This window comes from Procambarus clarkii, chromosome 19 (genome assembly GCF_040958095.1).
Source record: "Procambarus clarkii isolate CNS0578487 chromosome 19, FALCON_Pclarkii_2.0, whole genome shotgun sequence".
Taxonomy (NCBI): domain Eukaryota; kingdom Metazoa; phylum Arthropoda; class Malacostraca; order Decapoda; family Cambaridae; genus Procambarus; species Procambarus clarkii.
Window position 1 is genome coordinate 4,422,138 of NC_091168.1, and position 71,763 is coordinate 4,493,900.

General features: G+C 46.5%; 7 protein-coding genes across 7 annotated transcripts; 4 read left to right on the forward strand and 3 right to left on the reverse strand.

Moving 5' to 3' along the window:
- The first annotated feature begins 25,768 nt into the window (after positions 1-25,768).
- LOC138366561 (uncharacterized) lies at positions 25,769-26,188 on the forward strand. Its single transcript, XM_069327596.1, has one exon. The coding sequence runs from the start codon at positions 25,769-25,771 to the stop codon at positions 26,186-26,188; it is 420 nt and encodes a 139-aa protein (XP_069183697.1).
- A 342-nt stretch (positions 26,189-26,530) lies between these two features.
- LOC138366562 (uncharacterized) lies at positions 26,531-27,040 on the forward strand. Its single transcript, XM_069327597.1, has one exon. It carries the CDS (start codon positions 26,531-26,533, stop codon positions 27,038-27,040), a length of 510 nt encoding a protein of 169 aa, XP_069183698.1.
- An 839-nt stretch (positions 27,041-27,879) lies between these two features.
- On the reverse strand, positions 27,880-28,341 carry LOC138366563 (balbiani ring protein 1-like). Its single transcript, XM_069327598.1, has one exon. It carries the CDS (start codon positions 28,339-28,341, stop codon positions 27,880-27,882), a length of 462 nt encoding a protein of 153 aa, XP_069183699.1.
- A 4,579-nt stretch (positions 28,342-32,920) lies between these two features.
- On the forward strand, positions 32,921-33,739 carry LOC138366564 (fibrous sheath CABYR-binding protein-like). Its single transcript, XM_069327599.1, has one exon. It carries the CDS (start codon positions 32,921-32,923, stop codon positions 33,737-33,739), a length of 819 nt encoding a protein of 272 aa, XP_069183700.1.
- Positions 33,740-40,393: 6,654 nt separating this feature from the next.
- Positions 40,394-41,029, reverse strand: LOC138366565 (perilipin-4-like). The gene has a single exon (XM_069327600.1). The coding sequence runs from the start codon at positions 41,027-41,029 to the stop codon at positions 40,394-40,396; it is 636 nt and encodes a 211-aa protein (XP_069183701.1).
- Positions 41,030-42,007: 978 nt separating this feature from the next.
- LOC138366566 (uncharacterized) lies at positions 42,008-42,328 on the forward strand. The gene has a single exon (XM_069327601.1). It carries the CDS (start codon positions 42,008-42,010, stop codon positions 42,326-42,328), a length of 321 nt encoding a protein of 106 aa, XP_069183702.1.
- Positions 42,329-70,659: 28,331 nt separating this feature from the next.
- Positions 70,660-71,004, reverse strand: LOC138366567 (myomodulin neuropeptides 1-like). The gene has a single exon (XM_069327602.1). It carries the CDS (start codon positions 71,002-71,004, stop codon positions 70,660-70,662), a length of 345 nt encoding a protein of 114 aa, XP_069183703.1.
- Positions 71,005-71,763: the final 759 nt, after the last annotated feature.

Sequence of the window (71,763 nt, forward strand, 5' to 3'; positions counted from 1 at the left end):
AGAATGAGAGACCCCCACTATCAGTCAAAGCTACCACCTGCTTCCCTCCCTTCCCCTCTCCCCAACCTCCTTCATGTGCCCTAACCATAACCACATATCTTTAAAGCTCGATCTCCTATCCCCGGTCTATCCTTGGGAGGGGTGTCTCCCTCTATGCCCTCAACATATAATTCTTGCATACTGTTATTATTATTAACTAGCAGTACATGGCCATGCGTTGCTGTGGCTCAGCAACGCATGTGCGTTGCTGAGCTACAGTAACCTTCCCTGTCCCCCAGTCCTCCCCACCATTCCCCCCTCCCCCCTCACCCGTCTCCTTGGCCTCCCAACCATTCCCCACTCCACCGTCCCCTCGTCCTCCCTCATCATTCCCCACTCCACCATCCACTCTTCCTTCCCACCATGCCCCACTTCCCTGCCCCTTTGTTCTCCCCACCATTCTCCATTCCCTATCCCCTCATCCTCACCATCCAAAACTCCCCCATCTCCTCGTTCTCACCATCCTACATTCCCCCATCCCCTCGTCCTTCCCCACCATTACCCCCTCCCTTGTCCACTCGTCCTCCCCACCATCTCTCACTTCCATCCACTCGTCATCCCCACCGTTCCCCACTCCCTCGTCCGATGCCTTCCCAAATGGTCTCATGCTCCCATCAGAAAATTGGGAGCATTAAGTGATCTGATGTTCCCATCACTGAAATATAAGAAAAACAGCTAAAAAATGAAATGAATATATGAAAAAATAAAAAATAAACTATACTCATGAAATGAACGGTATAGTAAACAACACCACTCAATTCCAACACGGTTCACACAAAATAATTAAATCAAAATTAAAATAAATCAAAATCTATGAAAATTCAATTTATCAATGGAATCAGAAACATTGAAATGAAATTGTAACATATTTAGTATAGCATGTGTGTTGCTCTTACATGCAACAGATGACACTGTTTTTCAAAAAAAGCATAGTTTTACCTGTCACAGGTGTGCCATCTATACTTATACTTACAAAATGAACGGTATGGTAAACAACACATCTCAATTCCAATACAAATGCACACAAAATAATTCAATAAAAAATAAAATAAATCGAAATCTATGAAAATAAAATTTATCAATGCTATCGGAAACATTGAAATGGAATTCGTGACATATTTAGTATAGCGTACATGTTGCTATTATGTGCAACAGATGGCGCTGTTTGTCAAAAACGCATGTTTTTACCTGTCACAAGGGTTGCATCTATATAGTAGGTATATTAAAAGACGCACCAATTTGAATGCAATGGTGTGTCAAAATTTCAAAGCAATCGGTGAAAAACTTTCGGAGATTACAGCGTTTGTTGCTCTTCCGTCCAACAGATGGCGCTGTTTTTCAAAACCAGTTTGCTTTTTCCTTGTCACATGTGTTGTGATATAGTAGATATATAAAAAGACGCGCCTATTGGAATGCAACATTGTGTTAAAATTTCAAAGCAATCGGTAAAGAGGTTTCGAAGATTTCCATCACACGAAAAAACACATGAAAAACACTGTTTTTCAGAATAAGCATGTTTGTTTTTTCTGTCATAGACGTGACATCAATATAGTATGTATATAAAAACCTGGCCGGATGCGAATGGAATGTTGTGTGAAAATTTCAAAGTAATCGGTGAGGAACTTTCAGAGATTAGTGGTTATGCAGAAACGAACATTTCCATTTTTATTTATATAGACTACTTACACAGCTTAACTCTACGCTATCTACACTTATATTTTCATATTACACACCTGCACATATGCTAAGCACACCTACTGACTCTTACCCCCATTATCCTCTACATCCCACACACGGAATCAGTCCTACACACACAATTCTACCCGAGGACTAGTGCCGTGTGGCCGGACGGCGCGCGCGCACGCCTGGGGAACCCCGAGAAGCCTTGAGGACTAAACACCTGTGCTACACCTAAGCAGGGGGGGGGGGGCTTAATTGGCTCACCTGCTCAGGTGGTGTACACGGTTCTAGTCCTCAACCTCACTACTCACACTAAGAAGCTGAAAGAGGAAACTGGCGGCTCTAGGGTCTCTAGTAGACCCTAGACTCAATTAGCTTGGAACCCAGTTCCTTCAAAAAACTAGCAGTCAGCACTTTTACCCCAGGTACCAAGTGTCTCTCAGGCAATGGGGACAAAATTGTAGTGATGGTCAAGATCTCTGTATTTACGTGACTTGGCTGCTTCCCGGTGATTGGCAGCACCTCCTGCCTGTGCAGCACTGAAGTTAGCATAGGTGTTGTCTAAAGTTGAAACGCGAGTGTAGTCCCTTACCTTGAGGTTACCTTGAAGTGCTTCTGGGGCTTAGCGTCCCCGCGGCCCGGTCGTCGATCAGGCCTCCTGGTTGCAGGACTGATCAACCAGGCTGTTGGACGCGGCTGCTCGCAGCCTGACGTATGAGTCACAGCCTGGTTGATCAGGTATCCTTTGGAGGTCCTTATCCAGTTCTCTCTTGAACACTGTGGGGGGTCGGCCAGTTATGCCCCTTATGTGTATTGGAAGCGTGTTGAACAGTCTCGGACCTCTGATGTTGATAGAGTTCTCTCTCAGAGTACCAGTTGCACCTCCGTTTTTCAACGGGGGTATTCTGCACATCCTGCCATGTCTTTTGGTCTCATGTGATGTTATTTCTGTGTGCAGGTTTGGGAGCAGCCCCTCTAATATTTTCCACGTGTAAATTATTATGTACCTCTCCCGCCTGCGCTCAAGGGAGTACAGTTTTAGGCTCTTTATTCGGTCCCAATAGTTTAGATGTTTTACTGAGTGGATTCTAGCAGTAAAGGATCTCTGCACGCTCTCCAGGTCAGCAATTTCTTCAGCTTTGAAAGGTGCTGTCATTGTGCAGCAGTACTCCACTCTAGAGAGCACAAGCGTTTTGAAAAGTATCATCATCGGTATAGCATCTCTAGTGTGAAAAGTTCTTGTTATCCAACCTGTCATTTTTCTTGCAGTTGTGACGGCTACTTTATTGTGTTCTTTAAAGGTAAAGTCTTCCGACATGAGTACACCCAGATCCTTTACATTGCCTTTTCGTTCTATGTTATGATTTGCCTGAGTTTTGTATGTGGTTTCCGTTTTTATATTTTAATTTTTTCCATAGCGCATGAGCTGGAACTTATCTTCGTTAAACACCATATTATTTTCTGTAGCCCATAGAAAGACCTGATCTACATCTGACTGGAGGTTCGCCGTGTCCTCTATGTTGCCTACTCTCATGAAGATCCTAGTGTCATCTGCAAAGGATGATACAGTGCTATAGGTTGTGTTCTTGTCTGTGTCCGATATGAGGATGAGGAAAAGTACTGGAGCAAGCACAGTACCCTGGGGGACTGAGCTCTTCACGGTTGATGGGCTGGATTTTATTTTGTTGACTATTACACATTGGGTTCTGTTGGTCAGGAAATTGTAGATCCATCTGCCTATTTTTCCGGTAATTCCTTTTGAACGCATTTTATGTGCAATAACACCATGGTCACATTTATCAAAAGCTTTTGCGAAATCTGTGTAAATTACATCAGCGTTTTGTTTGTCTTCCATAGCATCTAATGCCATATCATAGTGGTCCAGCAACTGCGACAGGCAAGAGCGCCCTGTTCTGAAACCATGTTGTCTGGGGTTATGGAGTTGCTGTGATTCCATGTATTTTGTGATCTTACTTCTTAGCACTCTCTCTCAAAAATTTTTATGATGTGCGATGTTAGTGCTATCGGTCTGTAATTTTTTGCCTCTGCCTTATTTCCTCCTTTATGAAGTGGTGCTATCTCTACTGCTTTTAGTATATAAGGAATAACGCCAGTATCTAGGCTTTGTCTGCACAGAATGTGGAGGGCCTGCGATAGTGGTTTTTTACAGTTCTTTATGAATATGGAGTTCCAAGAATCCGGGCCTGGTGCAGAGTGCATAGGCATACTGTTTATGGCTTCTTCAAAATCCAGTGGGGATAGGGTTACGTCTGATATATGATTTGATGTTGGCCAACCACACCAACTGTCTACCATTCTTCCAGGGGTTCACCGTGATCATGTCTGAGCGACCGACAGGCTCATCAGAGTTGCGGGGCATTAGGTAACGGGGCTCTCTCTCTGCTGGAAAACCGGCTGCAGTAAGGCTTCTCTTAATAATGCCATTAATCTCGCCGTGTCATGCATGCCTTCCTCCTGTCTTTTGGCAGAGAAGGCCATGCCGTCCGTACCTGTCAGCCATTGTCTTGCCATAAATACACCTGTATTTGGCGAGGATATGTGTATATGTATGTATAAATAAATTTATAAATAAATAATAATAATAAAATTATAGAGCATTAAACAGAACAACAGGTGTGGAAGCATCAGGATGTGTATATATATTAATGTTACACAGTATTCATCTATAGACATCCTAATATGCTGAAACACATATGAAGAACCTCTCACACACTCACAGCTCCATGACAAGACAGAACTAGCTTAGCTGCCAACACCCATACATCGTGTCAGCAAGGCGGACAGCCCGCCTGCTTTCATAACTTTCTGTATTCCCCACTTCTAAACTTCCCTTCGCCTATGCCTCTCCATCCTCTACTCAAAAAAAAATAGGTGGAGGGGGAGGGTTGGGTTGGGGGTAAGTAGTAGGAGCTGGTGGGAAGAGTCGTGTGGGGGTAGGTGGTAGGTACTGGAGGAGTGAGGATCGGGTTGGGGTAGATGGTCAACCCGTCCTCTTAAAAATAACGTTACTTTTGGCTCGTATGCGCACTATGGCCAAATTTGGACGTAATTTGAAATGAAATCGACTCACAAAAGTGACGTACTGTTCCGTTTTCTGTTTGAGTCGTCCGGCCCTCCTCGGCAAGCTTAGAAGAGGAACTTTCAATTAACGTTTTTCATAACGTTTTGAAACTTTATGAGAATTTCCTGCCCACCTAACCTATCAGAGGACCCTTAACTTACTGTTGTTGAAAAAAAAAATCCCTAATTTATTTTCAATTTTTTTTCATTTTCAAATTACGTCCATATTCGACCATACGGGCAAACGGCCAAAAGCGACGTTCTTGTTAAGAGGACAGGTTGATCTGGTAGGTGCTAAACGGGGAGAGGGGAGGGAAGGGTGGGGGAGGTGGTAGGAACTGGAGGGGTGAGGGTCATGTGGGGGTAGGTGGTAGTAGTTTGAGGGGTAGCGGAGTGTGGGGGGCTGTCATGCATGCTTGGGATGTCTTGGTGTATTGGATTTATACACTTAGAGAGGTCAGATACTTAATACAAATAGGTGAGGAGTAGAGCATAATGGGGGGGATGAATAGAGCATAAATGGGGGACGAATGACAGGACGTATAAAGCAGAAAAAGGGATGAAGCACATTCAGATTAATCAGTATGTTATTAATAATCACTAAGATTATCATGGCCCCTCATCCAACAGATGGATAAGGGATGAGATGGATGATGAGATTTATTTATTTATTCACCTCGGTTTGAATCTTGATTTAATAACATTATGTTGGTGGCAGATATAGATGCACAGTGTTCACAAGTGTGTCCTATTCTTCAACTGCTTTTCAAATCATTGTAGTCGCTGTGGAATTTGCATCTAATTCAGTTGCTGTCATTAAATTAATAATGAATTTTATGCGCAGGACTTCAGTTGCTTCACATTCCAGTAAATAATGAAATAGTGGCGCCTCTGCATCTGTTTCACAGATATGACTCTTTTAAACAATTTGGTTTATTACCTCCCAGCAGCACTTGTAGCCATGTCTGAGTCTGTGTATGGCTACTGCAATGTCTCTGGATATCTTTTTGCCAGGCTTGAAAGAGTATTACCCAGTGTTTTGTTCGTACCACATCGCAGTGAATTTTCCTTCCGCTACTTTGACTCTGTAGTAACTTTTGATAGTTGGGAGTATTTTCTTCTTGATTTTCTCCTTAATCTGTGAAAAACTTGGGGGTATTTTAACCTGTACAACAGGAGGAGCAGTGACAGATTTTGCTAGTCAGTCTGCCTTTTCATTACCATCTATGCCAATGTGACGGTATCCAATTTTGGGTGATTGACAGCCCTAGATTGAGTGCCTCTTTTCCTATATGTAGGATTTCTGTGATGAGTTGTATATTATCTCAGTGATGGCCTGACAGCGATGCCGGGAGCGAAGATTTAGAGTTGGTATGAATGATGACATCTTGTAAATTATTCTCAGTTGCATAATGTATGGCCTCCTTCAGGGCATATAATTCTGTTTGCAATGTTGAGCACCCACTATTCATGCTCCAGTATGCTTCATGGTTGGTAGTGTAAACTGCTGCCCCAGCAGAACCTCTTTCTTGATCAACTGATTCATCTATGAAGATGTGAGTCGTTGTAGGTCGTGAGATGGTTTCCATTTGTCGTTCTATGACTGCGTTGAGCTTCTGCGAGTCACATGCGGATTTTTTAACTGGTAGTCCTTTAATGATTATCATTAGACTCGATTCTTCCCATGGAGGAGGCTGCCGAAAGTCTTGATATGGTCTATCTTTTCCATTGTTTTTAATGATCAGTTTGAAGTCTATTATCTCTATAAACTTGACCAGATTATCCGTTCATGTTCTTGTTCTATAGTGAAGGTTTCTGTGAAGCGATCTGTGACTGCTATCCTTGATCGACAGTCTGGCAGTGGTTATAATACGTTTTGTTGTTATGATGGCTATTCTTTGTTTGATCCTGTTTTCTAAGGCTGATAAATTAGTTTCCGTTCTTAGATTCTCTCGACGCGTCCAAATAGATGCTGCCAGCATTATTCTCAGAGCATCATTTCGAGACACTTCCAGTTTCTCCCATTGGTTATCACTGAGGGATGTAAGAGCAGTAGCAGCACAGTCAAAGACTGACCTAACTGCTTGAACTTAGTATGTTTTGAGTACTGGTAGAGATGCACCATCTTTAAGACTTGTCAGGGAGCGCAAAGCTGAGTTTCTGGCTTTACAACGTTGCCGAAGATATTCCAGTTCTTGAGCGAAATGTGTCACAAGGGACAGGAGAGAACATATTAGATGTATACTGCTGTGAGGTCAGGTAGATACAAATATGAGGGATGTGAGGAGTAAAGGTAAGAGTCATGGGTCAATAACCTATACCTACAATGATTAGCCAAGTGTAGTGAGCATGGTGGTTTGGGCAGTGACGACCACGTTGGCATCTTCGCGTTCCGATCTTGCTCTCACTCTCATGGTAGGTAGAGTGCTCTCACTTTCATGAAGTTAGTGAATAGTTTTAATAATGACATGTGTCTTACTGATTGGCTTATCTTGTAAGAGGTAGATTTGATTTTAAAGGGAAGGAAGTTTAGTATTAAGTGCGATTTGTAGTGTTAAATATTACTAACGCTATGTTCATATTAGTAAGATTGACTTTTGTTTTCAATGACCTTATGATTTATTGTATATCGACACCTGGTGTTTATACCAGTGAGCGTGGCTTTTTCGTTTAACAAACATGCGGTTCAGACTAGTTTTCTCTTTCTAGGATGCACACATAAGTGAAGGTAAATACAAAACAGTTTCAATTGCATATAGCTTAAACCCAGTAGGCGCAGGAAACAGTTTATCGGTTCCGAAGAGCCGATGCTTAGCCATCTCAAGCACAATTAACAAACATGTAATGTGTCTGTAAGAAATTCACTGTGAATTTTAAAAGATTTGACTATGCCTGGTCAGATATTGGGCCGTGGGAACGTTGATCCTCGGAACTATCAAAAGGTAACCAAAATGTTGAATTAATTTGAGTAAAGTGATTTCTTGTAAATGTTACCCAATCTCTCAGTTAAAACGTTTAGGCCAAATGTTTCTCTGGTGAGTCAGTGCTCCTTGTAGTTACATCGTCACTATAATAATACTGAGACAAAACGGTGTGTGGCTTCATCCTTAACCATTTCTTATTTTACTCATACTTGATTCTCAAATTAAAACAAATTATCTGCAAAAAACAGTAAAAATCAAAGGCTAGCCTGAAAACCCCAATATAGGTATAACACCCAGTGAGGGCCCTTCATATATCATGCAAGATAACTAAGACTTACTGGGCACAGGAGCGCAAACGTTGGTCTGGTTCACCCACTGAAGACCGAAGTATGGTGTGATGGGAGCACACAAACACAGTCCTCCGGCACAGCTGCTGTTGCCCGTGACGGGCGCCAGGCACTGAGAGGAAGACCTGCACGAAGCCATTACCTTCCTAACTGCAACACCATAACTCATCAGTTTTGTAAGAATTTTAGGAAGTATTAGTATATGACATTCGTATAGAATGAGGACAGTCTCCAAGCTGGGAAGTGAGGGCGGAGTGAAGGAATGCGTCCCAGCCATATGGACCATCGGGAATTGAAATTTGAAAATGAGAAGTCGTGTCTACATCGACCAATCCAATTGAGTAGCATTTCAGTAATAAAACTCATCGAAGATGTTATTTGATTTTCTCAGGAAAAAAGTACAGCAAATAATATTATTGACCATCTTAAAAATGAAGCAGTAGTGAACTGTAAAACAATCTCTGCTGGATCAGCAAGAAAGAGCAGACAAATATACATTAGTGTATACTTACAGCACTTGCTGGAGCAGAGTCCCAGGTTAATGCATGCTGCGTCCTGCAGGAGCGGTGTGGCCACAGTCTGGTAGGGGAGGTGGTGGGAACCATGTTATTATGGTAGTGCTGGTACCCAAGGTGTTACATGTAGTGGTGGTACCCATGGTGTTACATGTAGTGGTGGTACCCATGGTGTTACATGTAGTGGTGTTACCCATGGTGTTACATGTAGTGGTGGTACCCATGGTGTTACATGTAGTGGTGGTACCCATGGTGTTACATGTAGTGGTGGTACCCCATGGTGTTACATGTAGTGGTGGTACCCATGGTGTTACATGTAGTGGTGGTACCCCATGGTGTTACGTGTAGTGGTGGTACCCATGGTGTTAGATGTAGTGGTGGTACCCATGGTGTTACATGTAGTGGTGGTACCCATGGTGTTACATGTAGTGGTGGTACCCATGGTGTTACGTGTAGTGGTGGTACCCATGGTGTTACATGTAGTGGTGGTACCCATGGTGTTACATGTAGTGGTGGTACCCATGGTGTTACATGTAGTGGTGGTACCCATGGTGTTACATGTAGTGGTGGTACCCATGGTGTTACATGTAGTGGTGGTACCCATGGTGTTACGTGTAGTGCTGGTACCCATGGTGTTACGTGTAGTGGTGGTACCCCATGGTGTTACGTGTAGTGGTGGTACCCCATGGTGTTACGTGTAGTGGTGGTACCCCATGGTGTTACATGTAGTGGTGGTACCCATGGTGTTACATGTAGTGGTGGTACCCATGGTGTTACGTGTAGTGGTGGTACCCCATGGTGTTACATGTAGTGGTGGTACCCATGGTGTTACGTGTAGTGCTGGTACCCATGGTGTTACATGTAGTGGTGGTACCCATGGTGTTACATGTAGTGGTGGTACCCATGGTGTTACGTGTAGTGGTGGTACCCCATGGTGTTACATGTAGTGGTGGTACCCATGGTGTTACATGTAGTGGTGGTACCCATGGTGTTACGTGTAGTGGTGGTACCCATGGTGTTACGTGTAGTGGTGGTACCCATGGTGTTACGTGTAGTGGTGGTACCCCATGGTGTTACATGTAGTGGTGGTACCCATGGTGTTACATGTAGTGGTGGTACCCATGGTGTTACGTGTAGTGGTGGTACCCATGGTGTTACGTGTAGTGGTGGTAGCCATGGTGTTACATGTAGTGGTGGTACCCATGGTGTTACATGTAGTGGTGGTAGCCCATGGTGTTACGTGTAGTGGTGGTACCCATGGTGTTACATGTAGTGGTGGTACCCATGGTGTTACATGTAGTGCTGGTACCCATGGTGTTACGTGTAGTGGTGGTACCCATGGTGTTACATGTAGTGGTGGTACCCATGGTGTTACATGTAGTGGTGGTACCCATGGTGTTACATGTAGTGGTGGTACCCCATGGTGTTACATGTAGTGGTGGTACCCCCATGGTGTTACATGTAGTGGTGGTACCCATGGTGTTACATGTAGTGGTGGTACCCATGGTGTTACATGTAGTGGTGGTACCCATGGTGTTACATGTAGTGGTGGTACCCATGGTGTTACATTTAGTGGTGGTACCCCATGGTGTTACGTGTAGTGGTGGTACCCATGGTGTTACATGTAGTGGTGGTACCCATGGTGTTACATGTAGTGGTGTATCCTGTTATGACAACGCACACACCAGTGTGATCATACTGAGATTGGTGTATGAGTGTGCTCAAACTGTACAGTGATATCTTGGTTTATAGCCTCGTATCAGGAATATTGTGTATATGATGTAATCTTATGTTACCATATATTATTCTTATTTAATGTATTGTCAATGTGTGACATACATTTCCAAGTCTATATTAATTCTATATCAAACTTGTATGCCGTGTAATTGTGGATATATATTAGATGTCTAGTTATAGCAGTAGCCTAATGTCATGGAGTTTGAAAAACATCCTTGTATGCGTATTGTAAGTAATGCTACATCAAGGCTATACAGGTAACATTATGGGGACCATGTTGGGGAATGTATAGATTTAGTTTATAGATGTATTATTCATATGTATACAGAGTAGTTTCCATTTTAGTGTTGTACCTTGCATTGTCCCATTGTCATGACATTTAATGAATATACGGCACTGTGAAATGTTTTCCACTTAGACAATCTTTTGATACACATGTTGTATATATTTAATATACTTATTATCTTAATATGCATATGTATAACCGTTGGCAGCATATAAACGCTAGTGTTCCACTGCACCTGGCAAGTTCCTGGTGTCAGCTATTGTTGATTGATGCAATTTACAGACCTGTATTTGATGTATCATGCCCAGTTATTGAGAAGCTGGATATAAAGTAATAGTATTTGTTATTAGTAGAATGTTTTATTTTAATGTTGTGGATATAGATTAATGCCAGTAAACTGGAATAATTGTTGCTAGCCTTTCACTCCCAAGAACATTGATATATATTTGGCCAGGCTATGTGTTCCAATGATGCTGAAGTTACTCCCTCCTAACAGTTAAATGGGGAGACCGTGACTCATAATTGCATACCCCATAATTTATAAATTGGGGTCCATAACATATTTAAATTGGGGGGCCTAGTCCGTGATCAGGAATCATGTAACTCCTGTTGTTTCATGATATTTATGATGTAACTCCTGTGTTCCAGGACCGTTATTGTTGTAATCGTAATGTTCACTATTAATAATTATGTATGACACAGTAGAACTGATCCATGATTATTTTCTAGTTTGTTGTGCCTATTTGAAGCGAATGTTGCGGAATCATTTCCTTGAAGACGCTTTGATGACTTGTGTTTCTGCGTATGATTCAGTTTGCGGTCCTATGTGAACCTAGTTATTACTGCACTTGCAATTCTGCACGACAGAGGTAAGTGAACATGTTTTGTGCAGGTTGGGCATATGCTAATCGAGTATATTCTTATTGTGGTATAATAATTTTTTTTAGTGTCTTAATAATTAATTAATATGGAGGAATTAGTAAAAGAAATTTTGCAGAATCCATCAGCAGATAGGATTAAGACCTTAACTAAATCAGTGTTGATTTGTATGGGAAAACCCTAGTGTTAGAAGTGGCACCCAGAATGACTAAAGCTAAAATGCTGAGAATTATTTTTTTTTGCATCTAGTAGAAGATGGCTTGTTAAGTGATGAGGTATTAGAAGAATACCCTGATGAGTTTTAGAGTACTGCCACACTAAGAAGGCAGGAGTTAGAACTCCAGCTAAAGCATGTTGAGTTAGAAAGGTTTAAGTGTGTAGAAGAAACTAAACAAAGAGAAAAAGAAACTAAGCAGAAGAAGCCGAGTTAGAGCAAGTTAGATTCAGAGGAGAAGAGGAAATTAAGAAAGAAATAGAGTTAGAGACAGTTAGAATTAAACAGCAGATGGCTGAGGCACAGATTAGGCTTTAGGAGAAAAAGCTAGAAGCTTCAGCCGCTGCCAGTAGTAAGATTCTAAAGGAAGTTCTAGAAGTAGTCACAGTAGTAAACTTTACTTCCGTAAAGTGTTTGAATTACCCAAATTTCATGAGAGGGACCCCGAATTGTTTTTCTTACATTTTTCAAAGTTAGCTACTTGTTTAAAATGGGCAGAGGATTCTTGGGTGACCATTATGCATTGTCAGTTGTGCAGAAAGGCACAAGAGATTTTCGCTTCGCTCCCTTTCGAAGACAGCTTTCATTACTCCACAGTTAAAAAGAGGATCTTGCAAGCTTATGAACTCAATGCAGAGGCATTAAGATAAAAGTTTAGAGGTCTCAAGCGTGCACCTGATCAGACATTTACAGATTTTGCTCAAGAAAAAGAGTAAATTTTTGACAGGTGGCTTAACCGAAATAATACTCATGATTTTTTGTCCATTAAGCAGCTCATCCTACTTGAAGAACATTTATCTTGTTTGCCTGTAAAGTTGACCATGACACTAGTCGCAGGTAAACGTTCTTACAAGGATGTTCATGATTTAGCTATGTTGGCAGATGAACATGAGACGATTTTTAAGATACCGTATAACAATTTTAACATGGCACATAAAACATTCACTTCTAGGCAGGCAAATCCTGAGAGGTCAAAGAATAGTCATTGTAATGCTAAGTTTGTTCTTACAGCCAGGGCAGACCAAGCATTTACTAAATCTAAGGGTACTGTTAACCTTAGTAAAGCTACATCAGTTTCGACAAGTTCGACTGATGGGAACAATGTAATTATTGTCACAAGAAAGAACATGTTGTTCGCCATTGTTTCAGGTTACATCCGGAATTACGACCAACTGCCTTGGTGGTGAGTAAAAGAAGGCAAGGTCATAATTCTGAGACATTTTGTAAGGGTAAGCCACAGTGGCTTGCTGATTTTGAACCTTATATGATTCATGCTAAAATGGTTGGAGTTGTAGACACGTGGATTCCTGTAATTATGTTTAGAGACATTGGTGCATCGTTAACTTTGATTACTTCCAGTATGTTGTCCAAGGTCAAGAAGATTGACCAGGACGAAGTATTTCGTATATAGTTGGGGTAGTGCAACGTGTTACCCTCATGCAAGTTTACATTAAATCCCCCTATACTCCTGGACTATGTATTGTAGGTGTGTGTCGATATAATTCTTGGAAATGACATTGCCGGCACTATGATAAACAGTCATCTTCCCATCATGTTCAGTGACCCAGGTAGAGTTCTCTCAGAAACGAGTGAGATTGCTCCTGAAGTGTATCCAGCCTGCGCAGTCACCAGATCTCAAGTCGCCAAGTCCCAGAGTGATGTTTCCAAACCTACAACCGGAGGGATGGCTGGAAAACCTCCAACGTTAGAACCGGAAATCAACTTGGTTGACACTTCTATGTCTCGGTTGGATGAAGTTAGTACAGTTGAGGGAGTTGTGCCAAGTAAAGAAGTTGTACCTCCTGTTACTACCTCTTCCCCTAATTTTGATGTAAAATCCCACACCTTAACCCAACTTCAACAGAGTGATCCTAGTTTAAATGCCTGTTTTTCTGAAGCTGTTAAAGAGGAGGATGCTTTGGCAGATGATGTTGGATACTTCCTCCGAGATCAGATGCTGATGAGACGAAGGAGAACTAAGTTATCCCCCTCTTCAGAGGACTGTGAGAGTGTTACGCAGCTTGTGGTCCCCAAAGCCTACCGTGAACAAGTCCTCTCAGTTGCCCTCGACGATCCACTAAGTCACAAAGGGATTAGTCGAATGTTATACCAGGTATCAAAATATTTTTCTTGGCCCAGTCTTAAAAAAAATATTGGTAAATATTGTAGACAGTGTGTAACCTGTCAAATAGTGGGTAAACCTAATCAGAGTGTACCTAAAGCTCCCCTGCATCCAATTGTAGTTTCAAGTGAACCTTTTTCCCACATCATTATCGATTGTGTAGGCCCTTTGAACAGGACAAAGTCAGGTCATGTATTTTTAATAACCGTAATATGTGCCACATCCAGGTTTTCAGAAGCTTATCTCGTAAGAAACATAAGAGCAAAGACAGTTATCCATCACCTGACAAAATTCTGTGCTTTGTTTGGACTACCTCGAGTTATCCAGACTGACTACGGTAGCAATTTTCGGTCTGTAGAGTTCAAACGATTTTGTGAGAAGTACCAAATAGAACATCGCGTGTCCAGTACTTATCATCCACAAGGTGAAGGTGCCTTGGAGAGATTTCACCAAACTATGAAGCAGATGATACGAACTGTTGGTAAAGACTCCAGACGTAATGGGATGAGGACTTACCTTTTATCTTGTTTGCAGCTCGAAATGGTTTACAACATTCCTTGGGTTGTTCCCCGTTCCAATTAGTTTTCGGACACCAAGTGAGAGGCCCAATCCAGTTGCTGAGTGAAAGGTTGTTGGGAAACGTCTCTCTCTCTGATGGAAGTCGTCTGTTGAGTGAGATCCAGTTGAAGTTGAAGAAGTACCAAGACGTGGCAAGCGAGCACCTGAAGAAGTCGCAGTTGAAGATAAGACAACACCATGACAAGAAGTTCAGGGTGAAGTTGAGATGTTTTCAGCCAGGTGATCTTGTTCTTGTTTTAAAGTCCAGAGTGGAAGCTGCTTTAGCTCATCGTTTTGAAGGTCTGTTTAAAGTTGCTTGCAGACGTTCTGAGTTAACTTATAAAATTATAAGTCTGCAGGACCCTTCCTGCAGACTTATAATTACACAGTAGTACACATTAACAGGTTAAAGCATTTCAACTGTTGCTATTACGTGCAACAGTTGGTGCAGTTAAAAAAAAAAACTTCTTTCTACCTGTCACAGATGTGGCATCAATGTAGTTAGTATATAAAAACATGCGCGTATTCGAATGGAACGTTGTGTCAAAATTTCAAAGCAATTGGTGAAGAACTTTCAGAGATTAAGGCGTGTGTTGCTCTTACATCCAACTGATGGCGCTGTTTTTCAAAAAAACATGTTTTTCCTGTCACAGGTGAGGCATGTATATAGTAGGTATATAAGAAAACGCGCCAATACGAATGCAACTTTGTGTCAAAATTTCAAAGCAATCGGTATAAAGGTTTCAAAGATTTCCCCCACAAGAAAAACAGATGAAAAAACAGTTTTTCAAACAATCATGTTTTTTCCCCTCACAGACATGACATCTATAAAGTATGTATATAAAAACCCGCTCGGATGCGAATGGAACGATGTGTGAAAATTTCAATGCAATCGGTGAAGAACTTTCGGAGATTAGCGATTTTGAACAAACGAACATTTCCATTTTTATTTATATAGATTCATGACGTGTTTTTTGCTGTCCATGTCTGTAAGAATGTGTACACTGTGTCTCACATTGTACTCATTTCTTGAGATGGAGGGATGTTATGACCACGCATACACCAGTATGATCATACTGACATTGGTGTATGAGTGTGCTCAAACTATACAGTGATATCTTAGTTGATAGCTTCGTATCACGAATATTGTGTAAATGATATAATCTTATGTTACCATATATTATTCTTATTTAATGTATTGTCAATGTGTGACATACATTTCCAAGTCTATATTAATTCTGTATCAAAGTTGTTTGCCGTGTAATTGTGGATATATATTAGATGTCTTGTTATAGCAGTAGCCTAATGTCATGGAGTTTGAAAAACATCCTTGTATGCGTATTGTAAGTAATGCTACATCAATGCTATATAGATAACATTATGGGGACCATGTTGGGAAATGTATACATTTAGTTTCCAGATGAATTATTCATATGTATACTGAGTAGTTTCCATTTTAGTGTTGTACCTTGCATTGTCACATTGTCATGACATTTAATGAATATATGGCACTGTGAAATGTTTTCCACTTAGACAATCTTTTGATACACATGTTGTATATCTATGTAAATAAAAATGGAAATGTTCGTTTGCTCAAAATCGTTATTCTCCGAAAGTTCTTCACCGATTGCCTTGAAATTTTCAGACAATGTTCCATTCGCATCCGAGCAGGTTTTTATATACCTATTATATAGATGTCACGTCTCTGACGGGAAAAACAGGCTTTTTTTTTTTTAAAAAACTGTGTTTTTCATGTGAGGGAAATCTTCGAAACCTCTTTACCGATTGCTTTGAAATTTACACACAACGTTGCATTCGAGTAGGCGAGTGTTTTTATATACCTACTATATACATGCCTCATCTGAGAAAGGAAAAAACATATTTTTTTTTAAACAATGCCATCTGTAGTTCGTAAGAGCAACTCACACTGTAATCTCCAAAAGTTCTTCACCAATTCCTTTAAAATATTGACACAATGTTCCTATCACATACGTGAGTGATTTTATATACCTACTATTTAGATTCAACACCTGTCATCGATTTTTTTTTTTTTTAAACAGCACCCTCTGTTGCATGTACGAACAACACACACTACACAAAATGTTATGATTCCATTTCAATGTTTCCGATTGCATTGATAAATTTATTTTCATTTTAATTTAATTATTTTGTGTGATACTGTGTTGGAATTGAGCTGGGTCGATTACCATACTGTGCATTTCATGGGTATAGTTTATGTTTCTTTCTTCATTTTTTCGTTTCTGTTTTTTTTTTAAATGTTCTGCTTATTTTTCAGTGCAATTGGTGGTGAAATTGAACTGTGTCGATTGATCTGTGTTTGAATATAAATATTTGTTTAGTATTTTTTGTTTTTGTTTTATAAACAAGAAAATGGATAACACGTTTAGTTCACAGCTGCAAATGTGCAACAAACTGCTATGAATCCCCTGGCTCCAACGTTAACTGCTTTCTTCACGTTTTGTCAAAATGATGTGTTTGCGGAAACACTGCTGATTTCGGAAGTGCCAACGTATTACACATGTAATGCCAGTAGAAAATCATTTCAACGACACAAACGAGGAGAGCGAGTCGACGGACAACCTGGCATATTCAAATAAACTATGATAGGAAGACTGTACACCGTGCATCCCAGTCAAGATGAATGCTTCTTTCTTTGCATGCTGTTGGTAAATGTGCTCGATCCAACGTCTTTCCAGTAATTGAGATTTGTGAACGTCGTTACACCCGCCACTTTCTGTAGTGCATGTCAAGCTCTGAATTTATTGGAGAACGACCGACACTGGGATGTATACATTAACATGCGTCCAACACGTCACATCCAAATCAAATTTGTGCATTGTTTGCAATCATATTGACCGCCTGCTCTCCTTCATCTCCAACAGAGTTTTGGGAGAAATATAAATTGCACATGGCTCTAGATATTATCCGTTGATTACGCAAGGAAAATTCAAATATGAACATGGATTTCACAGCAAAATCTACAACGAAGCCTTGATAATGATTGAAGATTTGTGCTTAGAAATCGCGAACAAAGTTCTCAATCAATTGGAAATTCGAATTGATCTGCTGGTGCTTCGTTCGATGTAGAATTGCGTCATGAACAAAATTACAACATAGGTGATCTGTTGTCGTATCTGCAATCAAATATTCTTAAGCTAATGCTTGAGCGAAAAGACATTTACAATCAAATAATTCAAACTGTCAATAACGGGCTTGGAGAAATCTTCTTAGATGCGCCAGCAGGAACTGGTAAAACCTTTCTAATTAGATTGATTCTGGCAGCATTTCGATCACAAAATGGCATAACCTTAGCTCCTGCATAGTCCGGAATAGCTGCGACATTGCTATCGGATGGAAGAAGTTCCTGATTGATCATTGCAAGATTTGTGTGGAAACATCAGACCATTTGGAACGCATTAATATTGCTTGCAGGAGATTTCAGGCAAACATTACCTGCAATTCCTCGATTGACACCAGAGGACGAAATAAATGCTACACTGTAATACTCTACTTTGTGGCGCCACGTAAAGACGTTAACATTAACTACAAATATGCGTGTCCAGCTGCAAAACGATCCATCAGCTGAGATATTCTCACACCAATTTCTGAAAATTGGGAACGGAAACGTGCTGGTTGACCTGACCTCAGGACGAACTTCATTGCCTCAAAACTTCTATAATTTAGTGACGTCAAAAGAAGAATTGATTGAGAAAGTATTTCCCAATATTCAAACCAATTATAAGAGTCACGATTGGCTGAGTGAACGAGCTGTTCTTGCGGGCAAGAACAAAGGCGTCTAAGAACTTAACAATATTATTCAGTCTAACATCCAAAGCAAGGCAGTCACATACAAGTCCGTCGACACTGTTGAAGAAGTAGACGAAACGGTTAATTATCCAACGGAATTGTTGAATTCATTCGATCTACCATGGATACCAACACACGTACGGCAACTGAAATTCGGCGTGCTAATTATTATGTTGCAAAATATCAACCAGCCAAAACTTTGCAAGGCCACGCACCTTGCAGTAAAAAATAATAATCAACAACATCGTAGAAGCAACAATCTTTACAGGACCCTTCAATGATAAAGATGTCCTCATTCCTCGCACACCTATTATTCCAACAGATATGCCATTTCACCTTAAGAGATTGTAATTTCCAATTCGATTGGCGTTTGCAATCACCATCAACAAAGCTCAGGGCCAATCTTTAGAATTGTGCAGTTTATATCTAGACATGGATTACTTCTCTCATGGATAATTATATGTTGCATGCCACTTTTCCCTGCTGAAGGTTCACCAGCTATGCCACTACTCCCTGCTGAAGGTTCACCAGCCCTGCCACTACTCCCTGCTGAAGGTTCACGAGCAATGAAACTACTCCCTGCTGAAGGTTCACCAGCCCTTCCACTAATCCCTGATGATGGTTCAGCAGCCTGCCGCTACTCCCTGCTGAAGTTCACCAGCCCTGCTGCTACTCCCTGCTGAAGATTAACCAGTCTTGCTGCTACTCCCTGCTGAAGGTTCACTAGCTCTGTTGCTACTCCCTGATGAAGGTTAATGAGCCCTGCCGCTACTCCCTGCTGAAGGTTCACCAGCCCTGCCACTACTCCCTGCTGAACGTTCACCAGCCCCTGCCACTACTCCCTGCTGAAGGTTCACAAGCCCTGCCACTACTCCCTGCTGAATGTTCACCAGCCCTGCTGTTACTCCCTGCTGAAGGTTCACAAGCCCTGCCATTACTCCCTGCTGAATGTTCACCAGCCCTGCTGCTACTCATTGCTGAATGTTCACCAGCCCTGCTGCTACTCCCTGCTGAATGTTCACCAGCCCCTGTTGCTACCCCCTGCTGAAGGTTCACCAGCCTTGCTGCTTGTTACGAATCTCACTAGGATTCTGCCATTACTCTTGATTCTCATATTACTTTATTGTCTTGTTCTTTAATATAGCATCCAGTTGTATGATATAAGATTTTGTATGTTATATATATATATATATTATAGCATGCTGTAGTGTGCCTGAGTTACATTATATTGTGTGAGGCTTTTGGTGTTAATTTCTCATGTAGTTTCTCCGTTTGGGCGGTTGACCATATTTGGATATGGCCAGTGTGGGAACATTGTTGTCAATCGAGTGTTTATAGTTTTACCTTGATTTATTCCCATATTTGGTTTCCGTATTATTGTATGGAATGTTGTACCAGTGTTTACTACTCTTTAGTTTAACAATGTTTTGAATATTAGTACTGCGTTTTATTATTAGAATTTCCACAATGTTTGTGTGGACGGTTAGTTGATTTTTTGGTAGACGCTTGGCCTGCGGACCAAGGCGTGGGCAGAAGCGTGGCAGCTGTATTCGAGAGGAGTCATGTTTTAAGTTAAGTCATTGGTCACTGTTATTTTAGCCCATATAAATGTTAATTATCTGGTTAGATGATATGAGTATTACTATTGATTAATCCATGTTCTGGTGATATTGCTCATGTCTCAATAATTAATTTCATTCTATGATATTGCATGCTGAAGAATATTTCTGGCTATTATACATTTAAGTGTTATTAAGTTTGTCCCCCTTAGCATAAATATATTGTTCTCCATTTTATGCAGTGATGTATATTTACCCCTAGACAGTTGTTGGCAAGGCCGATTTATTATCTTTTTTATTGCACTGCGGGGAGAAGAACCTTATTTAGTCTCAAGGGCGGTAACAAATGAGGGCCTGTGTCCGGGAGAATAAACCTTAATTCCCTGTAATGTTGTACAATTGACCGTGCTAATTATTAATAGCAATTGCCTTCCTAGGTACTCTGTGATTATCTAGTGACACCTAATGAAGCCTGTGAAATTATCTGTTCAATCTGAGCTGCTGTGAAAACTTCTCAACGCTTCACAATTTGAGGTAAGTGTTCAGCTTGTGCCAGGGGGCCAAGCATAATTTTCAGTGTGGTTTCAAGTGTAAGTTGTGATAATTGAGCCAACCATGGAGGATCAGGTTGCTGCGCTGGTAGATCTGCCAAATTTTGGTACAATTAAAGACTTAAAGAAGTCTGGTTTGTTATTGCTGGCTGATAAATTGAACCTAGCAATTTCCAGTAAAATGTTGAAAGCTCAAGTGTTAAGAGTGATTGTCACACACTTGGTGGAGGAGGAGAGACTTGAAGAAGAGTGTTTGGGAGAGTTAGAAGAAGAGTCAAGTGACAAGGTGGCAATCTTAAAGTTGGAGTTGGAGACTCAATTAGAAATGGCTAGGCTGGAAGCAGACAAACAGAGGTTGGAAGTAGACAAGCAGAGGTTGGCAGCAGACAAGCAGAGGTTGGAGTTGCAGAACCAGACAAAACACCTTGAGTTGGAGGCTCAGTTAAGACTAGCAGAGCAGCAGACTAGACAATTAGAAATTCAGCAGAGTATGGCTGAAAATAATAACAGGTTAGAACAGCAGAGGATTGCGGCAGGTTTGGGTAACACTAGTAATAATCCAGAGAGTACAAATAGTTCTTTTAAGTACAATAAACATGTAGAATTACCTAAGTTTAATGAAGAAGATCCAGAAATATTTTTCTTGCATTTTAAGAAACTAGCAGTCAGCATGAACTGGCCTGTAGATCAATGGGTTAGCATATTACAAGGACAATTTAAGGGTAAAGCTCAAGAGGTATTTGCATCTTTGCCGGCTGAGAATTCTTTCGATTTTAAATTTGTTCAGCAAAGTATTTTGAATGCTTACCAGCAGATCCCAGAGGCACATAGAATAAAATTCAGAAGTTTAAAAAGAGCACATGACCAGACTATTTCTGACTTTGTAAGAGTAAAATTAAATCACTTTGACAGATGGATTAAAGCACTTAATATTGCAGAGTTTGAGACTTTAAGAGACCTCATAGTAACTGAGGAAGTAGTGGGATGTCTACCAGAGAAATTAGCTTTATTTATGGCTGAAAATAAACAAACCACTGATCTTATCAAATTAGCCAAGCTAGCTGATGAACATGAACTACTTACTAAAGTACCTTTGAGAGCACCAATTAACCATTTTAATGCTAAAACTAATCATTATGCTCATAAAAATCATGTTTTCCAGACTCGACCAGCTATTTCACCTTCTCCCCTTAACCCTTCTCCTGTAAAGCCTAAATCTGAGACACAGACAGGGTTGTCAACCTCAAGTAATGTAGTGATTAAGCCTGCAGTGGGTTCGGCTGTTCCGACCACTAGCAGGTATTGCACACATTGCAGGAGAAGAGGTCATGTGGTAAATTCATGTTATGCTTTGCACCCAGAGTTAAGACCAACTGGTCTCATTTATTGTAGAGGTGTGCAAAATAAATTAACTAAGGAACATGTAACTGTAAACCCCAATTGGGTGAAACAGTATTCTCCATATATGTCTTCAGGTGAAGTTTTGTGTGTTAATGGGAAATGGAAGCCAGTGGTTCTTCTTCGTGATACTGGTGCTTCCCAAACCTTAATTTCTGCCAGTATACTCTCTAATGTTGAAAAGAGAGATAATAGGAAGTCTGTAGTTCTTCAGAGTGTTGCAGGATGTAAAACTGTACCTCTGATAGATGTTACTTTAAGATCCACCATTACTCCAAGTGTATGCACTGTGGGTGTTAGTACACAGTTGCCCATCCCAGGTGTGGATGTTATATTGGGTAATGATGTGGCCATAAATCATGTTGTGGGTGAGATTGATCCCAGTTTGTTTAACCAGCCAGTTGCAGACCATGTTGTTTATTCTGCCTGTGCTGAAGTTAGTTCTAGGAATGAACAACCGGTTGTAATAGATGGTTTTGTCCATTCTTCCTGTGCTGATGTCAGTACTAATATAAATCCAGTTGTCAGTTCTGATGTTGTTACTCAAGCATTTGTTCCAGTAACCAGTACCCCTTCAGTGGAGAAGTGGGATGTGGGTGTTCCAGATTCCTGTGTGGCCGATTTAGTTGTTGAGAGTAAGCCTGATACTATGACTCTGCTTTATTCCAATAAATTGGGAAAGGATGTCCATGTACCATTGTCTTGCCCGCTCACTACGAACGTTGTGCCAGGAGTTGAGAGAAACTTAAAAGCCACGACTCTGTATTCCAGCCAAGTGAATGGTTTAGGACAAGATGTCGGGTTGGCAGAAGTATTCCCGCTCACTCCAAGTTTAGAATCAGTTGTCGAGAGTAAGTCGGTTGTAGAGGCCCCGCCTCACCCTAGTCAAGGTGATAGTATAGGGGAGGAGGTCAAACTACCTGTTACTTGCCCGCTCGTTTCAGATTCCCTTAATTTAAGTGCATTGAGTAGAACTGACCCTAAGATTTCAGAGAGAAGCAAGGAGACAGTCTGTACTGTAGATCCAGTTTTGGAGAGTGTGGGAAAGCAGCCAGAAGATCAGCTTCTGTTGAGTAGATGGAGACCTATTGAGCCTCCCTCTTCAGTTGTCTGTGAGGATGTGACCCAGCTTGGTAGTGATATTATTGATTGTGAGCAGACAGTACTCCAAGCAGCTCCAGAAGTCATGGGAGGAAATTTTGGTAAAACAATTGAGAGTGGTAAAGTAGCATTTGGATCTAAGTTGCGGAGTTGTGATTCTTATTCCATGTGGAGTAAGTATTTCTCATTGTGTACATTGAGTCAGTGTGTGTAGGATGTTGAAATCTACTTTTATTCTGCAGGAACCATTTTCTTGTGAAGTAATGGACTGTGGTACATCTTTGTCAAGCCTTGTGGTTGAGCAGAGAGAGTTTACTCAAGTAGGTTGTGCATCCAGTAGTTCTGAGGAAGTGGTGAGTTATACTAGAGCAGTATCTCTATATTCAGATCCAGTTAATTTTGATGCACGAGTGATAAAAGTGTATGTTCCACTCAAGTGGTGTTGACTTTCAGAGTCATATTGTGGGTGAAGGATTAAATCATACTGGGGAGCAGATGTTTGAGGCTCCAGGTGTGTATTTCAAGTTGGGGGATAAGGTTATCCTACCTAGTGTTAATCATTGTGAAGGGTTTCAGATTGTCCTTGGGCGTTTCTCAGGTAATCTGCTGTTCATCTTCAAGATGTTAAGACCCTTAAACCTTTCGGGTGATTGGTTGTCATCAGACGTAAATCACTTGGGAAGTGATGGTGAGGGTTGTCAAGTTTTCGGCATGTTTTACTTAGTCTTTTGGAAGACTAGAAGGTTGATGATAGTGTGTGTTGTGTTCAAGTTCACCATCAGGAGGTGTGAACTTGTCTTGAGAGTTATGATTGAGATATGGTGCCTAGGCATACGCCTGTTTTCTTTCACTGATCGTTATGACAGAGTTATGAGGCAATTGATTTCTGTGTTCCTTATGGATCATCTGAGTCAGTTCGATCAGGTAGTCTTTGCACTTATTTTGGGTTGTATTTCTTGGTTTGAAGGTCAAAGGTTTGCTAAGTCGTTGAGTTGTGTTTCTGAAGGTTCTATGGGTGAAGAAGTTTTATATGTAATTGTGAGGTTTAACGCTAATTTCTCTAATTTTAGTATCCATTGGGCGAGAGTTTGTGTTCCACAGAGGATCAAGTGTGATGGGAAGCAGATGTATTTGTCAGGGCATACCCAGGAGAAGTCCCTAATCTACTTTACATACAGTCAGCTTCAATTAAGCAGTTCAGCTCCAGGAAAAAGGAGAAATGGAAAATGGAGTCTGTCTTGGAAAATGTCACCATATAGAAAATGGATCAATTGGAAATATGGGACTGATCTCAGAGAAATAGTAGAAACAGATGGAAAGATAAATTGCCTTATTGACTGGGTGGAAACAGTTACATTATTTGACAGTCCTATTCATGCTAATACTAATAATGTTGTTGATAAGAGTGTGAAATATGATCTGAAACTAAGTGATATAAATGAGATAGTACCCTGGAGAGATAAATTTGCATACTCCAGTGAAACCTATGTAGTGTTTTTATTCATAAGATGTATGAAATTTTTGTATTTTTTTTACTGTGTGAGATTCATTGCTTTGTACTTTGTTTTTAGTTGAAGCATTTTCATGTTTTATTTACATGTTATATTTCATGCAGTCAAAAAAAATGAAATCAACCTTCAGTTAATTTCATTTTTTTCTTAGGGGACAGGAGGGATGTTACGAATCTCACTAGGATTCTGCCATTACTCTTGATTCTCATATTACTTTATTGTCTTGTTCTTTAATATAGCATCCAGTTGTATGATATAAGATTTTGTATGTTATATATATATATATATTATAGCATGCTGTAGTGTGCCTGAGTTACATTATATTGTGTGAGGCTTTTGGTGTTAATTTCTCATGTAGTTTCTCCGTTTGGGCGGTTGACCATATTTGGATATGGCCAGTGTGGGAACATTGTTGTCAATCGAGTGTTTATAGTTTTACCTTGATTTATTCCCATATTTGGTTTCCGTATTATTGTATGGAATGTTGTACCAGTGTTTACTACTCTTTAGTTTAACAATGTTTTGAATATTAGTACTGCGTTTTATTATTAGAATTTCCACAATGTTTGTGTGGACGGTTAGTTGATTTTTTGGTAGACGCTTGGCCTGCGGACCAAGGCGTGGGCAGAAGCGTGGCAGCTGTATTCGAGAGGAGTCATGTTTTAAGTTAAGTCATTGGTCACTGTTATTTTAGCCCATATAAATGTTAATTATCTGGTTAGATGATATGAGTATTACTATTGATTAATCCATGTTCTGGTGATATTGCTCATGTCTCAATAATTAATTTCATTCTATGATATTGCATGCTGAAGAATATTTCTGGCTATTATACATTTAAGTGTTATTGAGTTTGTCCCCCTTAGCATAAATATATTGTTCTCCATTTTATGCAGTGATGTATATTTACCCCTAGACAGTTGTTGGCAAGGCCGATTTATTATCTTTTTTATTGCACTGCGGGGAGAAGAACCTTATTTAGTCTCAAGGGTGGTAACACTGCTACTCCCTGCTGAAGGTTGACTAGCCCTGCCACTACTCTCTGCTGAAGTTTCACCAACCCTGCCACTACTCCTTGCTGAAGGTTCACCCACCCTGATGATACTCCCTGCCGAAGTTTCACCGGCCCTGCTGCTTCTCCCTGCTGAAAGATCACCAGCCCTGCCGCTATTACCTGCTGAAGATTCTCCAGCCCTGCCACTACTCCCTGCTGAAGGTTCACCAGCCCTGCAACTACTCCCTGCTGAAGGTTCACCAGCCTTGCCGCTACTCCCTGCTCAAGGTTCACCAGCCCTGCCACTACTTCCTGCTGAAGGTTCACGAGCCCTGCTGCTACTCCCTACCGAAGATTCACCAGCCCTACCACTACTTCCTGCTGAAGGTTCAGCAGCCCTGCTGCTACTCCCTACAGAAGGTTCGCCAGCCTTAACACTACTCAATGCTGAAGGTTCACCAGCTCTGCCACTACTCCCTGCAGAAGGGTCACCAGCCCTGCACTTACTCCCTGTTCATGGTTCACCAGCCCTGCCACTACTTCCTGCTGAAGGTTCACGAGCCCTGCTGCTACTCCCTACCGAAGGTTCACCAGCCTTACCACTACTTCCTGCTGAAGGTTCAGCAGCCCTGCTGCTACTCCCTACAGAAGGTTCACCAGCCTTACCACTACAACCTGCTGAAGGTTCTCCAGCTCTGCCACTACTCCCTGCAGAAGGTTCACCAGCCCTGCACCTACTCCCTGATGAAGGTTCACAAGCCCTGCCGCTACTCCCTGCTGAAGGTTCATCAGCTCTGCTGCTTCTCCCTGCTGAAGGTTAACCAGCCCTGCTACTATTCCCTGCTGAAGGTTCATCAGTCCTGACACTACTCCCCGCTAAAGGTTCACATGCCCTGCCACTACTCTCCGCTGAAAGTTCACCAGCCCTACTGATGTTTCCCGCTGAAGGTTCACCAGCCCTGCCACTACACCCCGCTGAAGGTTCGCCAGCCCAACTGATATTCCCTGCTGAAATTTCAGCAGACCTGCTGCTACTCCCTGCTGAAGGTTCACCCACCCTGCTGCTACTCCCTGCTGAAGGTTCGCCAGCCCTGCCTCTACTCTTTATTGAAGGTTAACCAGCCCTGCCACTACTCCCTGCTGAAGGTTAACCAGCCCTGCCGCTACTCCCTGCTGAAGGTTCACCAGCCCTGCCACTACTCCCTGATGACGGTTCACCAACCCTGCTACTACTCCCTGCTGAAGGTTCACAAGCCCTGCTACTACTCCTTACTGAAGGTTCACCAGTCCTACCACTACTCCCTGCTGAAAGTTCCCCAGCCGTGCAGCTACTCCCTGCTGAAGGTTCACCAGCCCTGCTGCTTCTCCCTACAGAAGGTTCACAAGCCCCACCACTACTTCTTGCTGAGGGTTCACCAGCCTTGCCACTACTCCCTGCTGAAGGTTCACCAGCCCTGCCGCTACTCCCTGCTGAAGGTTAACCAGCCCTGCCACTACTCCCTGCTGAAGGTTCACCAGCCTTTTCTCTACTCCCAGCTGAAGGTTCACCAGCCCTGCCACTACTCCCTGCCTAAAGTTCACAAGCCCTGCTGCTACTCCCTACTGAAAGTTCACCAGCCCTACCACTACTCCCTGCTGAAGGTTCACCAGCCCTGCTGCTACTCCCTACAGAATGTTCACCAGCCCTACCACTACTTCCTGCTGAAGGTTCACTAGCCCTGCCACTACCTCGTGCTGAAGGTTCATCAGCCCTGCCACTTTTCCCTGCTGAAGGTTCACCAGCTATGCCATTACTCCCTGCTGAAGGTTCACCAGCCCTGCCACTACTCCTTGATGAAGGTTCACGAGCAATGAAACTACTCCCTGCTGAAGGTTCACCAGCCCATCCACTAATGCCTGATGATGGTTCAGCAGCCTGCCGCTACTCCCTGCTGAAGTTCACCAGCCCTGCTGCTACTCCCTGCTGAAGATTAACCAGTCTTGCTGCTACTCCCTGCTGAAGGTTCACTAACTCTGTTGCTACTCCCTGATGAAGGTTAATGAGCCCTGCCGCTACTCCCTGCTGAAGGTTCACCAGTCCTGCCACTACTCCCTGCTGAACGTTCTCCAGCCGCTGCCACTACTCCCTGCTGAAGGTTCACAAGCCCTGCCACTACTCCCTGCTGAATGCTCACCAGCCCTGCTGCTACTCCCTGCTGAAGGTTCACCAGCCCTGTTGCTACGCCCTGCTGAAGGTTCACAAGGCATGGCACTACTCTCTGCTGAAGTTTCACCAACCCTGCCACTACTCCTTCCTGAAGGTTCACCCACCCTGCAGCTACTCCCTACTGAAGGATCACCAGCTTTGCCCCTATCCCCTGCTGAAGATTCTCCAGCCCTGCCACAACTCCCTGCTGAAGGTTCACCAGCCCTGCAACTACTCCCTGCTGAAGGTTCACCAGCCCTGCCGCTACTCCCTGCTCAAGGTTCAACAGCCTTACCACTACTTCCTGCTGAAGGTTCACGAGCCCTGCTGCTACTCGCTACCGAAGGTTCACCAGCCCAACCACTACTTCCTACTGAAGGTTCACCAGCCCTGCCACTACTCCCTGCTGAAGGTTCACAAGCCCTGCTGCTACTCCCTGTTGAAGGTTCACCAGCCCTGCTACTACTTCCTGCAGAAGGTTCACCAGCCCTTTGCTGCTCCCTGCTGAAGTATCACCAGCCCTGCTGCTAGACCCTGCTGAAGGTTCACAAGCCCTGCCGCTACTCCCTGCTGAAGGTTCATCAGCTCTGCTGCTTCTCTCCGCTGAAGGTTCACAAGCCCTGCCACTACTCTCCGCTGAAAGTTCACCAGCCCTACTGATGTTTCCTGCTGAAGGTTCACCAGCCCTTCCTCTACTCCCTGACGATGGTTCAGAGGGCCTGCCACTACTCTCTGCTGAAGGTTCAACAGCTCTGCCGCCGCGAATCCCTGTTGAATGTTCACGAGCTCTGCTGTTACTCCCTGTTAAAGGTTCACCAGCCCTTCCACTCATCCCTGATGATGGTTCAGTAGCCCTGCACTAATCCCTGCTGAAGGTTCACCAGCCCAGCCACTACTTTCTGCTGAAGGTTCACCAGCCCTGCTGCCACTCTCTCCTGAAGTTTAACCAACCCTGCTACTACTCCCTCCTGAAGGTTCACCAACCCAGCCACTACTGCTTGCTGAAGGTTCACAAAAACTGCCACTACTCACCGCTGAATGTTCACCAGCCGTGCCGCTACTCCCTGCTGAAGGTTCACCAGCCGTGCCACTACTCCCTGCTGAAGGTTCACCAGCCGTGCCACTACTCCCTGCTGAAGGTTCACCAGCCCTGCTGATACTCCCTTCAGAATGTTCACCAGCCCTACCACTACTTCCTGCTGAAGGTTCACCAGCCCTGCCACTACCTCGTGCTGAAGGTTCATCAGCACTGCCACTTTTCCCTGCTGAAGGTTCACCAGCTATGCCACTACTCCCTGCTGAAGGTTCACCAGCCCTGCCACTACTCCCTGCTGAAGGTTCACCAGCCCTGCCACTACTCCCTGCTGAAGGTTCACGAGCAATGAAACTACTCCCTGCTGAAGGTTCACCAGCCCTTCCACTAATCCCTGATGATGGTTCAGCAGCCTGCCGCTACTCCCTGCTGAAGATTAACCAGTCTTGCTGCTACTCCCTGCTGAAGGTTCACTAACTCTGTTGCTACTCCCTGATGAAGGTTAATGAGCCCTGCCGCTACTCCCTGCTGAAGGTTCACCAGCCCTGCCACTACTCCCTTCTGAAGGTTCACAAGCCCTGCCACTACTCCCTGCTGAATGTTCACCACCCCTGCTGTTATTCCCTGCTGAAGGTTCACAAGCCCTGCCACTACTCCCTGCTGAATGTTCACCAGCCCTGCCGCTACTCCCTGCTGAAGGTTCACCAGCCCTGCCACTACTCCCTGCTGAACGTTCACCAGCCGCTGCCACTACTCCCTGCTGAAGGTTTACAAGCCCTGCCACTACTCCCTGCTGAATGTTCACCAGCCCTGCTGTTACTCCCTGCTGAAGGTTCAATAGCCCTGCCACTACTCCCTGCTGAATGTTCACCAGCCCTGCTGCTACTCCCTGCTGAAGGTTCACCAGCCCTGTTGCTACGCCCTGCTGAAGGTTCACAAGGCCTGGCACTACTCTCTGCTGAAGTTTCACCAACCCTGCCACTACTCCTTGCTGAAGGTTCACCCACCCTGATGATACTCCCTGCCGAAGGTTCACCGGCCCTGCTGCTACTCCCTACTGAAGGATCACCAGCCCTGCCGCTATTCCCTGCTGAAGATTCTCCAGCCCTGCCACTACTCCCTACTGAAGGTTCACCAGCCCTGCAACTACTCCCTGCTGAAGGTTCACCAGCCCTGCCGCTACTCCCGGCTGAAGATTCTCCTGCCCTGCCGCTACTCCCTGCTTAAGGTTCACCAGCTCTACCACTACTTCCTGCTGAAGGTTCACGAGCCCTGCTGCTACTCCCTGCTGAAGGTTCACCAGCCCTGCAACTACTCCCTGCTGAAGGTTCACCAACCCAGCCACTTTTCCCTGCTGAAGGTTCACAAGCCCTGATGCTACTCCCTGTTGAAGGTTCACCAGCCCTGCCACTACTTCCTGCAGAAGGCTCGCCAGCCCTTTGCTGCTCCCTGCTGAAGTATCACCAGCCCTGCTGCTAGATCCTGCTGAAGGTTCACAAGCCCTGGCGCTACTCCCTGCTGAAGGTTCATCAGCTCTGCTGCTTCTCCCTGCTGAAGGTTAACCAGCCCTGCTACTATTCCCTGCTGAAGGTTCATCAGCCCTGTCACTTCTCCCCGCTGAAGGTTCACAAGCCCTGCCACTACTCTCCGCTGAAAGTTCACCAGCCCTACTGATGTTTCCTGCTGAAGGTTCACCAGCCCTTCCTCTACTCCCTGCCGATGGTTCAGAGGGCCTGCCACTACTCTCTTCTGAAGGGTCAACAGCTCTGCCGCCGCGAATCACTGTTGAATGTTCATGAGCTGTTACTCCCTGTTAAAGGTTCACCAGCCCTCCCACTCATCCCTGATGATGGTTCAGTAGCCCTGCACTAATCCCTGCTGAAGGTTCACCAGCCCAGCCACTACTTCCTGCTGAAGGTTCACCAGCCCTGCTGCCACTCTCTCCTGAAGTTTAACCAACCCTGCTACTACTCCCTCCTGAAGGTTCACCAGCCCAGCCACTACTGCCTGCTGAAGTTTCACAAACCCTGCCATTGCTCACCGCTGAATGTTCACCAGCCCTGCTGCTACTCCCGGCTGAAGGTTCACAAGCCCTGCCACTACTCCCTGCTGAATGTTCTCCAGCCCTGCTGCTACTCCCTGCTGAAAGTTCTCCAGCCCTGCTGCTACTCCCTACAGAAGGTTCACCCACCCTGCTGCTACTACCTGCTGGAAGTTCTCCAGCCCTGCTGCTACTCCCTGCTGAAGGTTCACCCACCCTGCTCCTACTCCCTGCTGAAGGTTACCCTGTCCTGCCGCTACTCCCTGCTGAAGGTTCACCAGCCCTGCAACTACTCCCTGCTGAAGGTTCACCAACCCAGCCACTTTTCCCTGCTGAAGGTTCACCAGCCCTGCTACTACTCCCTGCTGAAGGTTCATCAGCCCTGACACTACTCACCGCAGAAGGTTCACCGGCACTGCTGCTACTCCCTGCTGAAGGATCACCAGCCCTGCCGCTATTCCCTGCTGAAGAATCTCCCGCCCTGCCACTACTCCCTGCTGAAGGTTCACCAGCCCTGCAACTACACCCTGCTGAAGGTTTACCAGCCCTGTCGCTACTCCCTGCTCAAGGTTCACCAGCCCTGCCACTAAACCCTCCTGAAGGTTTTCCAGCCCTGCCACTACTTCCTGCTGAAGGTTCACGAGCCCTGCTGCTACTTCCTACAGAAGGTTCACCAGCCTACCACTACTTCCTGCTGAAGGTTCAGCAGCCCTCTTGCTACTCCCTACAGAAGGTTCACCATCCTTACCACTACTGCCTGCTGAAGGTTCATCAGCCCTGACACAACTCCCCGCTGAAGGTTCACAAGCCCTGCCCCTACTCCCTGCTGAAGGTTCACCAGCCGTGCCGCTACTCCCTGCTGAAGGTTCACAAGCCCTGCTGCTACTCCCTACTGAAGGTTCACCAGCCCTACCACTACTCCCTGCTGAAGGTTCACCAGCCGTGCCACTACTCCCTGCTGAAGGTTCACCAGCCCTGCTGATACTCCCTTCAGAATGTTCACCAGCCATACCACTACTTCCTGCTGAAGGTTCAGCAGCCCTCTTGCTACTCCCTACAGAAGGTTCACCATCCTTACCACTACTGCCTGCTGAAGGTTCATCAGCCCTGACACAACTCCCCGCTGAAGGTTCACAAGCCCTGCCCCTACTCCCTGCTGAAGGTTCACCAGCCGTGCCGCTACTCCCTGCTGAAGGTTCACAAGCCCTGCTGCTACTCCCTACTGAAGGTTCACCAGCCCTACCACTACTCCCTGCTGAAGGTTCACCAGCGGTGCCACTACTCCCTGCTGAAGGTTCACCAGCCCTGCTGATACTCCCTTCAGAATGTTCACCAGCCATACCACTACTTCCTGCTGAAGGTTCACCAGCCCTTCCACTACCTCGTGCTGAAGGTTCATCAGCACTGCCACTTTTCCCTGCTGAAGGTTCACCAGCTATGCCACGACTCCCTGCTGAAGGTTCACCAGCCCTGCCACTACTCCCTGCTGAAGGTTCACGAGCAATGAAACTACTCCCTGCTGAAGGTTCACCAGCCCTTCCACTAATCCCTGATGATGGTTCAGCAGCCTGCCGCTACTCCCTGCTGAAGTTCACCAGCCCTGCTGCTACTCCCTGCTGAAGATTAACCAGTCTTGCTGCTACTCCCTGCTGAAGGTTCACTAGCTCTGTTGCTACTCCCTGATGAAGGTTAATGAGCCCCTGCCGCTACTCCCTGCTGAAGGTTCACCAGCCCTGCCACTACTCCCTGCTGAACGTTCACCAGCCCCTGCCACTACTCCCTGCTGAAGGTTCACAAGCCCTGCCACTACTCCCTGCTGAATGTTCACCAACCCTGCTGTTACTCCCTGCTGAAGGTTCACAAGCCCTGCTGCTACTCCCTGCTGAAGGTTCACCAGCCCTGTTGCTACCCCCTGCTGAAGGTTCACCAGCCTTGCTGCTACAACCTGCTGAAGGTTCACAAGCCCTGCCACTACTCTCCGCTGAAAGTTCACCAGCCCTACTGATGTTTCCTGCTGAAGGTTCACCAGCCCTTCCTCTACTCCCTGCCGATGGTTCAGAGGGCCTGCCACTACTCTCTGCTGAAGGTTCAACAGCTCTGCCGCCGCGAATCACTGTTGAATGTACACGAGCTCTGCTGTTACTCCCTGTTAAAGGTTCACCAGCTCTCCCACTCATCCCTGATGATGGTTCAGTAGCCCTGCACTAATCCCTGCTGAAGGTTCACCAGCCCAGCCACTACTTCCTGCTGAAGGTTCACCAGCCCTGCTGCCACTCTCCTGAAGTTTAACCAACCCTGCTACTACTCCCTCCTGAAGGTTCACAAGCCCAGCCACTAATGCCTGCTGAAGGTTCACAAACCCTGCCATTACTCAACGATGAATGTTCACCAGCCCTGCTGCTACTACCGGCTGAAGGTTCACAAGCCCTGCCACTACTCCCTGCTGAATGTTCACCAGCCCTGCTGCTGCTCCCTGCTGAAAGTTCTCCAGCCCTGCTGCTACTCCCTACAGAAGGTTCACCCACCCTGCTGCTACTACCTGCTGGAAGTTCTCCAGCCCTGCTGCTACTCCCTGCTGAAGGTTCACCCACCCTGCTCCTACTCCCTGCTGAAGGTTACCCTGCCCTGCCGCTACTCCCTGCTGAAGGTTCACCAGCCCTGCAACTACTCCCTGCTGAAGGTTCACCAACCCAGCCACTTTTCCCTGCTGAAGGTTCACCAGCCCTGCTACTACTCCCTGCTGAAGGTTCATCAGCCCTGACACTACTCACCGCAGAAGGTTCACCGGCACTGCTGCTACTCCCTGCTGAAGGATCACCAGCCCTGCCGCTATTCCCTGCTGAAGAATCTCCCGCCCTGCCACTACTCCCTGCTGAAGGTTCACCAGCCCTGCAACTACACCCTGCTGAAGGTTTACCAGCCCTGTCGCTACTCCCTGCTCAAGGTTCACCAGCCCTGCCACTAAACCCTCCTGAAGGTTTTCCAGCCCTGCCACTACTTCCTGCTGAAGGTTCACGAGCCCTGCTGCTACTTCCTACAGAAGGTTCACCAGCCTACCACTACTTCCTGCTGAAGGTTCAGCAGCCCTCTTGCTACTCCCTACAGAAGGTTCACCATCCTTACCACTACTGCCTGCTGAAGGTTCATCAGCCCTGACACAACTCCCCGCTGAAGGTTCACAAGCCCTGCCCCTACTCCCTGCTGAAGGTTCACCAGCCGTGCCGCTACTCCCTGCTGAAGGTTCACAAGCCCTGCTGCTACTCCCTACTGAAGGTTCACCAGCCCTACCACTACTCCCTGCTGAAGGTTCACCAGCCGTGCCACTACTCCCTGCTGAAGGTTCACCAGCCCTGCTGATACTCCCTTCAGAATGTTCACCAGCCATACCACTACTTCCTGCTGAAGGTTCAGCAGCCCTCTTGCTACTCCCTACAGAAGGTTCACCATCCTTACCACTACTGCCTGCTGAAGGTTCATCAGCCCTGACACAACTCCCCGCTGAAGGTTCACAAGCCCTGCCCCTACTCCCTGCTGAAGGTTCACCAGCCGTGCCGCTACTCCCTGCTGAAGGTTCACAAGCCCTGCTGCTACTCCCTACTGAAGGTTCACCAGCCCTACCACTACTCCCTGCTGAAGGTTCACCAGCCGTGCCACTACTCCCTGCTGAAGGTTCACCAGCCCTGCTGATACTCCCTTCAGAATGTTCACCAGCCATACCACTACTTCCTGCTGAAGGTTCACCAGCCCTTCCACTACCTCGTGCTGAAGGTTCATCAGCACTGCCACTTTTCCCTGCTGAAGGTTCACCAGCTATGCCACGACTCCCTGCTGAAGGTTCACCAGCCCTGCCACTACTCCCTGCTGAAGGTTCACGAGCAATGAAACTACTCCCTGCTGAAGGTTCACCAGCCCTTCCACTAATCCCTGATGATGGTTCAGCAGCCTGCCGCTACTCCCTGCTGAAGTTCACCAGCCCTGCTGCTACTCCCTGCTGAAGATTAACCAGTCTTGCTGCTACTCCCTGCTGAAGGTTCACTAGCTCTGTTGCTACTCCCTGATGAAGGTTAATGAGCCCCTGCCGCTACTCCCTGCTGAAGGTTCACCAGCCCTGCCACTACTCCCTGCTGAACGTTCACCAGCCCCTGCCACTACTCCCTGCTGAAGGTTCACAAGCCCTGCCACTACTCCCTGCTGAATGTTCACCAACCCTGCTGTTACTCCCTGCTGAAGGTTCACAAGCCCTGCTGCTACTCCCTGCTGAAGGTTCACCAGCCCTGTTGCTACCCCCTGCTGAAGGTTCACCAGCCTTGCTGCTACAACCTGCTGAAGGTTCACAAGCCCTGCCACTACTCTCCGCTGAAAGTTCACCAGCCCTACTGATGTTTCCTGCTGAAGGTTCACCAGCCCTTCCTCTACTCCCTGCCGATGGTTCAGAGGGCCTGCCACTACTCTCTGCTGAAGGTTCAACAGCTCTGCCGCCGCGAATCACTGTTGAATGTACACGAGCTCTGCTGTTACTCCCTGTTAAAGGTTCACCAGCTCTCCCACTCATCCCTGATGATGGTTCAGTAGCCCTGCACTAATCCCTGCTGAAGGTTCACCAGCCCAGCCACTACTTCCTGCTGAAGGTTCACCAGCCCTGCTGCCACTCTCTCCTGAAGTTTAACCAACCCTGCTACTACTCCCTCCTGAAGGTTCACCAGCCCAGCCACTACTGCCTGCTGAAGGTTCACAAACCCTGCCATTACTCAACGATGAATGTTCACCAGCCCTGCTGCTACTACCGGCTGAAGGTTCACAAGCCCTGCCACTACTCCCTGCTGAATGTTCACCAGCCCTGCTGCTGCTCCCTGCTGAAAGTTCTCCAGCCCTGCTGCTACTCCCTACAGAAGGTTCACCCACCCTGCTGCTACTACCTGCTGGAAGTTCTCCAGCCCTGCTGCTACTCCCTGCTGAAGGTTCACCCACCCTGCTCCTACTCCCTGCTGAAGGTTACCCTGCCCTGCCGCTACTCCCTGCTGAAGGTTCACCAGCCCTGCAACTACTCCCTGCTGAAGGTTCACCAACCCAGCCACTTTTCCCTGCTGAAGGTTCACCAGCCCTGCTACTACTCCCTGCTGAAGGTTCATCAGCCCTGACACTACTCACCGCAGAAGGTTCACCGGCACTGCTGCTACTCCCTGCTGAAGGATCACCAGCCCTGCCGCTATTCCCTGCTGAAGAATCTCCCGCCCTGCCACTACTCCCTGCTGAAGGTTCACCAGCCCTGCAACTACACCCTGCTGAAGGTTTACCAGCCCTGTCGCTACTCCCTGCTCAAGGTTCACCAGCCCTGCCACTAAACCCTCCTGAAGGTTTTCCAGCCCTGCCACTACTTCCTGCTGAAGGTTCACGAGCCCTGCTGCTACTTCCTACAGAAGGTTCACCAGCCTACCACTACTTCCTGCTGAAGGTTCAGCAGCCCTCTTGCTACTCCCTACAGAAGGTTCACCATCCTTACCACTACTGCCTGCTGAAGGTTCATCAGCCCTGACACAACTCCCCGCTGAAGGTTCACAAGCCCTGCCCCTACTCCCTGCTGAAGGTTCACCAGCCGTGCCGCTACTCCCTGCTGAAGGTTCACAAGCCCTGCTGCTACTCCCTACTGAAGGTTCACCAGCCCTACCACTACTCCCTGCTGAAGGTTCACCAGCCGTGCCACTACTCCCTGCTGAAGGTTCACCAGCCCTGCTGATACTCCCTTCAGAATGTTCACCAGCCATACCACTACTTCCTGCTGAAGGTTCACCAGCCCTTCCACTACCTCGTGCTGAAGGTTCATCAGCACTGCCACTTTTCCCTGCTGAAGGTTCACCAGCTATGCCACGACTCCCTGCTGAAGGTTCACCAGCCCTGCCACTACTCCCTGCTGAAGGTTCACGAGCAATGAAACTACTCCCTGCTGAAGGTTCACCAGCCCTTCCACTAATCCCTGATGATGGTTCAGCAGCCTGCCGCTACTCCCTGCTGAAGTTCACCAGCCCTGCTGCTACTCCCTGCTGAAGATTAACCCGTCTTGCTGCTACTCCCTGCTGAAGATTAACCCGTCTTGCTGCTACTCCCTGCTGAAGGTTCACTAGCTCTGTTGCTACTCCCTGATGAAGGTTAATGAGCCCCTGCCGCTACTCCCTGCTGAAGGTTCACCAGCCCTGCCACTACTCCCTGCTGAACGTTCACCAGCCCCTGCCACTACTCCCTGCTGAAGGTTCACAAGCCCTGCCACTACTCCCTGCTGAATGTTCACCAACGCTGCTGTTACTCCCTGCTGAAGGTTCACAAGCCCTGCTGCTACTCCCTGCTGAAGGTTCACCAGCCCTGTTGCTACCCCCTGCTGAAGGTTCACCAGCCTTGCTGCTACAACCTGCTGAAGGTTCACAAGCCCTGCCACTACTCTCCGCTGAAAGTTCACCAGCCCTACTGATGTTTCCTGCTGAAGGTTCACCAGCCCTTCCTCTACTCCCTGCCGATGGTTCAGAGGGCCTGCCACTACTCTCTGCTGAAGGTTCAACAGCTCTGCCGCCGCGAATCACTGTTGAATGTACACGAGCTCTGCTGTTACTCCCTGTTAAAGGTTCACCAGCTCTCCCACTCATCCCTGATGATGGTTCAGTAGCCCTGCACTAATCCCTGCTGAAGGTTCACCAGCCCAGCCACTACTTCCTGCTGAAGGTTCACCAGCCCTGCTGCCACTCTCTCCTGAAGTTTAACCAACCCTGCTACTACTCCCTCCTGAAGGTTCACCAGCCCAGCCACTACTGCCTGCTGAAGGTTCACAAACCCTGCCATTACTCAACGATGAATGTTCACCAGCCCTGCTGCTACTACCGGCTGAAGGTTCACAAGCCCTGCCACTACTCCCTGCTGAATGTTCACCAGCCCTGCTGCTGCTCCCTGCTGAAAGTTCTCCAGCCCTGCTGCTACTCCCTACAGAAGGTTCACCCACCCTGCTGCTACTACCTGCTGGAAGTTCTCCAGCCCTGCTGCTACTCCCTGCTGAAGGTTCACCCACCCTGCTCCTACTCCCTGCTGAAGGTTACCCTTCCCTGCCGCTACTCCCTGCTGAAGGTTCACCAGCCGTGCCACTACTCCCTGCTGAAGGTTCACCAGCCCTGCTGATAATCCCTTCAGAATGTTCACCAGCCCTACCACTACTTCCTTCTGAAGGTTCACCTGTCCTGCTACTACCTCGTGCTGAAGGTTCATCAGCACTGCCACTTTTCCCTGCTGAAGGTTCACCAGCTATGCCACTACTCCCTGCTGAAGGTTCACCAGCCCTGCCACTACTCCCTGCTGAAGCTTCACGAGCAATGAAACTACTACCTGCTGAAGGTTAACCAGCCCTTCCACTAATCTCTGATGATGGTTCAGCAGCCTGACGCTACTCCCTGCTGAAGTTCACCAGCCCTGCTGCTACTCCGTGCTGAAGACTAACCAGTCTTGCTGCTACTCCCTGCTGAAGGTTCACTAGCTCTGTTGCTACTCCCTGATGAAGGTTAATGAGCCCCTGCCGCTACTCCCTGATGAAGGTTCACCAGCCCTGCCACTACTCCCTGCTGAACGTTCACCAGCCCCTGCCACTACTCCCTGCTGAAGGTTCACAAGCCCTGCCACTACTCCCTGCTGAATGTTCACCACGCCTGCTGTTACTCCCTGCTGAAGGTTCACAAGCCCTGCCACTACTCCCTGCTGAAGGTTCACCAGCCCTGCCACTACTCCCTGCTGAAGGTTCACCAGCCCTGAAACTACTCCCTGCTGAAGGTTCACGAGCCCTTCCACTAATCCCTGATGCCGGTTCAGCAGCCTGCCACTACTCCCTGCTGAAGGTTCACCAGCTCTGCTACTAATTTCTTCTGAAGGTTCACCCCCCTGCCACTAATCCCTGCTGAAGGTTCACCAGCCATGCCATTACTTCCTGCTGAAGGTTCACCAGCTCTGCCACTACTTCCTGCTGAAGGTTCACAAGCCCTGCCACTACTCCCTGCTGAAGGTTCACAATCCCTGCTGCTACTCCCTGTTGAAGGTTCACCAGCCCTGCCACTACTTCCTGCAGAAGGTTCACCAGCCCTTTGCTGCTCCCTGCTGAAGTATCACCAACCCTGCTGCTACACCCTGCTGAAGGTTCACAAGCCCTGCCGCTACTCCCTGCTGAAGGTTCATCAGCCCTGACACTACTCCCCGCTGAAGGTTCACATGCCCTGCCACTACTCTTCGCTGAAAGTTCACCAGCCCTACTGATGTTTCCTGCTGAAGGTTCACCAGCCCTGCCACTACACCCCGCTGAAGGTTCGCCAGCCCTACTGATATTCCCTGCTGAAGGTTCAGCAGCCCTGCTGCTACTCCCTGCTGAAGGTTCACCCACCTTGCTGCTACTCATGTTGAAGGTTCACCAGCCCTGCCTCTACTCTTTGTTGAAGGTTAACCAGCCCTGCCGCTACTCCCTGCTGAAGGTTCACCAGCCCTGCCACTACTCCCTGATGACGGTTCACCAACCCTGCTACTACTCCCTGCTGAAGGTTCACCAACCCTGCTGCTACTCCCTGCTGAAGGTTCACAAGCCCTGCTACTACTCCCTACTGAAGGTTCACCAGTCCTACCACTACTCCCTGCTGAAGGTTCCTCAGCCGTGCAGGTACTCCCTGCTGAAGGTTCACCAGCCCTGCTGCTTCTCCCTACAGAAAGTTCACAAGCCCCACCACTACTTCTTGCTGAGAGTTCACCAGCCTTGCTGCTACTCCCTGCTGAAGGTTCACCAGCCCAGTCATTACTTCCTGCTGAAGGTTCACCCACCCTGCTGCTACTTCCTGCTGAAAAGTTCACCAGCCCAGCTGCTACTCCCTGTTGAAGGTTCACCAGTCATGCTGCTACTCCCTGTTGAAGGTTCACCAGTCCTGCTGCTACTCTCTGCTGAAGGTTCACCAACCCTTCCACTACTCCCTGACGATGGTTCAGCAGCCCTGCCACTACTCTGTGCTGAAGAGTCAACAGCTCTGCCGCTAATCCCTGCTGAATGTTCACGAGCTCTGCTGTTACTCCCTACTGAAGGTTCACCAGCCCTCCCACTCATCCCTGATGAGGGCTCAGCAGCCCTGCCATTACTGCCTGCTGAAGGTTTACCAGCCCTGCACTAATCCCTGCTGAAGGTTCACCAGCCCAGCCACTACTTCCTGCTGAAGGCTCACCAGCCCTGCTGCCACTCCCTGCTGAAGGTTAACCAACCCTGCTACTACTCCCTGCTGAAGGTTCGCCAGCCCTGCCACTACTCCCTGCTAAAACATCACAAGCCCTGCTGCTACCTCCTACTGAAGGTTCACCAGCCCTACCACTACTCCCTGCTGAAGGTTCACCAACCGTGCCGCTACTCCCTGCTGAAGGATCACCAGCCCTGCTGCTACTCCCTACAGAATGTTCACCAGCCCTACCACTACTTCCTGCTGAAGGTTCACTAGCCCTGCCACTACTTCCTGCTGAAGGTTCACCAGCCCTGCCACTACCTCGTGCTGAAGGTTCATCAGCCCTGCCACTTTTCCCTGCTGAAGGTTCACCAGCTATGCCACCACTCCCTGCTGAAGGTTCAACAGCCCTGCCACTACTCCCTGCTGAAGGTTCACGAGCCCTGAAACTACTCCCTGCTGAAGGTTTACAAGCCTTTCCACTAATCCCTGATGATGGTTCAGCAGCCTGCCGCTACTCCCTGCTGAAGGTTCACCAGCCCTGCTGCTACTCCCTGCTGAAGATTAACCAGTCATGCTGCTACTCCCTGCTGAAGGGTCACTAGCTAGCCCTGCCACTACTCCCTGCTGAACGTTCACCAGCCCCTGCCACTACTCCCTGCTGAAGGTTCACAAGCCCTGCCACTACTTCCTGCTGATTGTTCACCAACCCTGCTGCTAGTCCCTGCTGAAGGTTCACCAGCCCTGCTGCTACTCCCTTCTGAAGGTTCACCAGCCCTGCAGCTACTCCCTGCTCAAGGTTCACCAGCCCTGCCACTACTCCCGGCTGACGGTTCACGAGCCCTGCTGCTACTCCGTACCGAAGGTTCACCAGCCCTGCCACTACTTCCTGCTGAAGGTTCACGAGCCCTGCTGCTACTCCGTACCGAAGGTTCACCAGCCCTACCACTACTTCCTGCTGAACGCTCACCAGCTCTGCCACTACTCCCTGCTGAATGTTCACCAGCCCTGCTGCTACTCCCAGCTGAAGGTTCACCAGCCCTGCACCTACTCCCTGATGAAGGTTCACCAGTCCTGCCGCTGCTCCCTGATGAAGGTTCACTAGCCCTGCTACTACTCCCTGCTGAAGGTTCACAAGCCCTGCCACTACTCCTTGCTGAAGATTCACCGGTCCTGCTGCTACTCCCTGCTGAAGGATCACTAACCCTACCGCTATTCCCTGCTGAAGGTTCACCATCCCTGCCACTACTCCCTGCTGAAGGTTCACCAGCCCTGAAACTACTCCCTGCTGAAGGTTCACCAGCCCTTCCACTAATCCCTGATGATGGTTCAACAGCCTGCCACTACTCCCTGCTGAAGGTTCACCAGCCCTGCCACTACTCCCTGCTGAAGGTTCACTAGCTCTGCCACTAATTCCTGCTGAAGGTTCACCAGCCCTGCTACTACTCCCTGCTGAAGGTTCACAAGCCCTGCTGCTACTCCCTGCTGAAGGTTCACCAGCCCTGCCACTACTTTCTGCTGAAGGTTCACTAGCCCTTCTGCTGCTCCCTGCTGAAGTATCACCAGCCCTGCTGCTACACTCTGCTGAAGGTTCAAAAGCCCTGCCGCTACTCCCTGCTGAAGGTTCACCAGCTCTGCTGCTTCTCCCTGCTGAAGGTTAACCAGCCCTGCCGATACTCCCTGCCGAAGGTCCACCAGCCCTACCACTACTCCCTGCTGAAGGTTCACAAGCCCTGCCACTACTTCCTGCTAAAAGTTCACCAGCCCTGCCACTACATCCTGCTGAAGGTTCACCAGCTCTGCAACTACTCTTTGCTGAAGGTTCATCAGCCCTGCCACTACTCCCCGCTGAAGGTTCACAAGCCCTGCCACTACTCCCTGCTGAAGGTTCACCAGCCCTGCCACTTCTCCCCGCTGAAGGTTCACTAGCCCTACTGATGTTCCTTCCTGAAGGTTCACCAGCCCTGCCACTACAACCCGCTGAAGGTTCACCATCCCTAGTGATATTACTCGCTGAAGGTTCACCAGTCCTGCCTCTACTCCTTGCTGAAGGTTAACCATCCCTGCCACTACTCCCTGGGCTGGTGAACCAGCCCTGCATCTACTCTTTGCTGAAGGATAACCAGCCCTACCGCTACTCGCTGCTGAAGGTTCACAAGCTCTGCTGCTACTCTCTACTTAGTCCTATCACCAGTCCTATCACTACTTCAGGCTGATGGTTCACCAGCCAAGCCGGTACTCCCTGCTGAATGTTCACCAGCCCTGCTGCTGCTCTGTAAAGAAGGTTCACCAGCCCTGCCACTACTCCCGGCTGAAGGTTCACCAGCAATGCCACTACTCCCTGCTGAAGGTTCACAAGCTCTGCTGCTACTCCCTACTGAAGGTTCACCAGCCCTACCACTACTCCCTGCTGACGGTTCATCAGCTGTGCCGCTACTCCCTGCTGAAGGCTCACCAGCCCTGCTGCTACTCTCTGCTGAAGGTTCACAAGCCCAGCCACTACTCCCTACTGAAGGTTCACCAGTCATGCTGCTAATCCTTGCTGAAGGTTCACCAGCCCTTCCAATACTCCCTGCTGAAGGTTAACCAGCCCTTCCACTACTCCCTGCTGAAGGTTCACCAGCCCTGCCACTACTCCCTACTGAAGGTTCACCAGCCCTGCCACTTTTCTCTGCTGAAGGTTCACCAGCCCTGCTACTACTCCCTGCTGAAGGTTCATCAGCCCTGCCACTACTCCCCGTTGAAGGTTCACCAGCTATGCCACTACTCCCTGCTGAAGGTTCACCAGCCCGGCCACTACTCCTCGCTGAAGGTTCAAAAGTCCTGCTACTTCTTCCCGCTGAAGGTTCACCAGCCTTACTGATGTTCCCTGCTGTAGGTTCGCCAGCCCTGCCACTACACCCCGCTGAAGGTTCACCAGCCCTAGTGATATTCCCTGGTTAAGGTTCACCAGACCTGCTGCTACTCCTTGCTGAAGGTTAACCCACGCTGCTGCTACTCCCTGCTGAAGGTTCACCAGCCCTGCCACTTATCCCTGCTGAAGGTTAACAAGCCTTGCCACTACTTCCTGCTGAAGGTTAACCAGCCCCGCTGCTACTCTCTGCTGAAGGTTCACAAGCCCTGACACTACTCCCTGCTGAAGGTTCACCAGCCCTTCCGCTGCTCTCTGCTGAAGGTTCACTAGCCCTGCCACTACTCCCTGCTGAAGGTTCACCAGCCCTGCCACTACTCCTTGATATGTTTACAGGCTGCCACCGAGCCTAGAATGCAAGTTCTGCTAGACTGTTTTGCTACTGGAGCTGAGGAATGTGGCCTCCTCATCTCTGAACAGAAAACTCGTGCCCTCATTCCATGTGGTATTCCACCAGCCAATTATCATATAGATGGGCGAGAACTTGAGAACTGCGAGTCTTACAGATACCTTGGTGTCCCCATTAACGACTCTGGGTACCTTTCTTCTCTCAAGAGGAGACTTTGGGAGAGATTAAAGCCCTTGCGGGTCCCTGTTGGTGTCAATCATGGGCTTAACGTGAGACTTGCTGGAATGTTTTATGTATCATTTATACGCTCTGTGATTGACTACAATGCTCTACGTCTCACACTGTATACTGACAAAGAGCTGAAATCTCTTGAAAACTTGCAAAATGAAGCTATGCGTCTCATCCTTGAGGCTCCAAAGTCCACGAGAATAGTTAATATGAGAGCAGAGTTAAAATTACCTACCATAAGTGAGAGAATTTTGTCTATTAGCACAGTTTTCGGCGTGAAGGCATTGAGTAGATCTAGACAACACATGCAGTTTCAAGCTAAACTTTCTAATATGCTGCACTCACCTGAGATCTATAGAAGAAGAACGAAATCTGATTACGTATATTGGTTCTACAAGGTAGGCAACTCCATCAAAATATTAAATATGTACCCAACTCAACTAATGATTAATCAGCCAATTACTCCATGGGATAACTGGGTTTTATCAATTAATTTTGTAAATGCGCCCAAGAAAGATAGTGTGCACACTACATTATTAAAACAGTTAACACTGGAAAGCATCACTGAAAGTACTCAGAGTATGGGTAACGATGTGTATCAGTGCTATACCGACGGCTCTGTAGAAGAAGGTGGACGATGTACCGTATGTGCATGTAACATATTTGAACAATCTTCTCTCGTACATACAGCAATGAAGCGCGTCAATGACTGGGCAAGTACAACTCAAACCGAACTTGCAGGCATATACCTTGCCACTGAATTTTTAAATGACAAAGGCAGTGGACTTATATACTGTGACTCGCAGAGTGCACTCCTGGCATTGAACGGACATAGTAGTGACACCCAGAAAATAGTCAGTGATATTCGAATGAATGTTTTAGCTGCCAAAGAAAACAGATTTGAGATTAAATTCCTATGGATACCATCACATGTTGGCATCTCAATGCATAACACTGTTGATATGCATGCTAAGACAGCCTGCAGAAAACCAGTGGTAGAAATTCATATGGGTGTTTCGTTAGCAGTGACGAAGAGAACACTTAAAAAAATATCTAATGAAAATCTCACCGACCTAACAAATTCTCAAAGACCTGAAAGTTGTAGCATTAAATATTATGATAGATATCGTGAGGAGACATTCACATATGGGGACTAATAGAACAAGAACCCGGCAATGTGATGTTATAGTGGCCAGAATACGCCTAGGATATAGACGTATCTGGCAGCTATCTAAAAACCCAAATGTCGAGTACACAATGTGTCAACTTTGTGAACGAGAAAACATGCACTCTCTTGAACATTATATTGTAGAATGACCCATACTGACTGACTTTCGCCCTCCTGGGCTAAGGTATGCTGAACTCTGTAATTACTATATGAGTACTGGAACAATTGATGATATATTGGACTTGTACCCAAGATTAACCATGTAATATATCAATCATACAATGTATATATATGATGTAACTATATAACCTGAGCTTGTAAAAGCACCTTCATCACCTTCAGTGATTAAGTGCTTAATTGCACACTAGTTTCTTTACCAGCTATCTCACCCTGTCAGAGTAAATGAGACAAATGTATGTGAATGCATGTGTGTGTATATATGTATGTATATGTGTGTGTGTATGTATATGTATGGGTATAAAGTATATATGGAAGCTGATGACCAGACCACACACTAGAAGTTGAAGGGACGACGACGTTTCGGTCCGTCCTGGACCATTCTCAAGTCGATTGTGATTCTCACAATCGACTTGAGAATGGTCCAGGACGGACCGAAACGTCGTCATCCCTTCAACTTCTAGTGTGTGGTCTGGTCAACATACTTCAGCCACGTTATTGTGACTCATCGCCTGCATATATGGAAGCTGATCAGAATTACATTTCACTTTTGTGAATGTACATTAATGACACTATGTAAAAGACACATCAAACACTTTATGTAGGGCACACGTAAATCTGTGTATCTATGTATTTATGTATGTAGGTTAGCTTAGCATTTTAAAAGCACCGAATCACCTTCTGTGGTTGAGTGTTCAATAAACCCTTGAACTATATGTTTAACACTTCTCTAACCCTGTTCATGGAGGACAGAAGAAAATGTATATATGCTGGATAGCATTGTAAATGTGTGGCCACGTCTGTGGTAGAAAAAAAACTACTCCTAGCTGAAGGTTCACCCACCCTGCTGATACTCCCTGCTGAAGGTTCACCGGTCCTGCTGCTACTCCCTGCTTAAGGATCACCAGCCATGCCGCTATTCCCTGCTGAAGGTTCACCAGCCCTGCCAGAACTCCAAGCTGAAGGTTCACCAGCCCTGCAACTACTCCCTGCTGAAAATTCACCAGCCCTGCTGCATCTCCCTGCTGAAGGTTCACAAGCCCTGCTGCATCTCCCTGCTGAAGGTTCACCAGCCCTGCCACTACTCCCTTCTGAAGGTTCACCAGCCTGGCCGCTACTCCCTGCTGATGGTTCACGAGCTCTGCTGCTATTCCCTGCTGAAGGTTCACCAGCCCTGCAACTACTCCCTGCTGAAGGTTCACCAGCCCTGCTGCATCTCCCTGCTGAAGGTTCACCAGCCCTGCCACTGCTCACTGCTGAAGGATCACCAGCACTGCTGCTACCCCCTGCTGAAGGTTCACCAGCCCTGCTATTACTCCCTGCTGAAGGTTCACCAGCCCTGCTGTTACTTCCTGCTGAAGGTTCACCAGCTCTGCTCCTACTCCCTGCTGAAAGTTAAGCAGCCCTGCCTCTTCTCCCTGCAGAAGGTTCACCATCCCTGCCACTACTCCCTGCTGAAGGTTCACCAGCCCTGCCACTTTTCCCTGCTGAAGGTTTACCAGCTCTGCTAATATTCCCTGCTGAATGTTCATCAGCCCTGCCACTACTCCCTGCTGAAGGTTCACCAGCTATGCCACTACTCCCTGCTGATGGTTCACATGCCTTGCCACTACTCCCTGCTGAAGGTTCACAAGCCCCGCTGCTACTCTCAGCTGAAGGTTTCTCCAGCCCTTGCACTTCTCCCTATTGATGGTTCAGCAGCCTTGCTACTACTTTCTGCTGAAGGTTAACCAACCCTGCCACTACTCCTTGCTGAAGGTTCACAAGCCTTGCCGCTACTCCCTGCTGAAAGTTCACCAGCCCTGCCACTACTCCCTGCTGAAGGTTCACCAGCCCTGCCACTACTCCTTGCTGAAGGGTCACATGCCCTGCTGCTACTCCCTACTGATCGTTCACCAGCTCTGCCACTACTCCCTGCCGAAGGTTCACCAGCCTTGCTGCTACTCCTTACAGAAGGTTCACCATCCCTACCACTACTTCCTGCTAAAGGTTCACCAGCCCTGCCACTACTCGCGGCTGAAGGTTCACCAGCCCTGCTGCTACTCCCTGCTGAAGGTTTACCAGCCCTGCTGCTACTCTCTGCTGAACGTTCACCAGCCCTGCCGCTACTCCCTGCTGAAGGTTCCCCAGCCCTGCCTCTACTCCCTGCCGAAGGTTCACTCACCCTGCTGCTACTCCGTGCTGAAGGTTCACCAGCCCTGCATCTACTCCCTGCTGAAGGTTCACCAGCCCTGCTACTATTCCCTGCTGAAGGTTCACCAGCCCTGCCGCTACTCCCTGCTGAAGGTTCACCAGCCCTGCCACTATTTCCTGCAGAAGGTTCACCAGCCCTGCCACTACTCCCTGCTGAAGGTTCACCAGCGCTGCCATTTTTCCCTGCTGAAGGTTCACCAGTCCTGCTACTACTACCTGCTTATGGTTCATCAGCCCTGCCACTACTTCCCGCTGAAGGTTCACCAGCTATGCCACTACTCCCTGCTGATTGTTCACCAACCCTGCCACTACTCTCCGCTGAAGGTTCACAAACCCTGCTGCTACTCCCTACTGAAGGTTCAGCAGCCATACCACTACTCCCTGCTGAAGGTTCACTAGCCCTGCCCCTACTCCCTGCTGAATATTCACAAGCCCTGCTGCTACTATCTGCTGAAGGTTCACCAGCCCTGCTGCTACTCCCTGCTGAAGGTTCACCAGCCCTTCAGCTGCTCTCTGCTGAACTTTCACTAGCCCTGCCACTACTCCCTGCTGAAGGTTCACCAGCTCTGCCACTACTCCTTGATATGTTTACAGGCTGCCACCGAGCCTTGAATGCAAGTTCTGCTCGACGCTTTTGCTACTAGAGCTGAGGAATGTGGTCTCCTTATCTCTGAACAGAAAACTCGTGCCCTCATTCCATGTGGTATTCCACCAGCCAATTATCATATAGATGGGCGAGAACTTGAGAACTGCGAGTCTTACAGATACCTTGGTGTCCCCATTAACGACCCTGGGTACCTTTCTTCTCTCAAGAGGCGACTTTGGGAGAGGTTAAAGCCCTTGCGGGTCCTTGTTGGTGTCAATCATGGACTTAACGTGAGACTTGCTGGAATGTTTTATGTATCATTTATACGCTCTGTGATTGACTACAATGCTCTACGTCTCACACTGTATACTGACAAAGAGCTGAAATCTCTTGAAACCTTGCAAAATGAAGCTATGCGTCTCATCCTTGGGGCTCCAAAGTCCACGAGAATAGTTAATATGAGAGCAGAGTTAAAATTACCTACCATAAGTGAGAGAATTTTGTCTATTAGCACAGTTTTCGGCGTGAAGGCATTGAGTAGATCTAGACAACACATGAAGTTTCAAGCTTAACTTTCAAATATGCTGCACTCACCTGAGATCTGTAGAAAAAGAACGAAATCTGATTACGTACATTGATTCTACAAGGTAGCCAACTCCATCAAAATATTAAATATGTACCCAACTCAACTAATGATTAATCAGCCAATTACTCCATGGGATAACTGGGATCTATCAGTTGATTTTGTAAATGCGCCCAAGAAAGATAATGTGCACACTACATTATTAAAACAGTTAACACTGAAAAGCATCACTGAAAGTACTCAGAGTATGGGTAACGATGAGTATCAGTGCTATACCGACGGCTCTGTAGAAGAAGGTGGACGATGTACCGGATGTGCATGTAACATATTTGAACAATATTCTCTCGTACATACAGCAATGAAGCGCGTCAATGACTGGGCAAGTACAACTCAAACCGAACTTGCAGGCATATACCTTGCCACTGAATTTTTAAAAGACAAAGGCAGTGGACTTATATACTGTGACTCGCAGAGTGCACTCCTGGCATTGAACGCACATAGTAGTGACACCCAGAATATAGTCAGTGATATTCGAATGAATGTTTTAGCTGCCAAAGAAAACAGATTTGAAATTAAATTCCTATGGATACCATCACATGTTGGCATCTCAATGCATGACACTGTTGATATGCTTGCTAAGACAGCCTGCAGAAAACCAGTGGTAGAAATTCATATGGGTGTTTCATTAGCAGTGACGAAGAGAATACTTAAACAAATATCTAATGAAAATCTCACCGACCTAACAAATTCTCAAAGACCTGAAAGTTGTAGCATTAAATATTATGATAGATATCGTGAGGAGACATTCACATATGGGGACTAATAGAACAAGAACCCGGCAATGTGATGTTATAGTGGACAGAATACGCCTAGGATATAGACGTATCTGGCAGCTATCTAAAAACCCAAATGTTGAGTACACAATGTGTCAACTTTGTGAAAGAGAAAACATGCACTCTCTTGAACATTATATTGTAGAATGACCCATACTGACTGACTTTCGCCCTCCTGGGCTAAGGTATGCTGAACTCTGTAATTACTATATGAGTACTGGAACAATTGATGATATATTGGACTTGCATCCAAGATTGACCATGTAATATATCAATCATACAATGTATATATATGATGTAACTATATAACCTGAGCTTGTAAAAGCACCTTCATCACCTTCAGTGATTAAGTGCTTAATTGCACACTAGTTTCTTTACCAGCTATCTCACCCTGTCAGAGTAAATGAGACAAATGTATGTGAATGCATGTGTGTGTGTATATATGTATGTATATGTGTGTGTGTATGTATATGTATGGGTATAAAGTATATTTGGAAGCTGATCAGAATTACATTTCTCCTTTGTGAATGTACATTAATGACACTATGTAAAAGACACATCAAACAATTTATGTAGGGCATACGTAAATCTGTGTATCTATGTATTTACGTATGTAGATTAGCTTAACATTTTAAAAGCACCGAATCACCTTCTGTGGTTGAGTGTTCAATAAACCCTTGAACTATATGTTTAACACTTCTCTAACCCTGTCCATGGAGGACAGAAGAAAATGTATATATGCTGGATAGCATTGTAAATGTGTGGCCACGTCTGTGGTAGAACAAAAAAACTACTCCTTGCTGAAGGATCACCCACCCTGCTGATACACCCTGCTGAAGGATCACCAGCCCTGCCGCTATTCCCTGCTGAAGGTTCACCAGCCCTGCTAGAACTCTAAGCTGAAGGTTCACCAGCCCTGCAACTACTCCCTGCTGAAGGTTCACCAGCCCTGCTGCATCTCCCTGCTGAAGGTTCACTAGCCCTGCTGCATCTCCCTGCTGAAGGTTCACCAGCCCTCCCAATCCTCCCTGATGATGGTTCAGCAGCCCTGCCACTACTCCCTGCTGAAGGTTCACCATCCCTGCCACTTCTCACTGCTGAAGGTTCACCAGCACTGTTGCTACCCCTTGCTGAAGGTTCATCAGCCCTGCTACTACTCCCTGCTGAAGGTTCACCAGCCCTGCCGCTACTTCCTGCTGAAGGTTCACCAGCTTTGCTCCTACTCCCTATTGAAAGTTCACCAGCCCTGCCTCTTCTCCCTGCTGAAGGTTCACCAGCCCTGCCACTTTTCCCTTCTGAAGGTTTACCAGCTCTGCTAATATTCCCTGCTGAATGTTCACCAGCCCTGCCACTACTCCCTGCTGAAGGTTCATCAGCCCTGCTGCTACTCCCTGCTGAAGGTTCATCAGCCCTGCCGCTATTCCCTGCTGAAGGTTCACCATCTCTGCATCTACTCCCTGCTGAAGGTTCACCAGCCCTGCCACTATTCCCTGCTAAAGGTTCACCAGCCCTGCCACTACTCCCTGCTGAAGATTCACCGGCCCTTCCACTACTCCCTGCTTAAAGTTCACCAGCCCTGCTGCTACTCCCTGCTGAAGGTTCACCAGCCCTGCGGTTATTCCCTGCTGAAGGTTCACCTGCTCTGCCACTACTCCCTGCGTAAGGTTCTCCAGTCCTGCTGCTACTCCCTGCTGAAGGTTCACCAGCCCTGCGGCTATTCCCTGCTGAAGGTTCACCAGCTCTGCCACTACTCCCTGCGTAAGGTTCTCCAGTCCTGCTGCTACTCCCTGCTGAAGGTTCACCAGCCCTACTACTACTCCCTGCTGAAGGTTCACCCACCCTGCTGCTACTCCCTGCTGAAGGTTCACCAGCCCTGCAGTTACTTCCGGCTGAAGGTTCACCAGCCCTGTCGATACTCGTTGCTGAAGGTTCATCAGCCCTGCCACTACTCTTTGCTAAAGATTCGCCAGCCCTGCTACTACTCCCTGCTGAAGGTTTACCAGCCCTGCCACTACTCTTTGCTAAAGATTCGCCAGCCCTGCTACTACTCCCTGCTGAAGGTTCACCAGCCCTGCTACTACTCCCTGCTGAAGGTTCACCAGCCCTGCTACTACTCCCTGCTGAAGGTTCACCAGCCCTGCCACTACTCCCTGCTGAAGGTTCACCAGCCCTGCTACTACTCCCCGCTGAAGGTTCAAAAGCCCTACCACTACTCCCCGTTAAAGGTTTACCAGCCCTACCACTACTTCCTGCTGAAGGTTCACCAGCCCTGCCACTACTCCTTGCAGAAGGTTTACTAGTCCTGCTCCTATTCCCTGCTGAAGGTTCACCAGTCCTGCTGCTACTCCCTGCTGAAGGTTCACCAGCCCTGAAGCTACTCCCTGCTGAAGGTTCACCAGCCCTGTTACTACTCCCTGCTGAAGGTCCACCAGCCCTACTGATATTCCCTGATGAAGGTTCACCAGCCCTGACACTACTCCCCGCTGAAGGTTCACCAGCCCTACTGTTATTCTCTGCTGAAGGTTCACCCACCCTGCTCCTACTCCCTGCTGAAGGTTCACCAGCCCTGCTCCTACTCCCTGCTGAAGGTTCACGAGCCCTTCCACTATTCCCTGCTGAAGGTTCACAAGCCCTGCCACTACTCCCTGCTGATGGTTCACATGCCTTGCCACTACTCCCTCCTGAAGGTTCACCAGCCCTGCCACTACTCCCTGTTGATGGTTCACCAGCCCTGCCACTACTCGCTGCTGAAGGTTTACCAGCATTGCCTCTACACCCTGCTGAAGGTTCACCAGCCCTGCCACTACTCCCTGCTGAAGGTTCAACAGCCCTGCCACTACTCACTGCTGAAAGTTCACCAGCCCTGCCACTACTCCCTCCTGACGGTTCACCAGCCCGGCCACTACTCCCTGCTGAAGGTTCACCAGCTGTGCCGCTATTCCCCCTCTGAAGGTTTGCCAAGTCTACCACTTTTCCCTACTATAGTTTTAATAGTTCTGCCGCTATTCCCTGCTTAATGTTCACCAGACCTGCCACTACTCTCTGATGAAGGTTCTGCTACTCCCTGCTGAAAGTTCACCAGTTCTGCCGCTATTCCCTGCTGAAGGTTCACCAGCTCTGCCACTACTCCCTGCTAAAGGTTCAACAGCCCTGCCACTATTCTCTGCTGAAGGTTCACCAGATGTCTGCTACTCTGCTGAAGGTTCACCAGCTCTGCCACTACTCCCTGCTGAAGGTTCACCAGCTCTGCCACTACTCCCTGCTAAAGGTTCAACAGCCCTGCCACTATTCTCTGCTGAAGGTTCACCAGATGTCTGCTACTCCCTGCTGAAGGTTCACCACTCTGCCAATACTCCCTCCTGACGGTTCACCAGCCATGCCACTACTCCCTGCTGAAGGTTCAGCAGCTGTTCCGCTATTCTCCCTCTGAAGGTTTGCCATGTCTGCCACTTTTCCCTGCTATAGTTTTAATAGTTCTGCCGCTATTCCCTGCTTAATGTTCACCAGACCTGCTGCTACTCCCTGCTGAAGGTTCACCAGCTCTGCCATTACTCCCTGCTGAAGGTTCACCAGCTCTGCCACTACTCCCTGCTAAAGGTTCAACAGCCCTGCCACTATTCTCTGCTGAAGGTTCACCAAATGTCTGCTACTCCCTGCTAAAGGTTTACCAGCCCTGCCACTATTCCCTGCTGAAGGTTCACAGGCCCTGCCACTACTCCCAGCTGAAGGGTCACATGCCCTTTCACTACTCCCTGCTGAAGGTTCACCAGCCCAGCTGCTGCTCCCTGCTGAAGGTTCACCAGCCCTGCCACTACACTCTGCTGAAGGTTCACTATCCCTGCCACTACTCCCTGCTGAAGGTTCCCCAGCCCTGCCACTACTCCCTGCTGAAGGTTCACCCACCCTGCTGCAACTCTCTGCTGAAGGTTCACTATCCCTGCCACTACTCCCTGCTGAAAGTTCACCAGCCCTGCAACTACTCAATGCTGAAGGTTCACCCATCCTGCTGCTACTCCCTCCTGAACGTTCACCAGCCCTGCTGCTACTTCCTGCTGAAGGTTAACCAGCCCTGCCACTACTCCCTGCTGAAGGTTTACCAGCCCTGCCACTACTATTTGCTGAAGATTCACCAGCCCTGCCACTTTTTCCCTGCTGAAGATTCACCAGCCCTGCTACTACTCCCTGCTGAAGGTTCACCGGCCCTGCCACTACTTCCCGCTGAAGGTTTACCCACCCTGCTGCTACTCCCCGCTGAAGGTTCACCAGCCCTACCACTACTCCCTGCTGAAGGTTCACCATCCCTGCTACTACTCCCCGCTGAAGGTTCACAAGCCCTACCACTACTCCTTGCTGAAGGTTCACCCGCTCTGCTGCTAATCCCTGCTGAAGGTTCACCAGCCCTGCCACTATTCCCTGCTGAGGGTTCACCAGCTATGCCACTACTCCCTGCTGAAGTTTCACCAGCCCTACTGATATTCCCTGCTGAAGGTTTACCCACCCTGCTGCTACTCCCTGCTGAAGGTTTACCAGCCCTGCCGCTTCTCCCTGCTGAAGGTTCACTAGCCCTGCCACTACTCCCTGCTGAAGGTTCACAAGCCCTGTCACTACTCCCTGCTGATGGTTCACATGCCTTGCCACTACTCCCTGCTGAAGGTTCCCAAGCCTTGCCACTACTCCCTGCTGAAGGTTTACCCACCCTGCTGCTACTCCCTGCTGAAGGTTTACCAGCCCTGCCGCTTCTCCCTGCTGAAGGTTCACTAGCCCTGCCACTACTCCCTGCTGATGGTTCACTAGCCTTGCCACTACTCCCCACTGAATGTTCACCAGCACTACCAATGCTTCCTGCTGATGGTTCACCAGCCCTTCCACTACTCCCTGCTGAAAGTTCACCAGCCCTGCCACTTCTCCCTGCTGAAGGTTCACCAGCTGTGCCACTACTCCCTGCTGAAGGTTCACCAGCCCTACTGATATTCCCTGCTGAAGGTTCACTAGCCCTGCCACTACTCCCTGCTGAAGGTTCACCAGCCCTACTGATATTCCCTGCTGAAGGTTCACTAGCCCTGCCACTACTCCCTGCTGAAGGTTCACCAGCACTGCCACTACTCCCTGCTTAACGTTCACCAGCTGTGCCGCTATTCTCCCTCTGAAGGTTTGTCAAGTCTGCCACTTTTCCTTGCTATAATTTCAATAGTTCTGCCGCTATTCCCGGGTTAATGTGCACCAGACCTGCCACTACTCCCTGCTGAAGGTTCACCAGCCCTGCTGAAGGTTAACCAGCCCTGCTGCTACTCCCTGCTGAAGGTTCACCAGCCCTCCCACTACTCCCTGCTGAAGGTTCACAAGCCCTCCCACTACTCCCTGCTGAAGGTTCACCAGCCCTCCCACTTTTCCCTGATGAGGGTTCACCAGCCCTCCCTCTACTCCCTCACGCAGGTTTACCAGCCCTGCCGTTACTTCATGCTGAAGAGGAACGGGAATAAGCAGGAGAATGTGTCAAGCCAATTCAATAATATCAGTAGGAAGGGGTAAGGATAATGTTTAATGATGGGACGGGTGAAATGAATTCTGGCCACAACCACTTGGACGGCCGGGGATAGAATGCGGACCTGCTGAAAGCAAGACCGTCGCTCTACTTTCCACCCCATGTTCTCGTTTCTGAGTGGACTCAAAGATTCTCATGGTTTTGAGATTGAATTTACCCCAGTCAGGACGTCCAGGTTCCCAGGTAACATACCTCTTTTCCCTCCCACCTACCCCAGGTATGTCCCCCCTCCCACCTCTCCCAGGTACGTCCCCTCCCACCTCTCTCAGGTATGTCCCCCTCCCACCTCTCTCAGGTATGTCCCCCTCCTACCTCTCCCAGGTACGTCCCCTCCCACCTCTCTCAGGTATGTCCCCCTCCTACCTCTCCCAGGTACGTCCCCTCCCACCTCTCTCAAGTTTGTCCCCTTCTACCTCTCCCAGGTATGTCCCCTCCCACCTCTCTCAGGTATGTCCCCCTCCTACCTCTCCCAGGAATGTCCCCTCCCACCTCTCTCAAGTTTGTCCCCTTCTACCTCTCCCAGGTATGTCCCCTCCCACCTCTCTCAGGTATGTCCCCCTCCTACCTCTCCCTGGTATGTCCACTCCCACCTATCCCAATAATGTTCCCTCCTAACTCTCCCAGGTATGTCCCAACCCACCTATCCCAGGTATGTCTCCACCCAACTCTCCCAGAAATGTCCCCTCCTAACTCTTCCAGGTATATCCCAACCCACCTATCCCAGGTATGTCCCCGTCCCACCTCTCCCATGTGTGTCCACTCTCCCTACCAAGACACTTACCGGATCAGGAGATTTCTCCATGTCGTAGTAGTTCCAGCCAGGGTCGCTGACGAGGTTGACAGAATCTCCTCTACACAGGTAGGTGTACAGCACTTGACACGTCCCATTGGACTTCTGTAAGGAGTACACAAGCTTAGTGCCGTTGGTTCATAGGTCGGGCATCTCACATGTGAATTATATGATTAAGTTAGAGTTAGTGTATCAGCCATATACTCCGGGTACTGGCGTGATCTTTATACTTGACATGGTGGTCCTATGTCTGGGAACGATACCTCTTAGGTTGATCACATTTCCCATCCCCAGTGAATGACTATTCCCAGGAAGCAAACCCAGTTCTTCCATTCTTCCATAGCTTCTGGCACGCATAGCGTTTCGGACAAGTCCTTAATCCTATCTTCCCTGGAATACGACCCACCAAATCGTTTAACAACCAAGTACCCATTTTACTGTTGGGTAAACAGAGGCTACCGTTAAGGCTTTTCATCCAGTAAATACTTCCTGGCCAGGATACGAACCCAGGCTAAAGAGCTTGCGAAATGCAAGGCGAATGTCTAACCACTACGCAATTTAATTCCTTACAATTTTTTTATACATGGATTTGAAGTTCGAAATTATTATTACAATCAGAAACAATACTGAAGGGAAAAGTCAGAAGCACATATTTATATATTGGTGATTTTCCTTTAAAAGTGAAGAATATACAATAGGTATAATATACTTAACTTTTCCCCACAATAATTATACTTAACTCGTTATCATAATAATTATATTCAACTTGTTCTCATACTAACTATAACCAGTTTTCCTCACACTAGTTTACACAACATGTGCTCACACTAAATATACACAATCTCTCCTCAAAACAAATGATATACCATTTATCCTATTTATAAATAAATACAACTTGACCTCACGCTAAATATGCTCAACTTGTCCTAACACTAAATATATTCATCTTGGCCTCACACCAAATATACTCAACTTGTCCTCACACTAAATATACTCAACTTGTCCTCACATTAAATATACTCGACTTGTCCTCACACCAAATATACTCAACTTGTCCTCATACAAATTATACTCAATTTCTTCTTACTATAAATATACTCAACTTGTCAACTAAGAGTAAATACTAAATTTATCCTTGCATTAAATATTCTCATTTTGTGACTCTTAATCTATTAAATTTGTTCTCACATTAATCGTAATCTATTAATAATCACACGTCGTCCTCCCCACTATTCCTGCTGAAGGTGGTGGGGAGGACGTCCTCCCCCGTCCCCTCGTCCTCCCCACCATTCCCCCCTCCTCTGTCCCCTCGTCCTCAACACCATCTCCCACTCCCCTTTCCCCTTGTCTTAACAACCAATCTCCACTACCCCATCCTCTTGTGCTCCCCAACATCCCCCACTTTCCCCCATCCCCTCGTTCACCCCACCATTATCCCCTCCCCATCCCCTCTTCCTCCCCATCATTTCCCACTCCCTCGTTCAATGCATTCCCAGATGATCTGATGTTACCATCAGAAAAATGAGAACATCAAACGATCTGATGTTCCTATCACTGAAAAATAAAAAGAATAGTTAAAAATGAAATAAAAACAATGAAAAAATACAAAATAAACTATTCCCACAAAATGAGCAGTATGGCAAACAACACAGCTCAATTCCAACGTAATGTCACCCAAAATAATTAAATCAACTTGAAAATAAATCAAAATCTATGAAAATTAAATTCATTAATGCAATCGAAAACATTGAAAACGAATCGTAACATATTTAGTATAGTGTGTGTTGCTTTCACTAGAAACAGATATCGCTATTTTTTAAAAATAGCATGTTTTACCTGTCACAGGTTTAGTATCTATATAATATGTATATAAAAACAGGCGCATATTCGAATTGAACTCTGTGTCAAAATTTCAAAGCAATTTGTGAAAAACTTTCAGAGATTAAATATTTTGAACAAACTAACATTTACATTTTTGTTTATATACACTAGCCGAGCATTGCTTTGGTTGGTACCCGGTCATGCATTGCAATGGCTCTGCAATGCATGTGCATTGCTAAGGTACAGAAACCTTCCCCCAGTCTCCCAGTCCTCCCCACCATTTACCCCCTCCTCCGTCCCCTCGTCCTCCAAATCATTCCTCACTCCCTCGTCCCCTCGTCCTCCCAACTATTCACCACTACCCCATTCCCTCGTCCTCCCCACCATTCCTCCCCTTCCCCATCCCTTTGTCCTCCCTACCATCCCCCCACACCACCGTCCCCTTGTCCTCCCTAACATTCTCCCTTCCCTTATACCCTCATCCCCCTACTCCCCTGTCCCCTTGTCCTCCCCACCGTTCCCTTTTCCCCTTGTCCCCACCATCCCCAACTCCCCCATCTCTTTGTTTTCTAAACTATTACCCCCTCCCCTGTCCCCATGTCCTCCCCACCATCACCCACCCCCGTCCCCTCGTCCTCCCCATAATTCCCTACTCCCTCGTCTGATGCATTACTAAATGAACTGATGTTCCCATCACTGAAATATAAGGAAAACAGTTAAAAAATTAATGACAAAAATGACAAAAATAATAAAATAAACTATACTTACAATATGAACGTTAAGGCATACAACATACCGTTCAATTAATACCATTAAACATATTGCTCAATTCCAATGCAATGTCGCACAAAATTATTAAATAAAAATATAAATACATAGAAATCTTTGAAAATTCAATTTATCAATGAAATCGGAAACATTGAAATGGAATTGTAAAATATTTAGTATAGCGTGTGTTGCTATTACATGCAACAGATGGTGCTGTTTTTAAAAAAAAAAAACATGTTTTTACTTGTCACAGGTGTGGAATCTATATAGTAGAAATATAAAAACACACGTGTTTTCGAATGGAACATTGTGTCAAAATTTCAAAACAATCGTTGAAGAACTTTTGGAAATTACAGCATGTGTTGCTCTTACGTCCAACAGATGGCACTGTTTTAAAAAAAAGCATGTTTTTCTTGTCACAGTTAAGGCATGTATATAGTAGGTATATAAAAACACATGCCTATACGAATGCAACGTTGTGTCAAAATTTCAAAGCAATCAGTAAAGAAGTTTTGTAGATATCACTCACATGAAAAACACAGCTTTTAAAAAAAAGCATGTTTTTATCCCCGTCACAGACGTGACATCTATATAGTATGTTTTATAAAAACCTGCTTGGATGCAAATGGAACGCTAGTAAAAAAATTCACAGTAATTGGAGGGTAATTTTCGAAGATTAGCAATTTTAAACACACGAACATTTTCATTTTTATTTATATAGACTAGCAGTACCCAGCCACAGCAAGCTTCCCTGTCCTCTCCACCATTCCCACCCCTCACCCATCTCCTCTGCCTCCCAACCATTCCCCACTCCACCATTTCCCACTCCACTATTTCCCACTCCACCATCCCCTCTTCCTTCCCACAATGCCCCACTTCCCTGTCCAGATAATGTCAAGATGTTCCCTCGTCCTCCCCACCATCTCTCACTTCCGTCCCCTCGTCATCCCCACCATTCCCCACTCCCTCGTCCGATGCCTTCCCAAATGGTCTGATGTTCCCATCAGAAAATTGGGAACATCAAGTGATCAGATGTTCCCATCACTGAAATATAAGAAAAACAGTTAAAAAATTTTATGAATATTTGAAAAAGTAAAAAAAATAAACTATACTCACGAAATGAATGGTATGGTAAACAACACAGCTCAATTCCAACGCTATTCACATAAAATCATTCAATCAAAATGAAAATAAATCAAAATCTATGAAAACTGATATTTATCGATGCAATAAGAAACATTGAAATGAAATTGTAACATATTAAGTGTAGCATGAGTGCTCCTCTTTCATGCAACAGATGGTGCTGTTTTTCAAGAAAAGCATAGTTTTACCTGTCACAGGTGTGGCATCTATACTTATGCTTACGAATTGAACGGTATGGTAAAAACACAGCTCAATTCCAACACATTGTCACACAAAATAATTCGATAAAAATTAAAATAAATCGAAATCTCTGAAAATAGAATTTATCAATGCAATCGGAAACACTGAAATGGAATTCGTGACATATTTAGTATAGCTTGCATGTTGATATTATGTGCAACAGATGGCGCTGTTTTTCAAAAACGCATGTTTTTACCCATCACAGGATTGGCATCTATATAGTAGGTGTATAAAACGACGCACATATTCGAATGGAACGTTGTATCAGAATTTCAAAGCAATTGGTGAAGAACTTTGGGAGATTACAGCATGTGTTGCACTTACATCAAACAGATGGTCATGTTTAAAAAAAAAGCACGTTTTCTCCGGCCACAGGTAAGCCATGTAAGTAGTGAGTATATAGAAACACACGCCAATTTGAATGCAACGTCATGTCAAAATATCAAAGTTATCGGTAAAGAGGTTTTGAAGATGTCTCTCACTTGAAAAACACAGTTTTAAAAAAAAAAACTTGTTTCTTTTCATCAGAGACGTGACATCAATATAATATGTATATAAAAACCTGCTCGGATTCGAATGGAATATTGTGTGAAAATTTCAAAGCAATCGGTGAAGAACTTTTGGAGATTAGCTATTTTGAACAAACGAACATTTCCATTTTTATTTATATAGATTGCATGTGTGTTACTCTTACATGCAACAGATGACGCTGTTTTTCAAAAAATGCATTGTTTTGCCTGTTACAGGTATGGCATTAATACTTATACTTACAAAATGAACGGTATGGTAAACAAAACAGCTCAATTCCAACACAATGTCACAAAATATTTCAATAAAATATATAATAAATCTAAATCTATGAAAATAAAATTTATCATTGCAATCAGAAACATTGAAATGGAATTCGTGACATATTTACTATAGCATGAATGTTGTTATTATGTGCAACAGATGGCGCTATTTTTCAAAAACGCACGTTTTTTACCTGTCACAGGGGTGGCATCTATATAGTAGGTATATAAAAACCTGGCCGGATGCGAATGGAACGTTGTGTGAAAATTTCAAAGCAATCAGTGAAGAACTTTCGGAGATTAGCGATTTTGAACAAACGAACATTTCCATTTTTATTTATATAGACTAGATGTACCTGGCCACGCGTTGCTATAACTCAGCAACACATGTGTGTTGATGAGCCACAGCAACCTTTCCTGGTCTCCCAGTCCTCCCCATCATTCCCACTCCCCCGTCCCCTATTTCTCATAACTATTCCACACCCCCCTCCGTCCCCTTGTCCTCCCAGCCATTCCCCACTCCCCCAACTCTTTGTCCTCCCAACCATTCCCTTCTCCCTGTCTTCTTTACGTCTCCACCATCCCTCACTCCACTGTCCCCTCGTCTTCCCCACCATTCCCCATTCCACCGTCCCCCTCGTCCTCCCCCAACATCTCTCACTCCCTCATCACCTCGTCCTCCCTAGCATTCCCCCATCCCCTGTCCAATCTTCCTCCCACCATCTCCACTTCCCTGTCCCCTTGTCCTCCCTCACCATTCTCCATTCTCTTATCCCCTCATCTCCACCATCCCCAACTACCCCATCTCACACACTTTGTTCATTTGTATTCCCCATCTCCTCGTCCTCTCCACCATTACCTCCTCCCCTGTCCCCTCTTCCTCCCCATCATCCCCCACTCTCGTCCCCTCGTCCTCCCCACTCCCTCGTCTAATGCATTCCCAAATTTTATGATGTTTCCAAAAGAAAATTGGGAATATCAAATGAACTGATGTTCCCATCACTGAAAAATAAGAACAGTTAAAAAAAACGAAATGAAAACAATGAAAAAAATAGACTATACTCACGAAAAGCACGGTATGGTAAACAACATAGCTCAATTCAAACACATTGTCACGCAAAATAATGAAATCAAAATGAAAATAAAACGAAATCTATGAAAATTCTATTTATCAATGCAATCGGAACATTGAAATGGAATCATAATATATTTAGTATAGCTTGTATATAGCTTTCATATAGCTTTCATGCAACAGATGGTCCTGTTTTTCAGAGAAAAGCATGTTTTTACCTGTCACAGGTGTGGCATCTATACTTATACTAATGAAGTGAATGGTATGGTAAACAACACAGCTAAATTTCAACGCAATGTCACAGAAAATAATTATTTCAAACTGATAATAAATCAAAATCTATAAAAATTCATTCCAAACAGGATTGCAATCAATGCAATTGGAAACATTGAAATTCAATCGTAACATATTTAGTAATAGCGTGTATTGCTATAACACATGCTATAAGACTAAATTCCCAAGCGTAACGAGGGACACTAGAGCCGAATTGAAACCAAAGGTAATCAGATTGATTGAAACTGTGAATGCCAAGAAATGCTGACTTCACCTGCCAAGGGTGGAGTCAACCTGGTTATGTATACGGGAATGTCAAGAACCTCAAGCCTGGAAACACACTTCGGCCAATCATCGGCCAGATACCCACATGCACATATAGATACCCACATTCTACATGGGTACCATAGAGCAGAGGGTGTTAGTTGACATGGACTTGAAACCCACCATTTATTGCAGGTACGTTGATGACATTTTTATGCAGATACCTGATGTCAGACGTCTTCAGCTGCTGAAGGAGGCATTTGAGCAAAATTCTGTGTTGAGTTTCACGTACGAGATGGAGAACAATGGGAAGCTGCCCTTTCTAAATGTAACAGACATGGAAATGAGTTGTGGCTTCTACACTGCAGTCTACACTAAGGAAACGAACATAGGAATGTGCCTTTATGCCAAAAATGACTGCCCAGACAGGTACAAGAGGAGTGTTTTCAACACTTACGTTGACTGGGCTCTCACTCACAGCTCCAGTTGGAAGCAGGTCGATGAAGAACTCAGTAGGGTAAAGCAGGTCCTAGTCAACAACGGCTTCTCTAACGGTTATGTTGAAGACGTCATAAAAAGAAAGGTGAAGTGCTGTGCAACCTCTAAAGAGTCAACTAACACAATACTTGTACCCCCTATTAACTGTTTTACAGGAACTTCATTTCGACGAATCATAAAACGGAGGAAAGTGTCCTGAAAGATATTATTAATAGGAACGTTTTTCCCACAGACAAAAATCAGACGATACAAATGACAATTTACTACAAAAACAAGAAAATGGCCAACTTACTCATGAGGAACTCTCTAGACACCAAACAGCCTTGAAAGAAACCAACGTCGTCTATGCCTTCACATGTCCATTTGGGGACTGTCAGCCTCGAAGATCTCAGTATATAGGCAAGACAACAACATCTCTTTCTAGGCAATTAACAATGCACAAACAACGGCTCCACTGAGGAGCATATAATCTACTAGCACAACCATTCCATCACTAGAGAAATCTTAACAAGCAACACAGAAATTATCGATAGATTCAGCGACAGCAGGAGGCTCGACATCAGCTAGGCCCTACACATCAAAATGTCAACACCAGCAATCAACAGCCAATTAACATATAATTACATTTTATCCACTTCAAGACCCCGCACCAACTCAGAAGCAAGCAGATAAAATGTATACCCATGGTATATTATAATTGTTTCGTGTTTTGTCTTTTCCCATTGATTTGTTTCCTGTCACCTTACCCCAAAAATTTGTATCCTATCACCTCACCCAAAAACGAATATAAGCATGAAACGGAATACATAACATTTGTCTTGAGAAAATGTGAGAAGTCTTATGAAACGCTTCTAGGCATCAGACCATAAATATACATGTGAAAATGAACTTTGGAGAGTTAATTTTTCAATTAGTCTCCGTGGTGTAGTGGTAAGACACTCACCTGGCGTTCTGCGATTGCTTTGTCATCTTGGCCGGGGAGGATTTACTGGGCGCAAATCCTTAACTGTAGCCTCTGTTTAACTCAACAGTAAAATGGGTACTTGATTGTAAAAACGATTCTTCGTGTGGGTCGCATTCCAGGGACCTGCCCGAAACGCTACGCGTACTAGTGGCTGTACGAGAATGTAACAACTTTTGTATATATCTATATATGAAAAAAAAAATTACACTTGACAATGAATAAAAACGTAAGAAATATTGAGAATATTCGTGATAGAATCATTAATCTTAACCTTTCGGTCATATTCAAGAACATATGTTTACATGAAAGACTGCTACCAAAATCAACCCATTCTCCCACAAGACAGCACATATATGACTTATTGCTTATAGTCTATATTTTGCTTATGAATTAGTACATATGTGGTATAGTCCCAGTTATTTTTTTTCAAGGCACTAACTCTTTCTCACGTACCAATTTACATCTCATAGTACCCGTTCACCACCGTAGACAGCAGAATAGTCGTGATTGGTTAAATTTGAATGAAAATTGTAGTGTTCCAGTCCTACATGGGTTGTGAAATTTACCTGCTATTGTCATGCTCTTAGAATTAAACTAATTAAACATATTACGAACCCGACTCTATCGTCGGAGCATGGAGCAGCGACATCAACGCCATCTGTGAGTCTGCTCCCTAAACCCCCACAAAATGGACGACGCCATCTGGTGGTAGCAGTATGATACCTGCAAGAGACTCTAGATTCCTGCCTTGGTCAGCCCAAAGAGTCGCTGTAGCTGACCTCTGGTGAGGTGGCGCCTAGAAATCAGCGCCATCTATCGTGAAATGAGTTGTATGTTAATGTCAAGAGTCCGTAAGTGGTATGTCCTAGTTTGATAAGTACCGGCCAGTTTACTGTTGACGTGTCTGTATCCACAGAGGTGACGTAGGGCTGCGGTGGTACGAAGACAGTCAGTCTACCTAGGGCATCCTATTATCTCTCTACTCCATTCTGCTTTACGTGAACAGTGAGCCGCCGCCGAACTGAGTAGTATCTGCTGTCTGCCTGTGAAGTGGCTGTGACAGAATTTGGCGTATCCCGGGACTGGCAAGAGGAAGAGACGACCATGAGTATGGGGCTCACAACCACCCACAGGATGGGTATGGGGTCCACTACCGCCCACAGGATGGGTATGGGGTCCACTACCGCCCACAGGATGGGTATGGGGTTAACTACCATCAAAAGGATGAGTATATTGGGTCTACTACTGCCCACAGGATGGGTATGGGGTTTATAATTATAATAAGCACTATTAGTTATTACATATACTAATGATGCTTCGCAAATCAACATTATATGCAATAGTGTATGCATATAATGTATGATTTGAAAATCTTTGAAAAAGAAAAAAGTGAATGGACTGAAGGAACGTCTACAGAAAACGATGTTACATTGGAATGTCTATGGGGTACACTAAAATCAAAATCAAATCAAACTGTTTATTCAGATAAAGCACATACATAAAAGATGAGTTACAAACATAATGTTAGATTTATAGATAGAGCTAGTACATCCAATACCAATAGCTACTAATACAGCGTTTCAGGCAGGGTGTGGGGTGAAAAAACACTAATGATTAATTCTAACTGAGATTAAAGTATAAATTGTGTTGAAATAAGGAAAACAAGAGGGGGAGAGGGAGCATGGCAGTAATATACAATTATACAACTTGGCCAACAAACAGTTTTGTTTGAAAAAATAGCAAGACATCGGTTGACATTTAGAGGGTAAGGTAAGTTACATGGAGTTTATTAGGTAGTACTTAGTTTTTCCCTTAAACTGGTTGAGTGAGGTACAGCGTTTGACATGATTGGGAAGTTCATTCCACATTCTGGGTTCCTTGATTTGTAGAGCATTTCTAGTTTGGTTAAGGCGCACTCTTGGAATATCATATAGGAATTTGTTTTTGGTTTGGTGCCCATGGGTTCTGTTACAACCTTCTAGGAATCGTTTAAGGTCTGGATTGATATTACAGTTCTGAGTCTTAAATATATAGAGTACACATGAGAGGATGTACAGTGACTTAATATCTAACATATTCAAAGATTTAAGTTAGGGTACCGAGTGCTGTCTGGGGCCAGAGTGTGATGTTCTAATAGCAGCGTTGTGTTGAGTAATTAGAGGACGTAGAATATTTTGGGTAGTTTTACTCCAAGCACAAATACCATAATTGAGATAAGGATAGATAAGAGAGTAATAAAGTAATACTTCTCCGAACAGGATGGATAAAGGGTTCAAAACAAGCCACTCGATGTTTATCAGGTCCACTACCACCCAAAAGGATAGGTATTGGGCCATCTACCACCTTTTGTATAAGTATGGGGGTCCACTACCACGTTTTGGATAGGAATAGCGTCCACTATAAACTTTTGGATAGATATGGGTTCCAATACCACTTTTTGGATGGTATTGGAACCCATACCAACCCGCAGGACGTGTATGGGTTCTACTACCGCCCACAGGATTGCTATGGGATCCATTATAGCCCACAAGATTGACATGGGGTCCATTCCCGGCAGTAGGATGGCCATGGGGTCCATTACCGCCCACAGGAAGGCAATGGGATCTATTACCGCCCACAGGATGACCATGGGGTCCATTCCCGGTAACAGGATGGCCATGGGGTCCATTATCGCCCACAGGAAGGCAATGGGATCTATTACCGCCCACAGGATGGCCATTAGGTCCATTACCGCCCACTGGATGGGTATGGGATCCATTACCGCCCACAAGATGGCCATGGGGGTCCATTACTGCTCACAGGATTGCCACGGGGTCCATTACCGCCCACAGGATGGCCATGGGGTCCATTACCGCCCACTGGATGGCCATGGGATCCATTACCGCGAATAGGATGGCCATGGGGTCCATTACCGCCCACAGGATAGCCATGGGGTCCATTACCGCCGACAGGATGGCCATGGGATCCATTACCGCCCACAGGATGTCCATGGGGTCCATTACCGCCCACAGGATGGGTATGGGATCCATTACGCCCCCAGGATAGCCATTGGGGTCCATTACCGCCCCCAGGATGGTATGGGGTCCATTACCGCCCACAGGATGGTATGGGGTCCATTGCCGCCCACAGGATGGTCATGGGGTCCATTACCGCCCACAGGATGGTATGGGGTCCATTGCCGCCCACAGGATGGTCATGGGGTCCATTACCGCCCACAGGATGGTCATGGGGTCCATTGCCGCCCACAGGATGGTCATGGGGTCCATTACCGCCCACAGGATGGTATGGGGTCCATTGCCGCCCACAGGATGGTCATGGGGTCCATTACCGCCCACAGGATGGTATGGGGTCCATTACCGCCCACAGGATGGTATGGGGTCCATTGCCGCCCACAGGATATCCATGTTCACCATATGCAAGAATCTGCACAAAGAAGGCAAACAAACGAAAGCAAAATCCCTGAACTGCGGGGATACACATCACGCCTGGAACAAACGATGGCCAGAAAGGGTAAAAAGAATACTAGCTTTCGGATCAACCCAGCAACCCAAAGTAACAACTTCTAGACCCCAATCGACCAGACCCTCAGTAAAAAGCCAGTGGTACACCCCTCGGCAAGTCCGAATAAATGAAGATCAGCAACAGTCTGACGCACCAAATCCTTCTAGTCTGAGCAAGGACAGGGCCTCCAACAACAGGAGGAAACAAAGAAGCACTACTCCACTAAGAAACAGCAACAGAATAGATCAAGGCAGCAAAACGAACATGCCTGCCGTTGCCTCCAAACCTCCCAAGCAGAAATGATGATCCCTACATCATCAAATGCCCCAGTAGCTGGATGTAGCAAAGACGCTTCAACCCAACCAGGAGTCTCCTCACCCACCAAGAAGAAAGTCTCCACTCCAGCCAAGAATACACAAACCGTCGGGAAAACCAGTACTGTAAAAACCATGGACTCAATGATTCCACTATAACGGAAAAATGGACAATCTCAAAATTATACAATGGAATTTTCAAGGATTCAAAAGCAAAGCACAAACACTCAGAGCAGTGCTTCTCAAGGATAGCATTGATATTGTTCTACTTCAAGAAACACTCACCAGGACTGGCAGAAATATCAATGTCCCAGGATATCAATAATTCCACTGCCCTATGGCACAAGGTGGCACCAGAGGCATTTCAATTCTAGTAAGAAATCATATCAATGCCACGGCAATCACAGACCTGCCCAACTGTGGCGAGAACGTCGAAATTATGGGAGTTAAGCTCACTATGAGGAACTCAACGCTGTCCATCTTCAATGTATACAAGAGCCAGAGAGAACATGACATGGATCTCTCAACAATCTTTGATATAGCAGTCACTACACCTACTATCATCTCTGGTGACTTCAACGCTCATAGTGAATTACTGCTTGATTCACCAAGAACCGACGCCAACGGAAGACATATTGAACACCTTTTGGATGAAGTGCCAGAAATCAGTCTGCTTAATTCGACGGAACCAACCCACACTTGTGGGGGAAAGCTGGATCTCACGTTTGTCTCCACCATTATTTAAGAGTTGTCATTGGTCAGTGGATCATGTCCTGACCAGTGACCATTTTGCTACAAAAACAGTTATTAATATAGCATTACCTCCTAGACCTCCAGCTCCCGAGCCCGGATGGGACTTTATCAAGGCAGATTGGACGAAGTTTCAGGAAGCTCTCGAAACTTGGCACCAAAACTACACTCCTGACAACACCGAAGAAATGGAAAAAGATTTAGTAAATGCAATACATAGAGCAGCAAATCACGCCATCCCCAAGAGGAAAACAATTACCCAGCAACACAAGGACCATTGGTATTACTGTGATAGGATCAAAGAGCTACATAACAGACTAAATCGTGCACGAAAGAATTTCAGAAGAGATAGAACCAAAGCTAATCTAGGACTTCTTAGAGCTGTCCGAGATCATGTGCATGAAGAAACAGCAAAAATCAGTTGAAGAAAAATGGCTCGAGTGGTGTGCCAAGCTAAATCAGCATACGTCCTTGGGCGACATCTGGAGGCAGATCAACAAGGCCAAAGGAAAATCGCCTCCTGAGAGCCAGTTCCACTCAACTTCCTCAAGCAACTCTGACTCACCAACAAAGTCTTCAAGCAGCAAGATGGAAAAAATAGATGATGCTTTAGCCTTACCTGACGAACTAGACCAACCTTTCAATCTGAAAGAACTCAGAAGTGCTATAAAGAAAACTAAAAATACAGCTCCAGGCGAGGATAAAATCACTTACAACATGCTAGCCAAGCTAGGAGAAAAGGGTGAAGAAGCCTTCTTGAATCTCATCAACAGAGTATGGGTGACAAGAACCCGACCACTCTCTTGGAACAGTGCAATTATAGTTCCCATTCCAAATCCTAAAGACCGAGGAAATCCAAGACCCATCTCATTAACAAGCTGTCTGGCCAAAACTGCAGAAAGAATGACCCTTAATCGAATCGAATGGAAAGTCAATCCACTACACCAAAATATGTTTGCTTACAGAAAAGGTGTTGGAACCACAGAATGCCTTACCTCCCTCCTGGATAAAATCAATGATAAACCTGAAATCCTTATTTTTCTAGACCTTTAAAAAGCCTTCGACTTAGCCAGTGCTCCAACTAAACTGTGCTGCCTTGTGGATAAGGAAATCAAAGGACACGCTCTTGCTTTTGCCAAAGGAAGCCTGCTTATCCGAGAAGCTAAAGTCAAATTCCAAGGACAATTCCATCGACCTCAAAGAGGCTGGAAAAATGGAACTCCGCAGGGAGGAATACTAAGCCCCTTCCTCTTCAACTGTCTCATGGAACAATTCATGAAGCTCAAGCTACCAAAAGCCAAACTTCTTAACTATGCAGACGACTTTGTGGTCATCATCAATGGCAAAGGTGCAAGGAACCATGCACAAAAATGCCTAGACATTATCAACAAGGAAGCGGAACGCATAGCAGTGAAAATAAACAGCAATAAAACAAAAGCTATGGCCGTTAAAATGAGAACTCAAGACATCAGACTGGCAATACAAGGACAAGAAATTGAGTGGGTTACCTCTTTTCAATACCTAGGAGTCATAATAGACAAGCAGTTGAAATTCACTCAAGAAATTGAATATCTTCGGCAACGCCGTAAAGCCAGAAACTCAGCTTTGCGCTCTCTGACCAGTCTTAGAGAGGGTGCATCTCTACCAGTACTCAAAATGTACTACGTTCAAGCAGTTAGGTCACTCATTGACTATGCTGCTCCTGCTCTTACATCCCTCAGTGATAACCAATGGGAGAAACTGGAAGTGTCTCAAAATGATGCTCTGAGAACAATGCTGGGAGCACCTATATGGACGCGTAGAGAGAACCTTAGAATGGAAACAAATTTACCAGCATTAGAAAACAGGATGAAACAAAGGATAGCCACCATAATAGGAAAACTTACTGGAACAACCGCCAGGTTGTCAATCAAAGACAGCATACAGAGATCCTTTCAAAAAAACCTACAGTATAGAACAAGCTCATGGATGGATAATGTGGTCAAGATTTTAGAGAAAATGTACATGAAATGGACCATTAAAAACAAAGGGGAAGATAGACCATATCAACACTTTCCACAGCCTCCTCCATGGGAAGAATCGAATCTAAAGATAATCATTGAAAGATTACCAGATAAAAAATCAGCATGTGAACCGCAGAGGCTCAAGGAAGTAATAGAATAACAAATGGAAACTATCTCTAGACCCACAACGACTCACATCTTCACAGACGGATCAGTTGATCAAGAAAAAGGTTCTGCTGGGGCAGCAGTTTACACTACTAACCATGAAGCTTACTGGAGCATGAATAGTGGGTGCTCAACATTGCAAACAGAATTATATGCCCTGAAGGAGGCAATAAACTATACAATTGAGAATAATTTACATGTCATCATTCATGGAGTCCATTACCGCCCACAGGATGGCAATGGGGTCCAATACCGCCCACAGGATGGCCATGGGTTCATTACTGCCCACAGGATAAGACAGGGTCCGTTACCGCCCACAGGATGGCCATGGGGTCCATTAGCACCCACAGAATGGCCATGGGGTTCACTACCGCCCACAGAATGGCAATCGGGTCTATTACCACCCACAGGATGGCAATAGGGTCTATTACCGCCCACAGGATGGCCATGGAGTCCATTGGCACCCGCAGGATGGCCATGGGGTCCATTAGCACCCACAGGATGGCCATGGAGTCCATTGGCACCCGCAGGATGGCAATGGGGTCCATTAGCACCCACAGGATGGCCATGGGGTCCATTAGCACCCACAGGATGGCCATGGGGTCTATTGCCACCCACAGGATGGCCATGGGGTTCATTACCGCCCACAGGATGGGAATGGGATCCATTACCTCCCACAGGATGGCCATGGGTCCTTTACCGAACACTGGATGGCCATGGGGTCCATTGCCGCCTACAGGATGGCTAAAGGGTCCTTTGCCGCCCACAGGATGGGTATGGGATCCATTACCGCCCACAGCATGGCCATGGGTCCATTACCGCCTACAACATGGCCGTGGGGCCATTACCGCCCACAGCATGGCCATAGGTCCATTACCACCCAAAGGATGAGTATGGGATCTATTACCTCCCACAGGATTGCCATGGGGTCCATTGCCGCCTACAGGATGGCCATGGGATCCATTCCCGCCCACAGGATGGCCATGGGATCCCTTCCCGGCCAGACGATAGCCATGGGGTCCATTACCGCCCACAGGATGGCCATGGGGTCTATTATCGCCCACGGGATGGGTATGGGATCCATTCCTGTCCACAGGATTGATTTGGGGTCCATTACCGCCCACAGGATGGCCATGGGGTCCATTACCGCCCACAGGATGGCCATGGGGTCCATTACCGCCCACAGGATGGCCATGGGGTCCTTTACCGCCCTCAGGATGGCCATAGAGACCATTACCGCCCTTATGATGGCCATGGGATTCATTCCCACCCAAAGGTTGGCCATCGGGTCTACTACCGCCCACAGGATGGCCATGGGGTCCATTCCCGCCCACAGGATGCCATGGGGTCCATTCCCGGCCACAAGATGGGTATGGGGTCCATTTCCCCCCACAAGATGGCCATGGGGTCCATTACCGCCCATTGGATGGCCATGGGGTCCATTACCGCCCACAGGATGGCCATGGGGTCTATTACCGCCCACAGGATTGCCATGGAGTCCATTGGCCCCCACAGGATGGCCATGGAGTCCATTGGACCCCGCAGGATGGCCATGGAGTCCATTGGCCCCCATAGGATGGCCATGGGGTCCATTGGCACCCACAGGATGGCCATGGGGTCCATTGGCACCCACAGGATGGCCATGGGGTCCATTAGCACCCACAGGATGACCATGGGGTCCATTTCCGCCCACAGGATGGCCATGGGGTCTATTGCCACCCACAGGATGGCCATGGGGTCCATTACCGCCACAGCATGGCCATGGGATCCATTACCTTCCACAGGATGGCCATTGGGTCCATTACCGAACACTGGATGGCCATGGGGTCCATTACCGAACACTGGATGGCCATGGGGTCCATTACCTTACACTGGATAACCATGGGGTCCATTAGCACCCACAGGATGGCCATGGGGTCTATTGCCACCCACAGGATGGCCGTGGGGTCCATTACCGTCCACAGGATGGGAATGGGATCCATTACCTTCCACAGGATGGCCATGGGGTCCATTACCGAACACTGGATGGCCAAGGGGGCCATTG

What these genes read in the sequence shown, in the direction of transcription:
- LOC138366561 (XM_069327596.1), top strand. Translation starts at nt 25,769, where the DNA reads ATGCTGAAGGTTCACCAGCTCTGCCACTACTCCCTGCAGAAGGGTCAC.
- LOC138366562 (XM_069327597.1), top strand. Translation starts at nt 26,531, where the DNA reads ATGACGGTTCACCAACCCTGCTACTACTCCCTGCTGAAGGTTCACAAG.
- LOC138366563 (XM_069327598.1), bottom strand. Translation starts at nt 28,341, where the DNA reads ATGAGTGGAAGGGCTGGTGAACCTTTAACAGGGAGTAACAGCAGAGCT.
- LOC138366564 (XM_069327599.1), top strand. Translation starts at nt 32,921, where the DNA reads ATGCCTGCTGAAGGTTCACAAACCCTGCCATTACTCAACGATGAATGT.
- LOC138366565 (XM_069327600.1), bottom strand. Translation starts at nt 41,029, where the DNA reads ATGGTGAACCTTCAGCAGGGAATAGCGGTAGGGTTAGTGATCCTTCAG.
- LOC138366566 (XM_069327601.1), top strand. Translation starts at nt 42,008, where the DNA reads ATGGTTCACCAGCCAAGCCGGTACTCCCTGCTGAATGTTCACCAGCCC.
- LOC138366567 (XM_069327602.1), bottom strand. Translation starts at nt 71,004, where the DNA reads ATGGCCAACCTTTGGGTGGGAATGAATCCCATGGCCATCATAAGGGCG.